Consider the following 71,882-nt stretch of genomic DNA (forward strand, 5'->3'; position numbering starts at 1 on the left):
CATCGTGGACACATGCCACTATCTTTCTGGCAAGGCTTGGCAGCTTCCCTGCAGGGCTGAGGGCAGAGGGCACTGGATTCAAGTCCTTTCTTTCTGGGCAAGTCGCCTTACCCCATTTGGCTTCCGTTTCTTCAGGCTTTAGGTGTGAGAGTGTGAAAGAACTCAGGCTGTGGAGCTGGACAGATCTGAGGCAGACTCTTGGCTCTCGTGCTTAGGCCATTTTACATTTGTGAGCCTCAGTTGCCTCCTCCATGAGAGAAGAATAATAGTAGCACCCACTTCATAACTCATTGAGGGCAAATAATAAGAGAATGCATGCCAAATACACAGCACAGTGCCTGGTACAGAGTAAGAGCTCAATGCATGCTATCTGCTACCAGTATTACTGCTATTCTTTTAAATACATTATTCTAAGTGACAATTTCTGTGTCTGTGTCTTTCGTTAGACTGGGAGGCCCTTAGAGGGCAGGGACCAGGTTTATTACTCTCTCCAACTCAGCAGCTCCAGGATTGGGCCAGCCCAGGGCAGATTCTGGGGCAAGGGGGTAATGACAAATACACACCAATAATGCCTTGGGCTAAATGGCTTCCAAACTCCCTTGCAGCTTGGACATTTTGTACTTTTAACTCCGTAAGTTCCAAAGAAGGACAGCCCTTAGAGTGTTGTGGGCCTTGGGCCCATTTCTATATAAACAGTTCAAGTCACCCCAAACCAGCCTATTAGTATCATTCTGGCAGCCTAATCTTTCTCATGATCCGGCACAAAAAAGTACTGTGCCAGTGAGCAGGAGCTATCTGCCTGCCAGATCGTTCTCCTGGAACTGGGCCCAGCTGCAGAACCCCAGGAAGACACCATAGATGCGAGTCCTGGAGCTCCTCAGGGCATCTGATTGACTCCATGCATACCAGTCAGAGATTGCCCCAAAGAGGAGGCACAGAGACTGGGGTGTGCATGGGTTCACGTTTGGGCTTGAAGCACCCCATTTGAGAGGTGCTGCCGGCCCTGGCCTGTATTAGGCACCAGAAAATAAATGAGAACACAAGGAGGAAGGCCCTCCAAAGCACAAGGGCCCCTGAGTGGTGGGACCGGGGCAGGGGCCTTGTTTGCATGGGGCTATAGAATGTACTGCTCTAAGGTGACAGTCACTGAGCCAAACTGATTTGAACTCTGGCCAAAGGAGCCTTAGCTCTTCATGCTGTGGGTTGCCCATGCCCGGGATTCTAATTTTCTCTGTATCTTCTACCACACCTCAGCCCAGACCACTGGCCTGGGACTGCTTGTCTAAGCAAGGCTAAGTAAGAGACCTCCTTGGCTGGCTAGGAGGAAGGATGGCAGGGGAAGGGCTGGTAAGACTAGCACACCAGGCAGTGGAGAAGGGGCTGCTGCCACACCAGCAATGAGTTCCTGCAGGTCTAATGGTTTAGTCATCCACAGGCAGGCACTGGTGCCAACCATCCTGTGTCCTCCAAAGGACTGGAGGAGGTTCCTCTGAGGACTGCCTGTGGAAACCAAACCAAAGGGGGCCTGAGGACAAGGCTTTCCCAGGCTGCTAAATCACAGCCAGCCACTGAGGGCCACCCATAGCCCAGGAAAGCTGAACACAGCTACTTCCCATGGCAGTTGCCATGTAAGCCTTGGGAACTTGGCAGGAGTGAGGGAGGACAGGCTAACAAAAGGGCACAAAGTCGGATAGCGGATGATGGGAGCCAGGCTGCTCACTGTTGGAGCGAGAGTGTACAGATAAGCAAGAGAGAAGGCTGGAATGATCCATGTGGCAATGCATTAGAGTGGGAGACATCAGCATGAACTCATGTTTAGCTTAATGTAGGTACAGAAGGTTATGCAGAGAAATATTTGTAGATATGTGTATATACGCTAGTTAGTATATACACATATATCTCCTTATTCTCTTAGCCAAGCGGGCCCAGTAGCAACGAACACACCCAGTGCCCAGATCTTGGTTTCTAAAACCATTCTCCAATGAAAGGAACCAGAGCTCCTCACAAAAGTGGTTGATTCCAGATAACAGAAAATATACAAGATAAGCCTGGAGCATCTTGTAGTACTAGAAAGGAATTATTATACTAAAAACATAAAACCCACAATGTTGGGATTATGTCAAAGGGATATAGGAGCCAGCTAAAAGAGCTTCCAATGGCCAAAACTGGAACAATTTGAGCAACAAAATAAATAATGTAGAATTGGATTATAACCTGAAGTATAAAACAAATATCCATGAGTCTATAGTGATATAAATAAATGATCAAATAAATAAATACATGGAGAAGTGGTGAATCTCCCGTGTAGACGAATTACAAATAATTTATGTGGATCCTGCTCCCACAAGGAGAAGGAGCATATCTTCCCATTCCACATTCCTTATGAGTGGGCTGCACATAGTGACTTCCCTCCAAAGAGTACAATATGGAAAGAGGAAAAACAAAGAGTAATTTTACAGTAGAGAAACCTGTCAAACACTACCTCTTCCAGGTGATCAAGGTCAACAACAGTGATAAGTCATATTGATCATAAGTACCCTTGATATGATGTGATGAGAATGGCACTTCACCTCTGTGGTCTTCCTCTCTAAAACCCAAAACCCCAGTCTGATCATGAGAAAAACATCAGACAAATCCCAGTTGAGGGATGTTCTTAAATACCTGACTAGTACTCCCCCAAAATTGTCCAGATCATCAAAAACAAGGGAAGTCTGAGAAACTGTCACAGCCAAGAGGAGAATAAGGAGACATGATGACTAAATGTAATTTGGTATCTTGGGACAGAGAAAAAAAATAAGTAAAAATGAAGAAAATCTGACTTTAATAATAACAATGTATCAATATTGGCTCATTAATTGTGACAAATATATCATCCTAATGGAAGATGCTAAGAACAGAAGAAACTGGGTACAGGGTATATGGGAACTCCCTGTATTCTCTGTTTTTTTTTTTTTTTTTTGTAATAAATCTTAAGCTGTTCTAAAATAAAATGTTTGTTTGAACAAGAAGAGCATGAAGTCTTGGGTTTGAATCCCATTTCTGCCCCTCCTGACCGTGTGGCTTTAAGAAAGTTATAAGCCTGTCTGAGAGTGTTTCCACTTCTATAAAATGAGAAAAATCATTTTTCCCTCTAGGCTTCCAGGAGAACCAGACGAGGTAATTTAAAGCAATGTGCCTGGACACATGTAGGCATCCAGTAAATGCTAATCTCCTTCTTCTCTCAATCCTCACAGACCCCAGCATGAAATAGATGAGACAACTGAGGCTCAGAGAGGCAGAGGGGCTTGCCCAAGGTCACATAGCTAGGACATGGAGAAACCAATATATACTGTTTCCTCTAAGGCCTATTGGTAAAGCTTGGGCTATATTGGGACCTATTGAAACATAATGGGAAAGCTACCTGTCTGCCTGGGGGCCTCAGGGCCTCTGAGAGGCAGCCACTTCCTCTGAGAAACTGTAAAAGGTAGTACACCATAGTGGTTATGTGTGTGGGGCTTAGGATCAGGCTGCCTAGTTCAAGCCTACTTCCCCGCTGTGTGACTCGAACAAGTTGTTTCACTTCTTTGATCCTTAGTGTTTCCTCATCTGTAAAATGATACTGTTAATAGCATCTACATTTTAGCATTGTTGTTGTGGAGGTTAAATTAGTTAGTCCATGTAAATAAGGTATTTAGAGTTGTACCTGGCACATAATAAATGCTTAGTAAATCGTAGTAAATTATCTGCAGAACGGAGGTCATAGGTGGGTTTAAGCTTCCCTAACGGTCCTTCCAAGTCTTCTATTGTAGTGGATGGGGTGGGAGAGATGCCACTTTCTTTGAAAATACCTTGGCTGGGCACGGTTGCTCACACCTGTAATCCCAGTACTTTGGGAGGCTGAGGCCCCCGGATCACCTGAGGTCAGGAGTTCGAGACCAGCCTGGCCAACATGGTGAAACTCCGTCTCCACTAAAAATACAAAAATTAGCCGGGTGTGGTGGCACATGCCTGTAGTTCCCAGCTACTCAGGAGGCTGAGGCAGGAGAATCACTTGAACCCGGGAGACAGAGTTTGCAGTGAGCCGAGATTGTGCCACTGCACTCCAGCCTGGGAGACAGAGCGAGATTCCATCTCGGAAAAAAAGAAAAAGAAAAAGAAAAGAAAAGAAAATACCTGACTTTTCCCATAAAAATAATAAACACTTGTCAGCATATCAGTCAATGAATAAACCCTTTGTAGCCTGAAATTTGAAGGAAGTTTTGAAATCATCAATATCCGTTTAGATGGGTCAACTGAGGCCCAGAAAGGGAAAGGGACTGACCTCAGGTCCCTCCGCAAGTCAGTGGTTGAGTTGAGCCAAAATGCAAAGCTCCTGTTACCCTGTCCTAGATTCCTGCCACTCTACCAAGTTGCTGCTGTGAGTCTTTACAGAATACTTCTACAGTTCCCAGTCTTGTGCTAGGCACCATGGAAGAAAAGAAGAAAAAATATATAGACCATGCTGCTAATTTCACAGTTTTAAAAGAACTTTGGGGACTAGATTCTCATGTTTACTTGGAGAAAAAGATGACAAAAATCAATACATAGAAATGCTGGCTTAGGTACTCTAGCCTGGTCACACTGAGGATATCAGCAGGAGTGAGATCAGAGAGGGTTACACAGCTTTCTGGGGGACTCTTGTGCTAGATGTGGACCTTGAAGGCTGGCAGGCTGGATGCAGGCAGAGAACATGGGGTAGGGTATTTTGCTAGGGTGGACAGCAGAGGTGAAGCCTAGTGGTGGTGTACTGGGAAACTGGCTCTTTGCAGGTGGCAAATAGTACGGGTTTGTACTATTTGCCAATTTCTGTGATATAAATACTACCACCATGGCCACTCTTAAGCTACCAATAGCTTAACAAACTGCATGTAAAGTTCTTGAATATTTAATAGCCAGCTCTCAACTCCAGCACACCACTGCCTATGGAGAAGAACTGGTTGTTTCCAGGGCAGTAGGAGCTGGGCTTTGAACAAAGCAGAGCGTTGGGATGGACTAGTTGGCTAGGGTAAGACCAGCTCAGGAAGCAGTTGGGCGTCCGGCAGCAGGTCACATGCAGGTTCAACTATTAGCTATTGAGCTATGTTCTTTGCTGGGCTCTGTGCCAGACATTTAACATGCATTATCTCATTTAATCCTCATGACAGCTTTAAGAAGTGTTAATTCATTCACTACTCCAACCGTCAACCTATCCATCTGTCTATCTAACACATCCCTATTGAGCACAGCACCTACTATGTGCTGAACACTATCTGTGGCACAGCGGTGATGAAAAGAGAGTCATTATCCTCCCTCGAGTGGAAGGAAACAGACAATAAACACATTTTTTAAGGAATAAAAAATAATGACCAATTGTCATGTTTGGAAGGAGACAAAAGAAGTACTGAATACAGAACAAAAGTGATACTGCTGTTATGTCTCTGAGGAGGTGACATTTCAGAATGAAAAGAAGCCAACAATGCACATGTGGCTGGGGTGAGAACATTGAAGTGGCAGAAACAGCAAGAAAAAAGGCCCTGAGGTAGAAAGGAGGTTTAGTTTGTTTCAAACAACATTGAGACCAACATGGTGGAGTTTGGTGAGAGAGTGGACTGAAAGGAGGCCAGGGAGGTAGACAGGATAGACAAGGGTTCAATTATGCAGTTTTTCAGGCCATGGTGAGGACTTTGAAGGACTTAGAGAGGGCTATCGCATGAGCTGTCTCATGTTTATCCAGCTGATTCTGGCTACAGCATAAAGAATGGATTATAGAGAAGCAGGAAGCAGACAGGAAAACCAGTTAAGAGATTGGGTTTCCAGGTGAGAGTTGGGATGCTAGGTCCAGAATGGTGGGAGTAATGGCAGACAGAGATAAAGAGGGACATGACCAAGATCATATACCTAATAAATGGCAGAACCTAGATTCAGATTGAGGCTCCACAGTTTATGTTCCTTCCCATACCCCAAGCAGTCTCATGGAAATCTAAATGTGCTGATTTAGGGCCTCAAAACCTAGGAAAAATGTCCGAGCAGAGTAATACCATGATAGAAGACAGATATATTTCTTTATATAAGCTTTGTACTTCAATGACTTGCTCCAATGACCATAGACCTCCACTGGAACATGAGCTCCCTGAGGGCAGGAGTCTGAGTCATCCAGGATTTCCAGCCCAGAGCCTTGACTCATGGGGGAGGAGTCCCTGAATCAAAACATGAGCAAATCAGGTACTGTGCAAGCTCTGGCTGTGCCCAGTTGGGCCCATCCTGGAAAAGCTGCACCACAGCAAAGGCAAGCCACTGCCTATCCAAAAGCCCCTCTCTGCGCAGCACAAACTTCCTGTTAGGGGCAGCAGTAGCCAAAGACAGCAGCCCTGGCCTTGGAATCAGATCCAGGTCCAGCTCCTCTGCTTCTTGGTGGTATGAACTCAGACAAGGAGCTTAACTTCTGTGCATCTCCTTTTCCTCATCTATGAAAGGGGCAATGAATACTTCCTACCTCTGAAGGTTATTGTGAAGATCGAATGAAATCACGCAGAGAACATGCTTAATGTACCACCCAGCACATAGTAGGTTCTCAAGAGTCTTCCTCCCTTCATCCAAGATGGGTGAGGAGTTAAGAACCAGGTACCTAAGGTGTCACTAAGCTTGAGGTTCCTGAGGTGTCCCAAGCCCAGTTATGGGAGGTTATCAGCTGAGAGAGGTGAATAAGGAAACAAGCACCTTTTCCTCCCCTTCTCCACCTGTCTTCCACTCACCCAAACTCCCCCAATCCCCCTGTCTTAAGCATCTGGGAGTCACCTAATTAGAGCTAATTAGCTTCTCTGGCAATAAAACCCCAATGATGGAAAGGCTCTAGAGCTCAGGCCTCTGACAGTAATCATGTTAAGTAGATATTTATTTATCCCTTTATTAAGCAAGCCAACTAGCATGTAATATCTGAGAAGCTGATTTTCAGGACTGGGAGCTGAGTATGTGCTGTCAAGAGTCGAAAGCCCCAGTTGCGGCCAGCCTACTTGGAGCTCTTCCTCTTCGGTGTCTTGTCCTCCCTGACTCCCAAAGGAGCCGGATCACAGGGTGGCAGGGTTGCAAGAGTCACTGGACACATCTGTACAGATTGGAGACTGAAGCCCAGAACAGGAGTAGGAGCATGCCCAAGGTCACAGAGCAGGATGCAAATGATACCTGAGAAGATAGAAGATATGAAGGAGCCCTCTAAAGGGCATCTGCCCTGCACAATGGAGATTCATGGGAAAATGAGATTACCTTTAGCTTTGGAGAGGGTGGATGGTTAGGGAAAGCTTCACAAAGAAGCCAGAACATGCATGTCGACAAGAGGTCATTGGGTGAGAAGGACATTCCTGTAGAGAGAGTGGTGAGGCAGAGAAGTAGGGAAATGTCCAGCATGTTTGAGAAACTGAGTCTGGCCATTTGGTCAGTACCCTGGCAGTGTGAGGGCAGTAGAGTGGGTGGAAAGGTCTCAAAGAGAATGGGGCTGGGGCCAGATGCTGAGGACTGAATGCCAGCTGGCTGAGGTTAGCATGTGACCACAGGATTGGTCCACAGCAGGCTAGCAGTAGGCAGTTCAGTCAGAAAGCTGGGCTCTAGTCTAGGGAGGGAGGATAGGAGTCTGGACCATCGACAGGGAGGGAGGATAGGAGTCTGGACCATCGACAGAGAACGGATTATGGCAGGAACTCTGACAGAGAAGGAGCAGGTTTGTGGAGGAAAGTCGCTACATTATTTATTCATTCATGCCACACTCCCCGGGTGCTCCTATGTGGCAAGCACTGGGCCCTGGAGATGCTCACAGTTGAATTAGGCAGGCCAACATGCATGCTAAGGAGAAAATGACAGCTCAGTGAGATAAGAGCTGTGATGGAAGAGAGGTCCGTAGGAAGGAAGGGAGAGATTCACTTTGCCTGCCGCCCTCAGAAACTGCTTCTCAAAGGTGTGGGCAGAAGCCCAGAGAATTGACCAGGGCTTCAGAAGGTATAATTATCTAGTGTCTGCTCAGCACTTTTTGAACTTATACATCACTTCACACACAGTATATTTGTTTTTTAATCGTCCCAATGGCTGTGGGGCAGAGTGTATTAGCCCCATTTTACAGATGGCAGAAACAGAGGTTGAGTTAGTGAAGGAAGAGGTAACATAACAGAGTGGAGACGGCACAGCCTTTGCAATCTGTCAGATCTGAGTTCCAGTCCTAGCTCTACCACTTACTAGTTGGGTGTCAGTGAGCAAGAGACTTAACCTCTTGGAGGCTCACTCAGTGTCCTTGCCCATAAAATGGGGATAATGCATACAACTGGATTTATTCAACAAGTTGTCACTAAGCACACGGTAAGTGTCCTTAAACAACTTGCCCAAGGTCACACAGCCAGTCTCAATTCAAACCCAGGCCTTTGACTCTAAAATCTATTGTATGTGGGAGGTCCTCCCTATCTCTTCAAAGGTGAGAGGAAGGCTAGTGATAAGACTGAACAGGAAGGGTCTTGGCTATACAAGGTGAATAGCCTGCCTTTTCTTACCTCCAAGGGAAGCTAGGAAGAGAAAGGCTCAGCTTACTCAAGTTGACAGCAAGGAGGATGGAGGCTAGACATTTGGGATGATCTTGCTGACAAAGCTGTGAGTCACCAACTGGAAGAACTGTGGCTTTGGGGGCCTGGGAGATCTCTAGCAACAGGAGTAATCCCCATGAGTCTGAGCTGGGGTGAAGAAGCCTCGTCCAGAGGAAGATGGAAAGATGAGATCATCAAGGCTGCAGACTGGAAAGAACCCAAATAGGTCATCTGGTCCACCCCCTGCCTCTGGGCAGAATTGTTCTGGAACCAGACAGATGAGAATCTCTCCTGCTTTTCAAGGTCTCCAGGTGAAGAGAATATTCAGCCTTCCTTGGACATTCTAGAATAGGTTCTCATAGTTCGCTTCCAGAAAGTTCTTTCTTTTGGCTGACTACCATTTCTCCTGCTACCATTTCAGCTTTTTGTGGTAACATAGGAAGGCTGCTGACCCACTTTGGGTCAGTTGCCCAAATAAGCATGGGGGAATGATGGCATCCCCTGTTTGCTGATGGACAGCCACCAACTCCTACGGGAAGACGAGGTCAGCAGCTAAAACCCCCAACAATGGGTCCCGCTCAGCTCTCTGGGCTCCTCTGCCGTGCATTCCCCCAGGTACCTTATGCCTTGAGCAACACAGTCCATTCCTATTTCCCAGACAAGCTCTGCATGACCCCCCCTCCATGTCTTTGTCATGCTCTCCCTTCCTCCTAGACTGCAAGGGCTTTCTCACTGGTTTTCAGCCTATTGGAGTCCAACCCATCCTTCAAGACTCAGTCAAAGCTCACTTCCTCAAGGGAAACCTTCCCTCCTTTTTCCAGCTAGAGAAAATCATTCCCTCCTTCGTTTCTATTTTGTGTTTATTTCACTTTGCCTGATATCAGAAGTAGTACTGGTTTGTGGGCCAAAAATGGCTGAATGTTGGCAATTTCATATGGTTCAACCCAAATTGTTTGTCTGTCTGCTTCCGTTTGTAGACAGCAGGGACTGCATTGTACTCATCTCTGTGTACCCCTCCACACCCGTCTCTTTTCCTCCCTCATGCCTAAGTGCCTGGAATGCTGCCTTGTGCACCAAAGGAGCCAAAGCATGTTTATTGAATTTGTTGAATAGTGATTATAATAAAATGATAATATTTAGATGGGCCTTTACAGAAGTCCACTCACACATTTTGTCTGTTAATCCTCATAACCACTCTGAAAAGAAAGCCCTTTTATTTCCCCATTTAAAAAATGGGGACACTGAGATGTGATGAAGTTAGTTGTCTAGGGTCACACAGCCACTGTGGCTGAGGATCCCTGCCCTTATCAAATATGGGTGAGCTTGGCCTGAACCTTGAGAGAATCCAAAGGCTTCCCCAGGATTTCCATACCACACAGACAGTTTGCTGCCTGGGATTCTGCCTTCTTCAGTCTGCCCAGAGGCCCACAACCTTCACTACTTGCCTCAAGCCTTCCTTGAGGAGAATGACTAACTGGTGATTGGGGGAGTGGGGGTTATAAGGCGGGGGTCATTTGGCAGTATGAAGGCTCTTCCACCATTTTGTCAACTGCATTTCCTCTTGCTTCCCTCCTGGCCTCTCTAGAATAACAAATAAGCCTTCAATCAGGGCACCTCTGGGCTCTGAAGGCTCGGGGTCTAGCCCAAAGTAGGGTTACCAAAGCCACTTCCCAACGAAGGTGGTCTCCACACAAGTTCCCCTCCAAGCAGCTAAGGGAGTCATATTTTCTTTCTATCCCAGTGTTTCCCCAAAGTATAGTGCTTATATTGCTGGTGTTGAGGGAATTTTAAGTGGCACATAAATAAAGATTTGTATGTTGATAGTGAGAAATTCATTTAAAGGTTTATTAGGAAAGGAATACAACCAGCACACCAACAAATGATTTCATAGATATCATTGCTTAGTATGACACTAAGGTAAGTATGTATGAAAGGTCTTTTTTTCAGAAATGAGTCCATTTAAAGAGAAACAACAGCTGAATGATGGAACAGTGGTGCGACTCTGGCAAAAATCATGCTGATGGGATGTGAACAACTAACATTTGGGAGCACTGTGCTCCTCTCATGTTCCTGGACCAACGCAGCCACAGGGCAGCCCTGGGAGGGCTTCTGGGAGCTTTGTGTGGAGGGGATCTACACATGTAGTAGAGGTGGGGCAGCCTGGGGGAGGAGGACTTGTGGACTCAAGTGGAACTTGCTAGCTATCTCAACCCAACCTCTTTCTAGAAAGCTCCTTTCCTGTTTGAAGACCGAATGTATTCTCTAAGAGGGGCTAGACTTTACTCACATCTGTATTCCCAGCACCTAGCAGAGGGCCTGGCACATAGTAAGTGCTCAACAAATATTCATGAAGTGAATATACGAGTTTTGACTTCCTCATTCCTCAGGTACAGTGAGAAGAGTAATTCCTACCGAAAAAGTTGTGAGGATTAATTGAAGTGAAATACCTCAAAGCTTGCTTCATTGGGCCAAGCAGATAGTCAGTCCTCAATCAGTGGGCGGTGTTATTATTGTTGCAGCGATTGTGAGGAAAGAGTATGAGCTGAGCCTCAGAAAAGGCAAGGCTCAAGGCTCATAAGGAGTTCTTGGTAAGGCCCTAAAACCTTGGCTTGCAGCGGAGACTACAGCCTTGCTAGGCCTGTACACACACTCCTGTCCTCATTCACACTGAAGGGGACCAGAAGCACTCATCTGCTTGCACCTCCTGCTGAAGGTGGGGCCTGGATTTCCTCCCCAAGAGCTCCCTCCTCAGAGTCCGATCCAAGCACCAGAGCCAAGCTGGCCCAGGCCTGCGGTTTCCCAGGCACCTGAGGGTCATCCCTGTGGCCCCCTCCCCCGCCAGATCCTCCAGCAGGGTTTGAGTTCCTCCACCACATGGCCTGCTGGGCAGGCCTGGTATTGGTATGGAGCAAAGGGCAATGGATCTCAGGCTCCACTGAGGGAGACCCTGGAGGAAGGAGGAGGGGGAGGAGTGAAAGGGCCCCCCACACCCGGGGAGGGGGGGCAATGCCAGCAGACCTGCCTCAGAGGTCGGAAAACCCCCTGCAGCCTCAGGAGCACAAGAGGGGTCTGTTTCTGTGGCTAATGCAACAGATCCTTCTTGGGGTGTGAGGTCTGGCTGTTTCAGGGCACACAGAACCTGAGAGGGGGCAGCTCCCACAGAGAAAGGGGCTGTGTGCAACTGTTTACAGGTACCTCTCATTACAGACACAGGCAGGGACCCAGAATGTTAGAGCTGGTCCAGTGGTTCCCAACCCTGGCTGCATCTGAACCACCCCAGGGGCATGTTAAAGATACAGACTTACAGGCCCAGAATCCCCAGGAGGAGGGGTAGTTCTGGAGTAGTTGTGATTCTGCCAAATTTGTAAATTACTGCTACAGTTCACTCTTTCTAAAAAAGATTGAGATATAATTCACATACTATAAAATTCATACTTTTGAAGTGTACAATTCCAGAGTTTTAGTATGTGCAAGCATTATCACTATCTGATTCCAGAGCATTTCATCACCCTAAAAAGAAACCCCATATCCATTAGCAGTCACTCTCCAGCCCCCTTTTCCCCCAACCCATACCAACCACTGATCTGTTTTCTGTCTCAATGGATTTGCCTATTCTGGACACTTCATATAAATGGAATCATAAAATATGTGCCCTTTTGTATCTGGCTTCTTTCAGTTAGCATAAAGTTTTCAAGGTTCATCCATGTTATAGCCTGGATCAGTACTTCATTCCTTTTTATTGTTGAGTGGTATTCCATTGTATGGATATACAGCATTTTGTCTATTCATTAACCAGTTGCTGGCCTTTTGGGTCATTTCCACCTTTTGACTATTATGAACAATGCTGCTGTGAACCTTCATGTACAAGTTTTAGCATGAACTTGTGCTTTCATTTCTCTTGGGTATATACCTAGAAGTGAAATTGCTTGGTCGTATTGCCATTCTATGTTTAATATTTTGAGGAAATGACAGATCATTTTCTACAGTGGCTGCATCATTTTTATATTTCCACCAGCAATGCAGGAGGGTTCCCATTTCTCTACATCCTTACCAACACTTGTTACTTTCTGAGTTAAAAAAAAATTTATTCTAGCCATGGTAGTGGGTGTGATGTGGTACCTCCTTGTGGTTTTGATTCGCGTTTCCTTAATGACTATGATGTTGAGCATCTTCTCGTGTGCTAATGGAAATTTGCATATCTTCTTTGGAGAAATTATTTGTCCAAATTTCTCTTGTGCATTTAAAAACATTTGGGTTGTCTTTTTATTCTTGGGTTGTATGAGTCCTTTATACATTCTGAACACTAAATCCTTATTAGATATATGATTGGCAAATATTTTCACCCATTCTGTGGATTATCTGTTAACTTTTCTTGATTTATAGTTCACTCTTCACCCCCTTTTTGCAGATGAAGAAACTGAGGCTTAGAGAAAAATGTGGCTTGCCTGAAGTCACATTCAGTGAGAGTCAGTGGCAGAAAGCTCTTTCTACTTAGCCATACTGGGGGTATAGGGAAGTGGGCTGGGAGGGTGGAGCAAATCAGCAGCATGGATAAGTCAAACCAGGGCCTAGTCTACCAACTATTTCTCTTTGCTTTTGGTATGCATGATCCCATTTTGGTAGATGGCTTCTCTTGACCATTATGTCCTACTCAAGCCACTCCTAACATTACATTCCTTTCCTGATAGTCCATCAACAGTTGGTTAGAGAAAGTAGCCCAGGATTAAACCCTTCCTGGGCATAATCTACATGAGGATGATGAAAAAATCATGCCAGTGTGCATTCACAAGTTGTTCTGTGGTGCACGATGGTCCATGGAGGGCTGAGAAAGGAACTAGAGTACTGGAACCCTTGCCTGGGTTCAGGGACAATGAGGAGCCCCATGTATCAAACCACCCTTTTGCGGTGTGAATATGTCTTTGTGTTCAGGACTACATCTTTCACATTTCAACCTCAAAGCGAGAGAAGTCTTTTCCTTTTTGGCTTCTTCATGTCAAACATCAGCCAAGCTAATGTTAAACCCATGATGAAAATTAGCCAAAATTTACACACGAATATATATACATCTTGGCTTGGACAGCAGGCAAGGACAATTAGGCAATTTTAGAAATTATCTCTTTGCTTACACCTCAATTATGAGAGTTCACTCCAATTTTAGGTAATTCCCAACATTTGAACAAATTATCAAGTTTCTTTGTTGTTGCTTGTATGATAACTTACTTAGATAGCTTAAGAAGGTGGCAGGTCTTGTGGTGTGTTCATATATAAATTGAAAGTGAATTCAGTTATGCTTTAAATTTACTTGAAAATTTCATGGCATTCAATTGCTCCTTCTACAAGTGTTGATTGAGGAGTTCGTGGGTGCAGTGCCTTATGCTAGATGCCAGGACCACCTTAATTTACCTTTTTAGGCCTTAGTTTCTCCCTTTGTAAAATGTAGGGATGGGTGAAATCAGGGTTTGTTAAACTATTTTTTGGTGACATATTTTCTCTAGGCAAAATCTCATCTGGAACTCTAATAAAAATGACAGACTGAGTAGAGCTGTTTTGGGATGGGGGGCCTCCCCTTAAATACGCCACACCCATACCTAGCTGTCCCAGGACCTCTCTGATTTTTTTTCAGAGCAGAGATAGAGAGGGACTGAAGGCCAGCAGGGCCCTACCCTTGATGCTGCAGAAAGCAGCATCCATGTTGCTGGGCCTGTTCTCAGCTCTTTTTCACTGCTACCTCCTGCTGGATTGGGGGAAAGTCTGGGTTGGAGCCTGCTTAGAGGTGACACTACATCATAGAGCTGAGCATCTTCTGCTTCCTCCTCCCACACTGAGCCTCCTCCCCCACTGAGCCTCCTCCTCTCTCCTACTCTCTCCATCAGTCCAGTATTTCTGGAGGCCTAAGCAGATTTCAGACAAAAGAAGCTCTAGGCCCAGTCTACCTCCTCCGTCTCCCCAAGCCAGAGGGAGCTTGGAGCCCTTTTGCCCTCTCCTACACAGAGGGAGACTCCACCAGAGAAGGCCAGGAGCTTCGGGAGGATGTAGGCTGAGTACTCCAGATTTCTGGGGCCTACTGTTGGTTCCCTCTCTCCTCATTGCCTGTGAAGGAGCACAAGGAATTTCACCCCAAAATATGGCTCCCTGGTATAAGGAGTATTTTGAATTAAAGGTCTTTAGACATCAACAGGCACTGGATGAGACGTTTCCCCCATCTACATAAAAACCGGACAGACCCTCCAAGGAGAACAATCTTTTCCCCTTCCCTGTTATCTCATTATCTATGGCAGAAAAGAAAACAAAAGATGTAACCACACCTGAACAGACCCTTTCACAGAATAATGTGTCTCTCAGGATCGTTCAAATTCCAAAGAGAACTGTTTACACGTTAATCTCTGTTCCCTGATTCAGTCATTCTCATTGGTAATCATTTATTGCTCCTCAGCAGAATTCCTCTTCTCCCCCTTCCCATAACCTGTTTGCCACGATCCAAGTCCCCATTCTTTGTGTAACCTCAAGATGGTATCTAAGCTTCTGCCCCCGACTGGGGGCGTGGGTAATCACTCCACGATTCTCCCTGTGCACATGTTAATACATTTGTATGCCTTTTCTCTGATTAATCTGCCTTTTGTGAGTTGATTTTTAAGCGAAACTTCCGAGGGCGAAAGGGAAATTTTCCCTTGGTCCCTACACTTGCTTCAGCCAGAGCGGGTTCAAAAGGGGCTCCAGAAGGGAACCGGGTATGGAGGGGACTTTAATTGGAGACAGAGGTCACCTGCCTCATATTGCTCCCTACGAGGCTTGAAGAGAAATGCCCACAGCCTGCAGCATACGGCTGAACAGGCGGGGTTGGGGGTAGGAAGCAGGAAGAGGCTAGAAGCAGGGGGTAAGAACTAAAGAAAGAAAGCAGGCATGGGGGAGGGGTGGATCCCATTTTCCCGGTATTCAGAGGGGCTAGTCAGCAGCTGATGGGTCTCCAGGCAGTGGTGTACGGATGGGGCCAGAGCCTATTCTCAGGGTCCAGGTGGCCAACTGACTTGGAGGACTGCCTGGCCCTCATATCCACACCCTCCCTTCACCCCACAAAAAGGGAACTCCCGAGCTAGTGCCCATTTCCCCAGCCCACCAGGAGGAGGGGGTGGCTGGGGAATATTCTACCATTTTCCAGATGGAGAAAAGTGAGGCCCAGGGAGGGGAAAAGTCTGGCCGTTGGCAACAAAGTCTGCAGCAAGAGCCATTGCCAGCCTCACGGACTGAGCCCCAGGGCAGGGGTGGTGAGGGCGGTCAGGGGGTGGGAGGGGTGGGGTGGGGTGTGAGGTTGAGCTGAGCCGGCTGGGATTCTAACCACCAGCTCTTTATTTAGCTTTGGGTCTGAAGCAGCTAAACGAATGCAAATGAAATTCCGCCAAGTGAAAAGGGTTTCTCTGGTGAGACTCCTCCGTTGCCAGCCCAGAAGCCAGGTATGCGAGGACCCACCCCAGGGAACATTGGCATAGAGCCCAGGCAGCCACTGGGTGGCGCTGTCTCTCCATCCAAGTGTTTAAGCGGGTTTCAGATGCCAGGGCAAAGAAGTCACCCCCATTCATGCCCCATCCTGCCAGGCCCTTAACAAAGGCGCCTGGGTTAGGGCAGGGAAAACCAGTTTTGACAAAACTCCATGTCTCCTCTGGCACGTGGGTGGGAAATGGAGGGTCCAGACTGGCAGGGCTTAAGAAACCCAGAGGAAGGGACAGGCAGTTGATTGGGGCCCCTGGGGGCCGCCCCGTTTCTCAACCACTCTTGGAGTTGAGAAGCTCCAGGTGTTTGACCCTAGAGATGAGGGAGAACAATTCTCCCCATTTCATCGGCGAACACACTGAGGCCCGGAGTTAAAGGACCCAAAGATAAGCTTTTGAGCAGCCTAGGAAGCACCCTTTCCCAAAACTTACGTTTCAAAGTGAGTCCCTTTTTGCCTGGGCCACAGCGGCGACACGGAGAGGGGGCTTTAGAAATGCTAATACCATGCGTGAGTGACAGTGCGAGGACAATGGAGAAGGGCGCTGTGAATGAGGCCGCCGAGGCCTGGGAGCCGGGCTCCCCACGTGGGAGCCTGGTGGGGGAGGGGCGGGAGGGGAGAAACCGGTCCCAGCCAAGGAGCTCCGAGTCTGGGCTAATTGGAAGGGGCTGCAGCTCTGGGGGCAGGAAGAGGGAGGGGATTACCTGGGGGTCGGCCGCGGAGGGGCGGGGCTCCCAGGAGGTAAGGGGGCCCTGCTGGCATTGGGAGTGGGCGCCGGAAGAACCTTGGACCTGCTGACCTGAAGACTCTGAGAAAAAAAGGCGGGGAAGCTGAGGGGTCTGGATAAGCCCAGAATTAAGGAAGGCAACAGCAGGTGACTTGGAATAGTGTGAAGGGGGCCCGAGAGCCCGTTCCCTCATTCGTTCATGCCGCATCAAAAGGTGGTTAAGAGGCTGCTCTTCAGTCACACTGCTGGAAGTCTTTTCGGGCTCCCTCGCTTATTCACCATGTGCTCTCCAGCATCAGTCACATTGGAATAAGAGCACCTGCCTCACGGGATCCTTGGGACGATGGAAAGAAACAGCGCGGGTAAAGTACTTAAGAAAGTGCATAACAAGCGGTCAGTAATGGTGAGGGTTTTTGTTGTTGTTGTTGTTTGTTTTTGTTTTTGTTTTGTTTTGTTTTGTTTTTTTGAGGTGGAGTCTCTCTCTGTCGCTCAGGCTGAAGTGCAGTGGTGCGATCTCTGCTCACTGCAACCTCTGCCTCCTGGGTTCAAGCAATTCTCCTGCGTCAGCCTCCCGAGTAGCTGGGATTACAGGCATGCACCACCACGCTCTGCTAAGTTTTTTGTATTTTTAGTAGAGACGGGGTGTCAACATTTGGTCAGGCTGGTCTTGAACTCCTGACCTCATGATCCGCCCACCTCGGCCTCCCAAAGTGCTGGGATTACAGGCGTGAGCCACCGTGCCCGGCCGTTTTTGTTTTTGTTTTTTTTTTTGAGACAGAGTCTTGCTCTGTCAACCAGGCTGGAAGTGCAGTGGCGGGATCTCAGCTCACTGCAACCTCTGCCTTCTGGGTTCAGGCGATTCTCCTGCCTCAGCCTCCCGAGTAACTGGGATTACAGGTGCCTGCCACCATGCCCAGTTAATTTTTGTATTTTTAGTAGAGACAGGGTTTCATCATGTTGGCCAACTTGGTCTCGAACCCCTGACCTAAAGCGATCCACCTGCCTTGGACTCCCAAAGTGCTGGGATTACAATTGTGAGCCACTGCACCCGGCCAGTGGTGAGCTCTTTTCTTTCTTTTTCTTTTTTCTTTTTCTTTCTCTCTTTCTCTCTTTCTTTCTTTCTTTCTTTCTTGATGGAGTCTCACTCTGTCGCCCAGGCTGGAGTGCAGTGGCACGGTCTCGGCTCACTGCAAGCTCCACCTCCCGGGTTAATGCTCTTCTCCCACCTCAGCCTCCCGAGTAGCTGGGACTACAGGCACCTGCCACCTCACTTGGCTAATTTTTTGGATATTTAGTAGAGACGGGGTTTCACCGTGTTAGCCAGGATGGTCTTGATCTCTGACCTCGTGATCCACCCATGTCGGCCTCCCAAAGTGCTGGGATTACAGGTGTGAACCACCGCGCCTGGCCAGTGGTGAGCTCTTACTATGAATTTGGTAAATAGTGATTCATGCCAACTGTGAGCCCTGGGCTTGGCTTGCTCATCTGTGGTTCAGAGGTTGGTGCCCTACCCTGTGAGGCCGGCTACGCTGAGGGAAAGAAGAAGGGGCTCCACCTGGACACTAGGCTCTGGTCTGTGGAAAAACCAGAGGCCTGATGTGTGGGCCGCAGAGCCTGGGGGCCTGTGTGGGAGGGTTCCTGGGATGGTGCTGGCCCTTGGGGTCTAGGGAAGTAGGGCTCCCTTTGGGCCTCCTGGAAAGATGCAACAGCCCCAGGAGTGGTTGTATAGTGAGGGGCATACCAGTCAGCCCCTGGGGGCCCACCGTCAAACTCAAGCTCCTCTAGTAGAGTCAGTCAGAAGGCGAGAGAAGAGGTCCCATCCAAACTCTACAACAGTCACCTCCAACTCCAACTGTACCTGGCAACCCATTTGGGGAATGAGAGAAAAATATCACAATATATGTTTTATTTATTTTTACCTCATCTTTTAACAGTTTTGACGTTCAGCATGCCATTTGTGATATACCTAATCAATTAGTAAAGTAATGCATGTATAATAATAGCAACCCATGTACAGTTACTGTGTCCCAGATACCACATGCATTAACTCACAAGATCCTCACAACACCTTATGGCCGTAAGTAGTATTACCAGCTCCTCTTTCCATAGCATGGGAAAGAGATGGAGTCACCTGCCCAAGCAAAAAGCCAGCATGCAAACTCACACAGGCCAGGCCCAAAGTCTGTGTTCTTAACCACTATTATGTATAAACAAATTTCTGTGAATGTGTTGAGTTGGTGTGCTCAAAATGCTCTAATGACAAGAGTTCATGATTTTAAAAGTTTGGTGACTGTTGCCCTGTCACCAAACTCGAGGGCAGCAGCTCCAGAAGGATCCTTAAAGATGCTCTTGGCGTGGACAGAAACACTAAAGCATGGGGAAGGACAGGACTTTGTCCTAGATCACACAGCAAGTACATGACAACACCGGGCCACTAATCTGGATGTTCTGCCTCCCATAATGAAAATTAACAAGTGCTCAATTGCTCCCACATTCCTTGTCTCCTCCCCTCCCCTCCCCACACTTCCCCTCCCCGACACTTCCCCAGAATTCTCTTCCCGCTTCTCCTGTCTTCCTGACCCCCAAATGCAGGCAGAGGGTGCATTCTGGCTTACAAGGGTGGCTTTCCGAACTTTGGCCAGGATCCTCCCAGTAAACCCTTGGCCCAAGCCCAGGATGGCCACTGTCCTGTGGGAAAGGAGGCCGGGAGGGCAGGCCTTGAACAACTGGCATGAAAGTGGGCAATGACCATGGACAGAGGCAGCTGAGGAAGCAGGAGGCTCTAAACCTCCAGGATCTCCATCAGCCGCATTCAGAAGTGGAGAGAGAGATGCATAAAGAATAGATATAGAGCAAAGAGATGCATAAATAGACCTATAGTTACTTAGATATAGAGGCGTTTAGATATATAGATAGATATAGAGATACAGAGCTATGGAAATTTATAAATGCATAGATAGATAGTTACATAGTCATAGAGATTACAACATAGACACATGCAAATTCATCAGATTGGAAACATTCTTATGTAAAAGCCTTGTTAGAAAGCTTGGCTATGTAAAGTAAGGCAGGATTCTCTCCTTTGGGCTGGAAAGGTGTGTCACCCAGTACATAGGGAATCAGAATCAGCTCCTCTCTTAGGCTCTGAAGCTGTCTAGTCTCATTTCCATGCAATCCTGGGCCCTCCGGCTCCACCACCAGGCTGTCAGCCAGCCTCTCTTGCCTCTCTTACTCCATCCCTCTGTGAAGAGCCCTGATGACTATCAAGTCCTTCCCTGGATTGAGCTGAGTGCTACCTCTGTGTGGCTGCCACCTGTGGATCACACCTCTGTACCCTGGGGCCACCAGACCCTAGTCTGCCCTGTCTACCCGGTGGCAACTCTTTAGACGTATGAGGTCAGAGACCATCTCCCCCAGAGCCCTCTCTTGGCTTTTCCCACCTGGGTGCCTCTGGGGCCCCATTGAAAGCTCTCTCTGACCAAAGGCACAACCGAGGAGAAGCGTGGTGGCCTGAGCCAGGCATGTTCCAAGGCCTTGACCAATGCAACTGACACAGCTGCCCTTGGGGGCCACTCCTTCGCTTTTGAAGCAACACATAGGGTTAGGGGTCAGATACGCTCCTCAGAAACCTCAACACTGCTGGGCTGGAGACAAAGGAGAATGAAGTCCAGGGAACAGTTCTCTGTCTCCAACTTTGTCCCTGCCTCTGGTTTGATGTCTCTGGCACTTTTTCTATGTATCTATCTCTCTTTCTCTGTCATTGCTCTTGTGCTGCCTCCCACACCCCCACTTTTCTTTTCTCCTTGTATCTTTCCTCCTCTCTTTCCCTCCACCCCAAAGCCATGTCTTGAATTTGCTCTTGGCCTTTTTGTTTGTCTTTAACTTCAAGAACTTGCATAGGTATTCTGTTGAAGAGAGCTGACCAGAGGTCAACATCGCATGGGGCTGTAGCAATTGCAACAAAGAAACACAGAGAAGGACATGGGGATAGAATTGTCCCACCCTCCTTTCACTGGCCCTGTTACAGCATCCCTCATGGTTGTCCATCCAGCCTCCACTTCCAAACCTCTGGAAACGGGGGTATCAATAGGCCCTGACTCAGCCGCCCCCTTGCAGAACAGCTCAAACTGACAGGAGGTCCTTTCTGGAAGTGAACTAAAATTGCTATTTCTGAGACTTCCACCCACAAGTCTTAACTGTGGTCCTTGGGATCATCCAGGTCACCCTAGCTCCCTCTGCCCTTTGGCAATCCTTCAGAGATCTCCCCAAAGACTTAAGGTCCTTTTCTGCCTGCATTCTCTCAATGTGGGCTCTCAGGAGAGAATGAGAGGCCCTCCAACCCATCGTAGTTGCACTGCATCCTGAAGAGGGCATCCCCATGCTAAACCAAATTGGGGAGGGAGTTGGCAGGAGCATCAGAAATATTCCAGGGAGGGGCTACTGGTCAGAAATGATGTCCCACCAGGTCACGTTCGTGGACCTCAGTCTGAGATAAGGTGAGGGAATGGAAACTGGCCCAGCCTGAGGACATAGGGAAAGTAGGCAGGCAGCTGGAAAGAAGGCCAGGGCAGGAGGCAGGCTGGCCCATCCCTGCCTGAGACCCAAACCCATGACAGGAGACCTCAGGTGCCCAGGGAACTGGGCAGCCAAGAGACAGAGAGCAGAGAGGCCTGCTCTGGGGGCACATTCAGGACTGGATGCCCTCTAAGAAGAGAGGCACAGAGCATTGAGTCAGCCCTTTCAGCCCAGCGCCCAGGAGTAGCAAGAGTGCTTTTCAGCCACACACTCCCTAGAGAGCAGGCACGAAGTCTTGAGATCCTGCCAGCCTGGGCTCTTCAGCTTGCACCAAACTAGGACGGCCCAGCCTAGCCTGGCCAGACCAGTTCTGCATCTGCCCCTCAACTTCCATCAGAGCTAGCACCCTTGCAACTCCCAGCAGATTCCACCCAGGCACTGGCCTCAGGTGCTCCCAAACTCCTTGGGGTGGCAGGGGTCTCTCTATGCTTCAAGCCCTTAAGGGGAGATTTCTGGTCTCCCTGGAATGATTCCCAGAAGCCAACCAGGATCCTTCATGCTGCAGCTGTTGCTCTGGCCCTACCGTCAGTGGATTTTGCTGTTTACTGTACATTTAGTGAGTGTCTTACTTCTCCGTGCCAGGCCCTGTGCTAAGCTTTTTGCATACATATCACAGATGAAAGAGTTAACACCATGTGCCCCACCAGAAGTCCTGCCCCCTCTCTGGCATCCTTCTATACCTCTCAGGCAGCAGGAATCATATTCCCTAAGGCAGCACTTGGCAAAAAGGGGCCTGCTCTGCCCAGCTGGCCACATGTCCCTTTACTTTCCCTCCCCTCTCGGTTCCTCAAGCAAGTGTCGGGAAACAGGATCCAAGGAGAAAACAGGCACCTGTTCCTGACAGGACCCCTCTTCCCTGCCCCAGCCTCTGGGCCTCCTGGTGCCCCTAGGGACTAATGGGAAAGAAAAGCCTCAAAGGCACTGGGAACCTCCTCCTAGTTTCTATTTGGCCTGCCGCATTTGGTCAACCCTGTCAAAGAGAGGAGATGCAGTAGAATGTAGCAGTTAATAGCACAGACACCAGGCCAGATGGCCCAGGCTGGGCCACATAATAGATTTGCAAGTCTGTTTATCCCATCTATAAAATGGGCATCATAATTGTATCTACTTCACTGGGTTGTTTTGAGGGTTGAGTTAATATATGTAAAATATTCAGAATAGCATCTGAGGTGTAGTAAATAAACAAATAATTGTTAAATAAATTCAGCCCCTGTCCCCTAGGATCTCCCCAACTCCTACCCTCCGAGTTGCCCCAGTTTTTGCTGTATCTCATTAATCTCCTTGGACAAATATATGAACTCTGCCGTTGCTTCCTACCCTGGCCCCCTCTATCATTGTCCCTTAGTCCTCTGAGGCTAGACCCTAGCCCAGGTGCTCAGCTACCCTCTGAAGATGCTGAAAGGCCTGCATGGGAATGGGTCTTCCTCTACCTGCAGCTCAGTGGGGGCCTCCCCTGGGAGGCCTCTTGCCTCTGTCTCCCCAGAGTGGGGCAGCTGCTCTGCCTCTTTAAGGCCCTAACTAGGTCATCGCCCAGCTGAACACCCCCTCACATTCCCCTCACACTAAACAATCTGATCTGATCGCTGGTGATGAGGTCAATTTCACATGGCTTTGTTCCTGCAGTGAGCTTGTCACGACCAATCATTTCCAAGCGAGGAGCCCATAATCCCGTGCTGGCTCTCTCACCCCCAGAGGCCATGGCCCCTTTCTTGCTCACCAATGTGAGGTCCCCAAGGGCCGGCTCAGCACGAGTTTCCTCATGGCCTTTGCATGCCCTCCCGCTCTTCCTGGCTTGAGTGGGAGAGAGTCTGGGTTGGGGTCAATGATGGGGCTGCCAAGAGGGGGCATAGTGGGTGTCAGGTAATCTGGGGAGAAGCCAGTCTCCAGGGATGGAGGTGGGTGGCTGAGGCAAGGGAACAGTGGTGGCATCCATTCTTGGGCCTTTGATCCACGCAGCTTGGGGAATGAGTCCTTACTCTGGGGTGACCCAGAATGGAACCTCTGTCCTGGGGACAGGGAGAAAGGGTCAGGGGCTTGTAAGAGATTCTGAACATAGACACCCCCCCACCAATCCCCCTTGCATGGCCCTTGCATAGAATAGTGGAAGCCAGTGGGGGGCACATGGGCTCACATGCCAGGTACCTGCGGGCTGTCGTGTGGTCACGACGAGAGGCAAAGGCATACTTCTGGGAATGAAGACGAGGATTTCATTTCTGGTGCCACTGTTAAGTAGCTGTGTCCAAGTCCCTTTTTCCTGAGCCTGAGATTCTCCGGATGCACCGTAAGAGTGCTGCGCCGAGAGCAAGCCATTGTTTCCTTTTGGTTTGAAGTATTCTTGAAGCTTTGTGGCAGGAGAGTTGGAATGTGGAGACGAAAGGCATGGGATGGACATTTTGCTCCCTCTCTGTTTCCCCAGAGGGGCTTGGGCCCCACAGAGTCAGTGTCAGTTATGTTTGTTTTTGGTGGGGATAAAAAACATCATGCCAGAGGAAAGAGCTTTTCTTCCTGCTTCTGCATCCTTCTTGCATGACAGGACTCATCCCATCTGCCTAAGCCCTGAGGAATGGACGGTGAGAACAAGGGAGAGCCTGTGCCTGACTGGGCCCTGCCTAGGGATGCTGGCTTCTGAGTGGGGAACTGGGTGGGGAAGGGAGCACCAAAGCAGTGGGGGCAGCTTGCTGGACATCTGGGCCCCAGGTGAATCCTGCAGCTAAGAGGGAAGAGGGAAGGGAGTGTGCCAGACTCTAGACAGGGAGCTTTTGCTATTTCATCCCATCTCATTTAGCCCTCACATTGCCATAGTGACAATGGGCTGTCCCTGCATTTTATAGATGAAGACATGAAGGCTGGTCTCAGGAGTGAGGGAGGAAAATCAGGTGGGCTGAACAGGGCTCCAGGTCAGGTTTAGAACATAGCAGTGGCAAGACCTTCTCTTCAGAGAGCTGATGTCTGGGAAAGCAGGGCCTCCAGTCACGGTGTCATGGAAAGCATATAAGCTTTGGAATCACACAGACCTGGGTCCTAGTCCTAGTCTTCCACTTTGCTGTGTGACTTTGGGCAAGCCACTTGCCTGTCTGAGCCTAAATTTCCTCCTCAGTTCAGTGGAGGTAAATGAGCTTGACTTCACAGGGCAGTCGGGAGGATTCAGTGAGATGACGGATGCACATATAATAGATGCCAAGTAAGCATTCTTTGTTCTTTGTTCTTTTTTTTTTTTTTTTTTTTTTTTTTTTTTTTTTTTTTGAGACAGGGCCTCAGTCTGTCACCCAGACTGGAGTGCAGTGGCGCCATCTCGGCTCACTGTGACCTCTGCTGCTCAGGTGATCCTCCCATCTAAGCCTCCCGAGTAGCTGGGACTACAGGCACACACCACCACACCCACTAATGTTTGTATTTTTGGTAGAGACAGGATTTCACCATGTTGTCTGGGCTGGTCTGAACTCCTGACCTTAAGTGATCCACCCACTTCAGTCTCCCAAAGTGCTGGGACTACAGGTGTGAGCCACCGTGCCCAGTGTAAGTATTCTTTCTTTACCTCTAAATAAATCACAGACCCAATCTCTTCCCCACACCTCCACTGCAGCCATCCTTGTCCAGGTCACTCTCACCTCTCGCCTGGATCAGCACCCTTTTCTCAGCTTCCCTGCTTCTAGGCTTGTCCCTTCCCAACTGTTAGTCACACAAAAGCTGAATGATTTGTGGCAGTCGTAAGTCAGTCATGTTACTCCCCTCCTCACAACCCTCCCAAGGCTTCTGATGTCACTCAGAGGAAAATGTGAAGGCCTTACCCATGGTCTACAAGGCTCTCCACAGTGGTCCCTGCTGACACCGCTGGCCTCATCTGGGATCACTTTCCCCTTACTCACTCTGTTCCAATTACACTCATCTCTTCTGTGCCCTGAACCTACAAGCTGGTTCCTGCCTCAGGGCCTTTGCATTGCTGTTCTTTCTGTCTGGAACATACTTGCTCCACTTCTCATGGCCAGGTCCTTCATGTCATACAGATTTGAGCTCAGATGTCAATTCCTTACAGGATCTTTCCTTTCCAAAAGTTTTTTGGTTCCAAGTCCTCGTCATCTGAGAATTCTTCCTGTTGTCTTACGTGCATCTGTGCTATAGTCATTTAACCTCACTCCCATGACCCCTGTCCTCATAAAATGTCCCTTTAAGAACTCATTACTCGGCCGAGTGTGCTGGCTCATGCCTGTAATTCCTGCACTTTGGGAGGCTGAGGTGGGTGGATCACCTGAGGTCAGGAGTTCGAGACCAGCCTGGCCAATATGGTGAAACCCTGTCTCTACAAAAAATTAGCCAGGTGTGGTGGCAGGTGTCTGTAATCTCAGCTATTCGGGAGGCTGAGGCAGGAGAATTACTTGAACCTGGGAGGCAGAGGTTGCAGTGAGCTGAGATCACGCCACTACATTCCAGCCTGGGCGACAGAGCAAGACCCTGTCACAAAAAACAAACAACAACAAAAACAGAACTCATTACTCAATTTTTGAGGCCCTCAAAACTTAGGAATCTACTTGGGCTCTACTGGATAAGGCCCCCAGATACACTGTGAGCTCCCTGGGGGGCCTGGTAGGGAAGGGAAATGGTGGTTTATTGGGGTCCCGACTAGTGTTCACATGCTATCATTTACTTCTTGAGACAGCCATGTAAGGTAGGGATTCCTACCCCATCATACAATGAAGAAACTGAGAATCAGAACAGTTGACTTGACCAAGATCACATAGCTGGTTGCATGGTGGTCTTGTGATTCCAGGGCCAGTTTTCTGTCCACCACATTAAAACAGACCCCTTGCCACTTACACAGCAGAAGTATTTCCAGGGGTCCCACAATAACCTTCTTTGAGTGCTTACTGAATACCTTTAAAGTCACATCTTAGCTCTAAGAGGCTCCACCCTCCCTCAGCCCCTCACTTTCATTTCTTCCACTGAAAGGAGCCCCCAGCTGTGCTGGCCCGTTTCTGTGTGGCCTTGGGGGAAGAGATTCCACCTGCCTCACTGTCCCCCGTACTGACCACCCTGATGCTACTGCCCAAAATGCCCCAGGGCATCTCCTCTGAGCTAGGTGCTCCAGGCTAGCCATAGAGGACCACAGAGAGCATAGACCCACAGCATACCCTGATACCAGGAGAGGGTGACACACTAAGCCCCTGGGAGTGCAGATCTTGGAGATTGTTGCCTTCACAGAGTAGGTCAGTATTTGGACTGGGACCTGTATGATGAGTGGGGACCTATTACATGGAGATGGAGCAGAGGCTGAGGGACAAGTACAGGCAAAGGCCTGGAGGTGGGAAGAACAGAGTAAGCAACTGAGTGTGGCAGGAGCTCAGGGTGCTTGAAGAGAACAACCAGAGCTGAGGAAGGAGAGGACAATTAGGGTCAGGCCTCCTCTCAGCATCCCAGCCACCTTGGGCTGCTGCCAGCCAGCCATTCTGCCCAGTTCCCCATGGACAAAGTGGGCAGGCAGGCCTACTGGGCCACTGTGTGCCGAGTCATGACAGCTAAACTCATGAGAGCCAGGACCCAGGGGCTACTGGCTGTAAGGCTTTGGGGGACTTGGACCTGCATATTTTGACAAACAAAAGATCCTGCTGTGTTGAGAAGGGCCAGCACCTGAGGATCAGCTTGAGTCTGGACACTTGGGCCAAGAAGAAGTGGAGGCACGACCCTTGTTGAAAGTAGACAGCTCTCACCCTTAGCAAGAGACAATTCCCACTGTTCAGGCTCACCGCAGCCTGATAAATGAGAAAGCAGCGTCTGCACTTGGGGAGAAGTGAGTGGCATAGGAGAAAGGTGGGTCCAGGGAGGGTAGGCCAGATGAACTAGGAGCCAAACTCCTTACTGACCGTCCTCTCTGCCCATGGTGGACCAGAGAGAGGAAAGGGACCCTAGGATTCAGAATGTCTTGAGAACCTACCATAGGCCAGGCTGGGAGCTTTACATGTACATTCTCACAGAATTCTCATGACAGCACTATGATCTAGGTGTTGTTCTCCCCATTGTACAGATGGAAAACCGAGGTACAGAATGAGCAAGGGTCCTGCCTGAGGCCACTCAGCAAGTCAGTGTGGCAGTAAGGCTTCAGTTCAGGCTTGCTCTTCTTCCCGTAGCCCCTGGCATGGGGAGTCCTCAAATCTCCCAACATCCTTCAAGACGCCAGCTTGTCTAGCCCTGTATTTGTACAGAGAGGGGCAGAAGTTTGGCCAGGAACATACAGCTGGCTGAGAAGAAGAGGCCCCGAGGTTCCCTACCCAGCCTGTGGCAGCTGGAGGGAGACGGTGAGTCGTGGAGCAGGGAGGGAGGGTGGGCTTGCTCACCTGAAACGTTTCAATTACATTCTCATAAAGTATAAATGTATGACTATAAAGAAAGACTTGCTCGCACATGCTTTTGGCAGCCTCCGTGCAAAGAGATAACAGAGAGCTCAAAAGATCTAATTGCTTATGTAATCTCCGTTGAATTTGGTTTATCGGGAAATATCTCTTGGAAGTGTTTATTGCATCCCATGTTATAAATAGCCAAGCTCGACTCTCCTCCATGCCTTCCTGAGGCTGCCTGGGGGCTGGGCTGGCAGACGTCAGGAGGGAGGAGCCAGATCCTCTGGAGAGGAAGGGGCACCTGCCCTGGCAGGTGGCTCTTGGAGGCAAGCAGGGAGGGTACTGACCTTCAGTGTGCACAGAATCAGAGCCGGCTACTATTTTGCCCAATCCCCACCTCATCCCAAGGAGGGGGGTCTTGGCATTTCCATGCCCCCCCTGGCATCCCTTCATTTAAAAGCAGCAGCCCTCCTCTTGTCTATGAACTAGCTTAAAGAAGAAATGCGACAAGGGAAAGCTGGAAAATGAGAAAATATCCTTGGAAATTACACCAATATTATCATCCCCATTTTGCTGATGGGGAGACTGAGGCTCAGGGAGGCAGCAGGCACCAGTATGTGGTGGTGCTAGAACCAGGTCTGTCTGACCTCACATCTTGGCTTTTTGCAGCATGACCAAGGGCCACCCTGCTGGCGATGCAGGGTTTTGCTAACTTTCCCCTGGGAGGAACGTAAAGTGGCAACTTGGCAGGATGTGGCCTTTTCACATACACACCACCACCCTTCACTTCTGCAGTCTCAGTGATCTCTGGCCACACCAGGCCTGATCTGCTCAGTTGTCACAACCCAGGGAGCCCTGTCTCTTCTCTCTGCCAAGCCCCCTCCTCTACCACTCTTGAGGTCCCAGCTCCAGGCCTGCCTCTTCCAGGAAGCCTTGCCTGAGATTTATGGCCATCAGTTGCCTGGCCCACCTTGGTTGTGGTCTAGGCCCCTCACCTGCCTGTGGAGCTCCCTCATTACCTATCTCAGTTTCCTGTGGCTTCTGTAACAATGACCACAAACTTAGTGGCTGAAGACAACAAAAATGTATTCTCTCACGGATCTGGAGGCTAGACGTCTAAAGCCAGTATCACTGGGCCAAAATCAAGGTGTTGATGGGGCCATGCTCCTTCCAGAGGCTGTAGGGGAGAACCTGGTCCTTGTCTTTCCAGCTTCTGTGGCTGCCGGCATTCCTTGGCTTGTAGCCACTTCACTCCAATCTCTGCCTTTAGGGTCACGTGGTATTTTCTTTTTCTGTCTATGTCAAGTCTCCTCTGCCTCCCTCTTACGTGATTGCATTTAGAAACCCTTAACTTGATCACATCTGCCAAGATCATTTTTCCTAATCAGGTAACTTTTACAGGTTCCAGGGATTAGGACCTGATATCTTTGGGGGATATTATTCAGCCTACTACATTGTCTTAAGGGTCTCCCTGGTCTTCCTTTTTGTGAGACTAGAAACTTCCAGAAGGCAGAGGCAGTAGATGATGTCTCTGAATGTTCTTCGCATGATCCCCTATGTCACTTGGAGCCTCCAACAATCTTCAGGAAAGGTTGACTGACTGAGTGATTGGCATCTTGCCCCTTCTCCCATCAGTCAACCATCAACTTCTAGATGTACTTGGTGTTTTCTTCAGGCTCCTGGGGCCACATGGTAGCATAGAGGAGGCTGATTTCTGGCCTCCAGGCATCTGTCAAGGTCTCCGGATGAATTTGCAGACAAGTGCCTCATGGCACATGTGCGGACATGGCTATTCACTGATCAAATTTGGAGCCTGGGTCCAACTGTGGGCAGGAGGAGCACATCTCATTGGCTTTCAGAGTCTGTTTTCAAAAGCATTCCCATTCCTGACAGACTAGAAGGAGGGGCTGAAGCTTACAAAGGAAATATGACAGGGAGAAATGTTAGGTCTTGCTCTTGAATCCAGTCCTCAAATGTAGGCTGGCAAGGGGGAACGAGGTGAGAGGGCAAGGAGCAGAGCTGAGGAGGTGACTGTCATATGCATGGTCTGACCAAATACATCCATGGAACCTTCAGCTGCATCTGTAGGCAGTATAGAAGTGAAGTTTCAAGAACAAGGTGGTGACAGACTGCCCTGGAATATGGTGTCAGCTCTGTGTGCCACGTATTAAGGGTACCAGAGTCACACTGGAGCATGACCAGGGAGGCAAAAGCATGCCGTGGAGAAAGCGGGGGCCCTGGTCTCAGGAGGAACAGTTGAAGGAAGTAGAGTTGTTTTGCTTGGAGAAGACTCGGGGGTTATGGCTATGGTGATGCTTCAGACCTCTAAGAGGCTGCTGGAGGGCAGAGGGAGAAGGCAGAGCTTAGGTGGCCCCCAGAGGCAGCACTGTGACCAATGGATGGAAACCACAAAGAGACAGAGTTCAGCTAAGTTGAATAAAGCAACTTTTGGGCCGGGCACTGTGGCTCATGCCTGTAATCCCAGCACTTTGAGAGGCCGAGGCAGGTGGATCACCTGAGGTCAGGAGTTTGAGACCAGCCTGACCAACATGGTGAAACCCCGTCTGTACTAAAAATACAAAAATTAGCTGGGCGTGGTGGCGGGCGTCTGTAGTCCCAGCTACTCAGGAGGCTGAGACAGGAGAATGGCCTGAACCCAGGTGGCAGAGGTTGCAGTGAGCCGAGATTGTGCCATGCACTCCAGCCTGGGCAACAGAGCAAGACTCCATCTCAAAGAGAAAGAAAAACAAAAACAAAAACAAAAACAAAAAAAAAAAAAAAAAAAAAAGGGAAGCAACTTTCTTAGAGTTAGGCCTGTCCTGAAATGATCTCTGTCCTGAGAGGGAATAAGCTCCCTGCTTCGGGAAGTGGGAAAGGAGAGGCTGGGCAAGCATTTGGCTGAAACATGGTAGACGGGACTTGAACATCTGAATGAGGATTTGATCAGAGTAGGCAGCTCTCTGGAAGCTTGGGATGGCCTTCTGTCCATAGAGCCTCTCACTTCTTGAGGCCTCATCTGGGAGGCCTTTCCTTACTCTCCCTGCTGGTCCCCTCACCCCACCCTCCACAGACATAATTTTCCCTCCTCAGAAGACCCAAAGCACTGACCACATTGTATCCAAGCAAATTCTTTAGGCTTTGTCTCCTGCATGAGACTGAAGTCCTCTAGAACAGAGAGAAGACTTCTTCAGCTGTGGATCCACTCTTTACCTTTCCCCACACATTGCCCGGTGTCTGGGCCACAGGAGCCAGAAGAGAAGAAAGAGAAGAGTGCTAAGGCACAGTGGGCGGGGAGAGGGCTCACTTGCCAGCCAGGAGTCTTTAGAAACTGCACGTTGACACAGATTCAGATACAGTGGAAGTGCGTCCTAGATGAAGGTGGGGTGAGTGAAGGTGACCTCTCAGAGTTCTTTCAGGCCTCAGAACGCTCTCATGAATGCCAACCCAGGTTTCTGGCCTTTCCTTTTCTTCTTTGCATCATTCTGAGAGAGTTCCCCTAGCCCAGGCTTCTGTTCCCAAGGGGCTTTTCCTCTCTACTGGCCCCTCTGACTCACTCCAAGCTCCCTCCAGATGGGCTCCATCGTCCTTGAAATCCCCAGCTGGGCCCACCAGCTGGACCTTCTCAGGAGTGAGGCCCGAGGAAGGTGCAGAGCCCACCCAGCAGGCTAGAGGGAGAACAGCTGCCTTTGGGGTAAGAGGGGTAGGGGGTGAGGTTCCCCCATAAGCAATCTGTGTTGGAAACAGAGAAACTCAGTATAGGAATGGAGGTGGGGGTGGCTTTTTTGGTTACTGAAAAACATGCCAGGCCCAAGGTGGTCATTCTCTGCTGCAGCTCTGTTGATTAGCTCCATGCCCACTTAAACGCTTCATGTATGTCATGGTCCACATGCATGACCGGAAGCCCGAGGGTCTGTTTTGGGGGTATGACCTTTGGCAGGCCCTGCCCCTCCCTCACCCTGGCCCTCACTCAGGCATCACTTCAAAAATGTTAGCAGTGCCTGTTTATGTAGCGAATGACACTGGACTGAACAGAACCCAGCATCACTATCTGTCCTTATGTGTATTATTGGTTTGTTTACTTGTTCACTGACTGGCCCCTGGACTGGCAGCTTCCTGGAGGCATGGATCTCTGTTTCGCTCATCACTGCACTCCTAGTGCCCAATTCAGTGCCCCACACAGAGTAAGCATTCAATCAATATTTGCTAAACCAGTAGATGAATGGTAAAAGCTACGAATAGCCCCTTCAGAAAATGTCACATCGCCCTACGGTTTTGCCTACAAATCTAGGGGAATCTCAGACCCCAGAAACCTGTCTCTCAGATACCCAACAGATCCATGGTCCCGTTAGGAGACCCAGAAAGACCCAAGAGAGTAGCACATGTTTATTGTCTTATGCACTGTGTGAAAACAGGTTGTTATGGGCCTAGTCAGGAATAGGAATGGGCATAATCATGGAGTCAGAGGTGTGAGGATGTCTCTAGGCTTGGCTGGGACACAGCAGCCCTGAACCACAGAGCTGCCAGAAGCAACAGGCTCTCTCTGCTGAGGCTGTGGGCTTACCTCATGGTAAGAAGCCAGTGAGAATACAAGGGCTTCTCGCTGGCTTGCTGTCCCGCCCCCAGTGCATAAAATGGGTCCTTTGGTTGAGACCTCAGCATCTTGGGCTTTGGGCCAGTGACATTCAGTGGCCCTGAGTCTGCAACCTTGGAGGATTCCTGAGCACACAGAGATGAAGAATAGCTCCTGGGTCATGGGCCATCCCTTGGTGAATCCAGGCCAGCGTCTTCCTCTACCCTCTGCCTGCCCTCACACCCACCCCAATAGCTCTTAGTCCTCACCAGCTTCAACAGGGATCCAGGTCCTTGCCCTGCCTGTTTACCAGGCCTGTGGTGGGCAGGCAAGCGCTTTGGATATGTTAAAGAGCTGTGCCTAGAGAGTGATTTTTGCTATCACTTCAGGTGAGGTGTTGCAGTCCTCTCTCTGTGGGGGGACAGACATCCTCTGGGGTATGCCACGCCACAGGGAGGCTCTTTGCAAGAATGGAAAAAAATAGGAGTTGGGAGTCAGCCTGGTCTGAGTTCAAACCCTGTCTCTGCCACTTTCAAGCTGTGTAACTTTGGGAAAGTCACTTGATTTATCTGAGCCTCTGTTTTCTCATCTGTAAAATTGGGATGAAAATACATACTCTTCAGGGCTGATGCAAGGATTCAAGGAGATAATGTATACGGAGCACTTCCACAGGGTCTGTCACTTACTGGGTTTTCAATAGACAGTAGTTCTCTTTGGTAGTTAATATTGGCAAGGGCTACTATAGAAAGTATGGTCCCTGGACCAGCAGTGTCAGTACTACCTGGGAGCTTGTTAGAAGTGCAGGGTCTCTAGCCCCACCCTAGATTTGCTGAATCATAAACTGCATTTTAATGAGATCCCCAGGTGAGTCCTAGGCACGAGAAAATTGGAGAAGAGGAGGCTAGTTCACAGCCTTTAGGCTGGCAATCATATATGAGGAATATCCACCTCTGGAAGCCTATCCAGGAAATAGCTTCATACATCCTTAAGTTAAAATGGTAGTAGTAGTGAGTGCAGTAGTAGGATTGGGAGCAGTAGTAATAGTGGTAATAAATACTGAACATTTACTATGTACCAGACACTATTTGGGGTGCATCACAGCAACCCCATGAATCAGTACTGTAATTGCTGTTATTTTACCAGTAGGAAAGCAAGGCACAGCACAGAAAGGTTAAGTTACTGTCAAAGTTGGGGTTAGTGAAAGAACCACAGCACAAATCCAGGGCACCTTCCTCCAGAGCTCACTCACTGAGGGCAGGCACAGAAGAAACTACATTTCGGGGGCTGGGTGCAGTGGCTCATGCCTGTAATCTCAGCACTTTGGGAGGCTGAGGCAGGTAGATCACTTGAGGCCAGGAGTTCAAGACCAGCCTGGGCAACATGGTAAAACCCCGTCTACTAAAAATACAAAAAGTTACCTGGCTGTGTTGGTGTGTGCCTGTTGTCCCAATAATTGGGAGGCTGAGGTGGGAGGATAACTTGAGCTCAGGAGGTCAAGGATGCAGTGAGCCAAGATAGCACCATTACACTCCACTCTGGGTAATAGAGCAAGACCCTGTCTCAAAAAAGGAAGGAAGGAAGGAAGGAAGGAAGGAAGGAAGGAAGGAAGGAAGGAAGGAAGGAAGGAAGGAAGGAAGGAGAGAAAGAGAGGGAAAGACAAAAAAAGAAAGAGAAAGAGAAAAGAAAAGAAGGAAAGAAGGAAGGAAGGAAGGAAGGAAGGAAGGAAGGAAGGAAGGAAAAGAAACTGCGTTTCAGGAGCAACATGGCCAATTCCATGCCACAGGCACCCACTGAATTGCTTCCTCATGTCTGCCTGGCCCAGGCCTGGGAGATACGGAGATGGAGGAGACACAGGCTCTGCTCAGTGCCAGAGACAAGCATGTGAGTAAATGATGAAAGGGGGCAACCTGCACCACTGCTGTGCCTACATGGGGAAACAAAATACTGTGGGGGCACGGAGGAGTGAAGCCACGTGTCTTGCTTGTGGGTACCTGGTAGAAGCAGCTTCCCAGCAGGCCGGATTGTTCCCAGTTACAGCTTCCTTTATAAATCTCCAGGCTCTTAGGCATGATTAAAGTGCCTTCCGGATCAGATAGTGAGTCTAGGATTCTAGGGAGAAAAATTTTGACAAGGTGTGGGGAGGTGGTGGTGATTAGGAGATGAGAATTTGAGCCCAGTTTTCGGTTTTAATTCTTTGTGTGGCCTTGGATGATCAGGCCCCACATTTCTCCTAGTCTGTAGGGAAGAGAAGTAGAAGCTGTGGCTGGAATTGTAAGACCAAAGTAAGGAACCAAGGGTTTGTTGCAATTTTTAGCAGTTGCACCATGTCCACTTTGCTCACTGCTGTACCCTAGGCACCTAACTCATTGCCTGGTCCAGAGCTGCTGCTCCATAGTGACTTGTTGAATGCATGTTGAGGGAGCGGTCACAGGAAAAGGGGCCCAGGGTGAGCAGATCCCAACCTCTTTATGCCCTTATGCCTGAATCAGCCCTCCATTTTGAACACAGTCCAGTTGGCCTCCTCTCTGCCTCCAGGTCTGCTCTTGACCTCGAGCTGTAGTTCATTCTGCTTCTCTCCATTAGGGCAATAAGTCTCTGCTGCCTGGTGAGAAACCCAAGGCTGACAGGGCCCTTGGAGATTGGTCCATTGCACAGATAGGGAAAGAGGCCAGAAAAGAGAAGGGACTGACCCAATGGCATGCAGGGAATCTGTGGTAGAGTCAGGACTGGGAGCCACATGTTCTTGTGTCCCCACCCCATCACTCTCCCTTCCTGGCCTGGGGCTCCCAGGAGTCAGGGAAAGACAGAGATAATGAGTGAATGAAGGACGAGGCTCTGTCATGAAGAAAGATTGGCCTTCAAGGCCTCTGAAAACAAATTGGAGGTGTGGGGAGAGCCAGAGGTGGCAGCACCAAGGACAAGGCTGCTCACGGGCAGGGGCTGGTGGGGAAGTGAGGGAGAGGCGCAGGGGAGTGGGCAGGCAGGAAGCTGTAGTTGGAATGCTGAGGACACGTGTTTCTTTTTAGGCACTCCTCTTCCACTGCTCACTGTCTCCTCTCAGGAGTAAAGGGAGAAAAAAGAGGATGTGATGCCTAGGTGAGCCCCATTATGTGGGACGTGTTGGTAGGGGCTCCCCAGACAGCCCCTTCTGCAGTTGGCAGCACCAGGCCCAAGGCCTTCCTCCAGGCCAGAGCCCAGCCTGCTCGCCCAGCTACTCTGTCTCCTTGAGGCTGGGTCGGAACCCTCAAGGTCTCACAAGATGCCCTCAACCCACTGGCTTTAAGTTAAACACACCTAGGTTTGAATCTCTCCTCCAGCACTTTCTAGGCTATGTGAACTTGACCTTACTTCTCCAAACCTAGGTTCATGCAACTGTAAATTGAAGAAAATGGTCCCTGCCCTGCCTCCCTCCCCAAGTGGAGTGCTCTGCACTCCTTCCTGTGCAAGCGCTGTGGCAGGGGTCTTGAGTTCCTCGCCTCTTTCTTTCCCTCAATACATCCTGGTCCAGCCTGGTGGGGAGGGTACTGAAGACCTTCCTGTGGCAGCTCACATTCCAGGCCCTCTCAGCAATGGAAGTGCCTCTGGTCCCTCAAAACTCACCCCAATCATCCCCAAAGCAATCTCGGCAGTCATTTCACAGCACAACACACAATCAAACGTGTGCTGTGTTTCCCCCACACACATGCACGAACTATACCTGCTGCTCGCCAAATGCACAGGCCAAGGGCGGAGAAGGCACCTGGGGTGCCCTTGAGCAGACCCTCCAGACCAGGGCCTCCACTAAGTGCTTGCTGTGGATCATCTTGCTAACTCTTTGCTACATATGTAGGAGGGCTTGCCACTATCTGTTTCACAGATACAAAGACAGAAGGGAACATCCTGTTCAGAGAAGAGGACTCCACATCCCTGATCTCAGTGGTGGCTGGGCCCACATCAGAGCTCATAGCTGCTCATGCTGTGTTACAAAGCCCTGAGGAGGAGACAGACAGGGAAACATCACTAACATGGAAGGTACCAGGAAAGAGTCATATAATGGAATACCATACAGCAGTGAAAAAGAACATGGCCACATGTAACGTGTAACAACATGGGTGACTCTCCTAGATGTGATGTTGAGTGAGGGAAATACAGCACAAAGAAAGAACATACTATGGCATGCTATATTTATATTCCATGAATATGAACTTCAAAAACATGTGGAACCAACCTACAGGGAGAGAAGTCAAAATAGTAGTTTCCCTTGGGGCAGGGATTACTGATTGGGAAGAGGCACACAAGAGCCTTCTGGAGTGCTGAAAATGATCTATATCTCGACCTAGGTGGAGGTTACAGAGGCTGATACATATGTAAGTATTCATGGAGCTGTATGCTTAAGATTAGTGCACTTTAATGTATGGAAATTATGCCTCAATAGAAAAAGTATTTTTAAAAACCAAAAGTGCCAAGAGCTTTCCCCAGATCTTTGCATAACTGGCTTCTTGTCATTCAGGCCATCCCCTAAATATCACCTCTTCAAAGAGGCCTTCCCTGGTCCCCCCTGCACCTAATCGAATTTAGCAACACTCCCCACCTCTGTGCCTCAGTTGCTCTCTATTCTATTAACTGGTTTTCTTTTCCTTTTAGTATGTACCAGTGTGCTACAGCTGGCTTTCACTGGCTCTTCCCAACTCAGTATTCAATGACTTCACACTGCCAGCTTGAGATCAGCCGTGATGGGAATGTCGGCACCACAGAAGTCAGCAGGTGCTGCAGATGCCCTCCTCCAAGCAGATCACTCAGCATTTTCCAGTACACCCTGTACACAACACTATTTGAAATCATCTTATGTATTTGTCAGCATACTGATCTGCTGTATGTCTCCTCCACATGAAGTTTCATGAGGGCAGGGTCTATGGCTTGTCATTCTGGCCACTGTATCCCTGGTTCCTAGAACAATGCTTGTTGTATAGTAGGTATTCGATACATGCTGCTTGAATGAATAAAAGTCTGACAGAAACACTGGAAGCACAAGAGAGGAAACTGTTACCTTTGTACAAGAATAGGGAATATTTGAGCTGAGGCTTCAACCATAAAAAAGAGTTTGCTAAGGAGCCAAGGGAGAAAGGACTTCCCAGGCAGAAGGAATAAAATGGAGGCGTGAAAGAGCATGGGAGGTCTAGGGGAAAGCCAGCCACCAGAGTGGCTGTATTGTAGGGTTTGTGGGGTAGGAAAGGCCTTGAGAGTGGTGCAGAAAGGTAGGCTGGGGCCACATTGTGAAGGGCCTTAGCTCCTTGAATGGAAGGCTGGATTTTCCCCTGTAGGCGATAGGGAACCATTGAAATGTTTTAATTAAAGAAATAATCCGATCAAGTCTTTGCTGGCAAGGTACCTCTGATGGCAGCCTGGAGGGTGGATTGAAGGGGGATGACTGGAGGTCCAGTCACCTCTCCACAGTATGCCTAGGATAGAAGGCTTGCCTTTTGAAACCAGCAGTTCTTCTTACTGTTTTTCCTGCCTGTTTCTATTCCCTCAGTCCTCAGTGAAGATGGAAAACAGCTGGCTCTTCCCTCAAAGCCCAGTGGCCCTCTAGGTCCTAGGCCTTAGTTTCCATTGGCCAGATTTCTCCATCTGGCCTAGCTCTGTGGGGGCAGCCCACGTGGCCCTGCCAAGACGCCCAAAGGGTGAGTCTCCTGTGTGGGCACAGGAACTGTCTGTACCTTCCTAGTGTTTTGATTTAGCCAGCCCATTCCCCGTTCTGTGCCTCATCCTGCTGAGTCCCAGGCAGCAGCAGCCACTACTATAGTCACCGCTAGAAGAGGAGGGTTAAGGGGCCTTTGTTGTCTGTGGTGTTGCTATGCAGGGACAGCCACAGACAGCTCTGAGGTTGGGTTGTGGTCGAGAGTGGGGTTCATGCTTGGCAGCTGAGGCATGCCACTCCAGCCCAGGCTCCTGCTCCGGGCAGGGAGTGGTAAATTAGAACCTCCAGCCTTCTAATTTAAAGGACCAAAATAAGCCCAGGAACATTCCTGCTGGGACCCCAGGAGCCCAGCCTTCAGGCAGCAGCTAGGCTCTGTCTTCAAGCCCTGAGTTGCAGAGGTTGGGGAGCTGGGCAGCCAAGGATGGCTAAAGCCTGGGTGACAGGACATACAGGAGGTATGGGAGGGAATGGGTGGAGGCATTTGTCTCTGGTTCTACAATCAGTCCACTTTAGTTCAGCCTGAGTTCCCATCAAACGTTTAACATCAGGCACTGGACTAGCTTAGCCCTGGGATGACAGTGGCGAGTAATACTAGGATTTACCCATCTGGGAGAAACCTTAAAGACCATTTGGGTCAAAATTCTCATGTTATAGATGAAAAAGTGAGGCCCAGAAAGGAAAAGACACTGACCCCAAGTCACACAGAAAGTCAGGGGCAGAGCCAGGACTAGAATTGAGGGCTGTAGTGCAGAACTAAGTCCACCCCAAGCAGACCTGGGGGAGCATCGGATGGAGCTTCAGATGACCTGTTGGGTGTGTCCTACAAGAACCTGGAATTCGGTCAACATGCAGGAGCTGCGGGAGGCATCCCAAAGGTGAGGCCTTGGAACTGGGCCTGGGGACAGGGCAACTTAGGCATAGAGAACGGGCCACATGAAGTCACAGAGGTGGGGAATCTCACAAGCCAGAACCAGGAACCTGATGTGGTCTAAGAGTTGCATGGGTGCATGGGTGTCTCTCCCTAGCTCATGTTCCAGTGAACACGTTCCCCAAGAGTACCTGCTGCCTCTCTTTCTCAAGAGGAAAGGAAGCTGAAATGTTGACGAGCTTCCTTATCATCACAGCTAACATTTTTTGAGGGCTTACTATGTGTCAGGCTCTGTGCAAAGTGTTATCTCATTTGATCCTCATAACAACCTTATGAGGCGGGGCTATTATTAACCACCTTTCAAAGATGAGAAAACTGAAGCACATAGAGGTCAAGTAGTTGGTTGAGGTGGCACAGGGGATTTGTACAGAGGAAGTCTGATTCTAAGGTCTGTGCACTTAACCATCACACTATAATAGTGTTAATGATAACTGTAATAATAAGCTAGTGTCTGTTGAATATTTACTATGGGCCAACCACTGTTCAAAGGATTTCATAGGGAGTAGCTTGTTTGATCTTCCCAATGACTTTATGGGGTAGGTATTACCACTATTATTGTAATCTCTAATTTACAGATGAGAAAACCAAGGCAGAGAGAAGTAAAGAGCTAGTATTGCTTCTGCAAGACCTTGCCAAGTAGACAAGGGAGAAAGGATTTCCAAGGCAGAGGGAACAAAATGGAAGCATGAAAACAGCATGGCAGTGTCTGGGAGAGCCCAGCAGTCAGACTGTACTGTAGGGTGGGTAGGATGGCAAGAGACATTGGGTGGTCCTGGAGATTGCCCCCCTGCCCACTGAAGGAATGCTCTGCAATGGCCCTGATGAGAGGGAATGAGGGAGTTCTCCCGGTTGCTCAGGATTTGAGAGCTGGGTTGGGAAGCCTGAAGCATCCTAAGAACCCTCCCTGCCTCAATGGGCCAGGTGAGGCCAGGGCAGGCATGAGTCGAGGGAACAAAAAGTACAGGACTCAAGCCACATCCCCCAAGGAAAGCAGGGACAGAAGGTGTCTCTGTGGGGTCTCTTTCCTCATCACCAGGAGCTTGGCACCCCTGGGAATTGGATAATTCTCAGAGACCCTGGGAATGTCAGGGTCTTTAGTGTGACCATCCAGTCCTACCCTCTTATAGCAGCAATGTAAAAGCTGAGGTTGGGAATGGTGAAGGGACTCATGCAATGTCACGTTGATAGGAAGTGGTGGAGCTGTGGCTCAACTCCCAGTCCTCAAGAGTTCTTTCTGCTACCCTGCCTGGCCTCCTTTGGAGCAGACCCTTGGAGTCAGAAGAGACCTGAGTATGAATGATGGTGGATTTCTTGCCTGAAACCATGGAGACCAGAGGAAGTGCCACAGTATTTTTTAAATTCCAGAAGAAAAGAACTGTCAACCCAGAGAGTTCAATATCCAGTGAAAATATCATTCAGGAAGGAAGCAGAAGTAAAGACATTCTCAGATGAAGAAAAACTAAGAGAATGTGTTTCCAGCAGATCTGCTCTAAAAGAAAAGCTAAAGAAGGTTCTTCAGTCAAGAGGGCAATGAGGGAAAGTTGGGACAGGGGTAGACTTGCTTTTTTCTGTCATACCGGTCCTCAGTGCCCTCCCCCATCTTAAAGTCTCTTCTATTACAGTCCCTTCCAGCCCAGGTGCCCTATCCCCTTTGCCCTCTGGCTGGGGCAGAGATCCAGGAGCCCAAGGCCTGGGTTTGTAAGCCAGGTGAAAGCTAAGGGGAATATGCATGGGACGTGGATTCCTGGACTGCAAATTGTGCTTAATACCACCACCAACTAGCTGTGCAACCTCAGGCAGGTTTCTTATCTTCTCTGAGCCTCCATCTGGCTGCTGGGGATAATTACCAAGTGTTTTGTGTGGCTAGGACAAGGGAAGGGGAGGGAAGCCTATTAGTGGTGTGTGAAAGGGCTGTCCAGATGGGAGGGATGGTTATCATCATTCCTCTGCTAGTCCCCTCCTCTCCAGCCAGCCAGGCATCCCCAGGGGCATAGAGGCTGGGGGCAGGCCACTTAGCAACTCAGCTTCCTTTTACTTCCTCCCTGGGGCCTTTGCAGTTCTGGATTCCAGGGCTTTGATGGAAGGGTAGGAGCTGCCTCTTTGCATTAGCAGCCTGGGCTGCCTGGCCTGGACCTACCTATTTTCTTGGAATCTTTTTGGCACCAACAGCTTCTTCTTCACACATACTGCTAAAAGAGAAGGAAGTAGGCCAGAAGTGGGGTGGCTCTTCCACCAGGGGTAGCTGTGGGGGTACCAGCTGATCCATGGGTGCTCAGGTGGAGGGCGGGGACTTCTCCAGCAGTAGGTTCGGCCCGGAATGCACAGCTCGAGGACAGGGTGAAAAGAGGACAGGTAGGAATAGCTGCTGCAGCTAGGTTGTAAGATAAGGACAGGAATGTAGCTGGGCCTGTACACAGAACCATGGCTGCCAGAGGAGCCCAGGGATCTGGCTTCTAGATCCATCAACTCGCTTGCCGATCTTTGGCATTCTCCTTTCCCTCCCCAAGCCTGAATTTTCCAGCTGTACTTTGTGTACTTGTGTGTGTGTGCATACGTGTGTGTGAGGGGAGGGCTAGGCTACTGACCTCTGAGGTCTCTTCAAGCTTCAACACTGTGGTTCTAATGAAGTAGTTAAGGCCTGAGGCAGGAGGCTGGCTGGGGAGCTGGGGGCTCCTGAAAGCTATCTGGGGGAGTTGGTACAATGTGGTCTTCGCTAGAGTGCTTTGTTGCTGACTAAGGACCGGGGAGTTCCAGCTCTCCTCATTATCATCTACATAACCTTCAGCAAGTCACATAATGTCTCTAATGTCCCAAGGCCAGTTTTACCCCCACCTTGGTAGGACGTTGCCCTTGTGGAGAACAGAAGATCCCCTTTGTATCATATAAGAGGGCTTGTAGCATAGCTATGAGAGGGATCCACACCAATAAGTCTCCAGTGTGGTTCCCACATCCAGTCTGGCCAGCCCTCTGCATGGTTGGTTCCTTGACAGGCTGCCACCAGACCTCTCAGCCTCCAGGGCTTTGAGCAGATCAGCTCGCCTCTGGCTGATTCTCCTGGGGTAATCATGGGTCTGGACTGTACCATTCCTCCAGCAAGAGCCCTGCCCCCACCCCTCAGCAGACGGCAGGGGGTTTCACCTGTACCCTGAGGTCATGACATGTACTAGTTTACAGGGCTTTAAATTAGGCTGGGACCAGGCACAAAATGATCAAGACCAGTGAGGGAGAGGTCTGTGTGGGCCCCTTTAGTTGTGGCCCTAAAGGACATACGTGGAGGGGGAAAAGAAGTTATTTGGAGATATAGTGAGTTCAGAAAGCTCAGGGCTTGCTGGGGCATTTGGAGAAGCCAAAGAGCTTGGTCAGTCAGAAAACAGTATTAGCTTGGGCATCGGCTGCAGTAGCTGGAGAGAGTTCAGAGAGGAAGGGGAGAAGGCCAGAAGCTCAAAGAGCTCCTCCTCAAGTCCCCTGACAGACAGCCAGATACTCCTTATGAAAAGAAGCATTTTAGAAATGATTCCCAACGTCAGGGTCCATTGGCAGAGGTCAGGTGAGGAGAAGCAGTACTGGAAGTAGTGTATGAGCCCGACTGTCCCTTGGTTCTGTAACATACTTCCCTACCTCGTTGGGTGCCTGCCCTTTCTCTGAGGTTGGTTCTCCCCCTTCCCCAACAAGACTGTGAGCCATCCCAAAGCTTTCCAGTAAATCTATTTTTGGTTTAACTTAGCTGGACTCAGATTCAACCAAAACCCTTGCTGGATATGGCCCCTGATGACTAAAAGTCACGAACCAGTGTGCCCATCCTAACTCTAGAACAGAGGCAATGCACGGTGAGGGGAGGAGCCAGTTCAGAATCTATTAATAGGTCCCTTGAGTAGTATATCAGCATGGTAGGGTGCCCGATTTCCAAGTCCTTGGGCTAAGGAATGCAGTAGGTGCTCCATGGATGGATGAATGAATAAATGAATGAATAAATAGCCCCTACCCCTAGCTATCCCACACACCCTGTCCTTGGTGCCAGACTACCTCTATTCCTGCCCATAAACCTTTTCTGGGCCACCCTACCCACCTGGCCTCTGAGAGAAGAAAGAGAAAGTCACAGAGTCATGGGATGGCAAGCTGGCCTGGCCTTTACTCTGCGGAATCCAGTGCCCTCCTGGCCCAGTTGGAAAGGGCAAGGCTCAGAGAGGTGAAAGGTCTGGTCAAAGGTGTCAGGACTCGGCTCTCCTGCTTCCATCATAACACATGTCAGGAATTTTTGTTAAGTTTGTGTTCCAGAGGTCTCAGTCCACAGCAAGTTCTATCCCAGAATGCATTGGGACTTCAAAGCATGACAGGATGGCATCTGAGCTCTCCCACTCCCCTTCGGCCCCGGCACTCCTGGGGCCAGAGGGTGGGAGTGCCTTTGATCAGTCAGGAGTGTTGACTGTCCTTCACCAGGTCTGACAGCAGAGATGAGCCAGAGGCTGGCCCATGCCCTCTGGATGCCGGGAGAGCACACAACGTCACAAGAGAGAAAGTCCAGCCTCCAGCCTGGGGCCTCCTGCATCTGGGGCACGCCACCCAAAGCCTGCACAGCTGGCCAGCAGGGAGGGCCACAGCTGGGGGATGTTTGTGCTAATCTTCAGCAAAGGAAGCAGTGTGATAGCTAAGCTGATGTCTCCAGGGTGGGCTGCCACTCAATGCTGGGGGCTTTGCTTCCCCTCCACCTTCCAGTCCCACATTCCTCCCCTCAAGTTCCTGCCTCCTGCAGCCCTCACCCCTGGCTTCTCCTACCAGTTACCATCACTTTCTCAGACAGAGTCCTGGGTGTGGGAAAAATGGCCTTGGACTGGGAGTCTGGAGGTCTGGGTTCCACCGCTGTCTTGCTGTGTGATCTGAATCAGTCCCTCACCCTCACTGGACCTCAGTCTGCCCAGGTGCAATGCAAGGAGAAAGGTCTATGGAACTGCCCTAGCACTGCTACTCTGAGAGTCTCTGAATCAGAGAATGTGATTTGTGACTGATGACTCAATCACATATAAGGGAATGCTTATTCTCTGTCCTGTTGGGCTCAGCTGGATTGCTGGGCACTCTAGGCACCATGATCATGCTCCTGAACTTGCTGTTAAAGAAACAGGGGAGTAAGGTCCAAGAGTGAGCTTTGATCAGGATGGGGGGAAGAACAGAGGGACATACAGATTGTTCAAACCCAGAAATGCTCCATTGGTTCTTGGACCCATGGCCCAGGGGAGAAAAGCTAAGAAACCTGATAGTTGATAAATCCAGGAACAAGGTGTCCAGGTCTCCTCTAAGAACAGGTTTTCTGTGACCATAACTCACATACCTTGTTCCCAGAGCCCAGTACTGCTCAGGCCAAGTTTCCTTTCTTAGGGGAGATGACCATGTCATGACAGCCTCTCCAGCCAACAAAGGATAGGGGCTTGAGCTTGGCCTCCCGAGCCAGTCAGTGTTACTCCTGGAGTCCTCAGTGCTCAGTGGAACCAGAAACAACCCATCTTGACCTGTACAATACAATGATGCAGGTCTCACTTGTTAAGACTGGGGAAAATCTCTACCATCAGTCCTCAAACTGAGGCTGCCCAGCAAGGTGGTTTCCTGCCGGGACTTTCCTCCCTCAGGGATTTCTGAGGACCACTGCATGCTGGGCTAGGAAGAAAGCAAAGAGAGAGAAACAATCTCAGGGGTCGGGGGTGGTAGAACAGTCCTTGGCAGTGTGCTGTGGCACAGAGGGCTGTGGACATGGAGTGCCCCTGGGAAGAGGTGATGGGCTCTCCCATGGCCTGTTCACTGTGTGTTAAGCTTTGCCTGCTGCCTCTTATTCCACCCTCACAACAACCCAGAGGAGAGGTCTTCATGGTTGCATTTTATAAGGAAGGACACTGAGGTAGAGTGATTAAAGGGCCTTCTCAGATGTCCCATGGCTCAGTTTTGTCTCCAAATCCCGTGGTCTGTCCGATCTCCATATTGCAGTGCTGCAGTCTCAAAACAGCCAAGAGTACTTTCAACAGGAAAGGACAGGAAGGCTTCACCGAGGAGGTGGTGTTTGGGATGGACATTCAGGACAGGTGGATGGGAAGAAGGAGAGCTTTCCAAGGGTGTGGAGGAATGTGGGGATGGGATGGAGTACACTCAAGGCATTGAAAGGTACCTTGGAAGGACAGCAAGGAGGCCAGATTGGCTAGAGAGAGTGGCCAGGAAAGTAAATGGTGAAGCTCAGCAGATAGTTGTTCCCACTGTGGGGGCCCCTGCATGTTAGGATCAGGAATTTGGCCTTGGTCCTGTAGGCTATGGGAAACCACAGAAGGATTTTGAGCAGGGGCTGGGCCATGGGCTCTCCCCATGGCACTATGGAAGATAAATGTGAGGGGAGAAAACAAAAGTAGAAATATGAGATGACAAATCAAAAAAAGTTGATTTTATAGAAGTAGAGAGTAGAACAATGGCTCCCACAGGCTGGGGAGGGAGGATGGGGAGAGGTTGTTCCAACTGTAACTATGTTACAATTAGACAGGAGGAGTAAGTTCTGGTGTGCTACTGTACAGCAAGGCCATGCAGTTAACAATCATGTAGTGTATCTTGCAAAATATCTAGAAGAGAGGATTTTGAATGTCTCCACCACAGAGAAATGATAAATGCTTCAATGATGGTTATGTCAATTACCCTGATTTGAAGACTGCACAATGTATACATGTATGGAAACATCACTACACCCCACAAATATGCAAAATTATTATGTATTAATTAAAATAAAACCAAAGAAGAAGGAGAAGGAGAAGACCCCAGGGGGAAGGATCACTGAGGAAGGAGAAAAACAGGAGGGAGATTGAAGAAATGTGAATGGGTAGGACTGAAGACCCTTGAGGTGTTGCAGGGGGAGGAGAAAGGAATGCAAGATATACCACCCAGGGATGTAATAGATGGGAAAGTCACTGTGGGGGATGAGGCTTCTGGGAGAAGGAGGATTTTGAGATGGGGTGTGGGTACAGGAGAAATGCCAGTGCAGTTTTGGCTGTGGTGGGTTTGAGGAGCTTGTGGGACATTCCAGCCTAGGTGTGCCATGAGCAATAGGAAGAAAGGAGATGAGAAGAGAAACCATCTGGAAAGAGAGCAGTTTGGGAGTCATCAGCCTCTTCCTAGCGAGTTCCATAGCCTCCCAGACCTCATTGTCTTCTTCATCTGTGTGATGGCGTAAGGTCAGCCTCATTAGGTTTCTGTGAAGATTAAATGAATTGACACAAGCACAATGTTTAGATCAGTGCCTGGCACAGAGTTAGCACTCACTTCATCTGAACTCTTATTAGGACAGAGGTGGTAGCTGCAATCTGAGGGGTGGATGAGGTCACACCAGAGGCATGTGAAGGATGGAAGAGAGGTGAGGCTGGTACAGAGCTTGAGGAGCACTAACCTGCCAGTGATGGGCAGAGAGCACCTTAGGAGTGTGCCAGTGACCAGACTGGAAGGGTCTGGGTCTTCAGTTCTAATCTCATGACGTTCCAGTGCCATTTCCCTGTGACAGAGTCTTTCTGCCTATCTTGAGATCCACGTCATTAGCTGTGAGAGCTGCAGGCATTTGGGACTCCGAGTATCCCTGCCTCACCTCTGCTCACCAGCACCCCATTCCCTCACACTGAGCCCACAACCAGACACCTTTATGTGCCACAGCACTGTGCGAAGGAAGAACCTCACATGGCCAGAGTTTCCATCCCAGGCCACCGTAGGCCTGAGACTGGTCTCCTTAGCTTCCCATCTGGGGAGTGATTGCAATATGACTCCCTTGCCCCTCTCCCCCAGGCTGAAGCAGGCAGATGGGCTTGTGACTTTGAAGTGTTTTGGGGTACCCTTGGGAATTCCCAAGGCAGGCCCAAGCCCTAATTGCCTCCCAGAGGCTGTGCAGGCTCTGCCAGAGGAGGAAGGGCCAATTCTTGCTTTTTGTGATCTTCCAACAGGCTGCTGGCAGTGCCTCCAAGACAGCAGGGGAGACTTGCTTGAGGGCTACAGGTCTAGGCAATGGGCAGGCCGGAAGCCCCGTCAGCAGCCACCATTCCACAGTAATCTCAAACTTCCAGTCCTCTCAGTGTGTAGCATCTTGCAGAGTCATGCATCCAGGCTCACACCTGTGATGGGGTCCAGGGACACATGTGGAGCTTTCAGGGCCCATGCTCATGTCAGGCAGCCCAGCAGAAGCTGTGGGAGCATGCACAGAGACCAGAGCTTCAGCTCCTTGGGATGGTTCTTTCTTTTTGGCAGGAGGGAACAGGACAATGAGACAAATAGCTGAAGGAGGCCCAGACAGTTGCATTGGGAAGAACACTGAGTGTGGAGTCAGGACAGGGTGTGGCCTCAGCTGATTGGCTGAGCAGACTTAGCTATGCGACCTTTCACCCTTGTCAGAAACAGGCTTCATTTGAATCTCTACTATGTGCCAGGCACATGGGTCTTTCTTTCATCTTAACAATGCCTCTCCAAGAGAAGCCTTATTACCCTACTTTACAGATGTGGAAACTGAGACCCACAGAGGTGAAGTGGCTTGCCCAAGGTCAAGCAGCAGGAAAGTGGTAGAGATGGTTTTTAACTGAATCCAGAGCCTGTGTGCTTTCACTATACCTGGCTATCTCCAACTGAAAAATGAGAGGATAAGGAGGAGCTCATCATTACTTAACTACAGAGGGGCTGAGCCTGAGTTGCAAAGCCAGCACTTGTCCCACACACAGTGGAGGCTGCCCCAGTGTGCCCAAACCCAGACAATTAGGAGTTGCCCACAATCGTTGTACCACGGTCTCATGGAGGCAGCCAGATTCCTAAACATATGGATCAGTGAAGGCCAGAAAGACTCCCTTCTGCAGCTCAGTGGACTGGGGAGCACCCCACCTTTCTCCTCAACTTCATGTGGACTCCTCTTCCTATCAGTAAAAGCTTAGGAGGTCGTCTTAGCTCTCTGAGCCTTGGCTTCCTCCTCTGCAAAATGAGATTTCCCTATCCTGTAGGGATGTCACGAAGATTAAATGAAATAACCCATGAGAAGGATCTGGGGCTCCAAAAGAGATGGGAACAGGGAAGAAGTTGTCTAAGAATGCCTCACCTGTGTACACCAAGTTAGACTTTACAACAGTACGGTCTCATTTATTTCCAGGATTTCCCTTGTTCAATACCCAGATGCCAGTGATGGTGTATTGGTGGTGGTGGTGATGGTTGGGGTAGTACATACAAAATGAAATGTGTATCAAAAGGAAACATGGCTACCCTTTGATCTCACAACTTCGCATCAGGGATTAGACAAGTACATTAAGGATGTTTATTGCCTTCTTATTTGTACTAGCCCCAAATGGCAAACAACATAAAAGTGTAACAATGGGGGATTGGTTAAATCATTTCTGGTTATGGTACATACAGTACACAATTAGAGTACATTTCCAGTTAAGATGGCAACAGAGCCCCTCTGTACCAAACATGGAGTGATGGAAGATCGATACACTGTAAAAAGAGAAAACCCCAAAGACAGAGTCAGGCTGAAAAAATGAGATATAGAGCACATACAGAAATGCAAAGCAACCAGCACAGCTGTAACTTGCCAACCTCTGGGTCAGAACACGGGCACCGTGGCAGGGGGTGGGCAGGAGTGGCCGAGACTCAGCTCCTGTGAGTACTACAAGTGCTCCATTGTGGGATGGGAGGCAGAAACCAGGGGGAGGAGGGGCAAGGTTCTCCCCTTATGAGCTGGAAAAGACAGCTTCCAGCTGCTTCTGGGAGTTCTGACTACAAGGCAGCCTGGGCCATGAGGAGCTGGGCGGAGGGAGACTCGGCCTCATGACAAGGAAGTGAACCGAGCCCCAAGGTTCTACACTGAAGCAGGAGAATGTTCCCAACATCTCCTATAGGGCAAGAGCCCTGAGTGTCATAAAATCGGATTCTGGGCTAAGGGGTTTGGAGGGGCCAATGGAGGCCACCATGAAACCACGAGACAGGGAGGGGTAAGCACTGAGAGAGAAAGACAATAAGACACAAACACAAACAAAACAACACCAACACTGCCTCTCCAAACCAAAATTCCAAAACACATAAAGAAATCAAATGCTCAGGGAGAGCCAGCAAAATCTACAATCAGCACATAAATTTATTCCAGATGAGTTTTAGAGAATAGGCTGACAGATTTTGAAAATAAGCATGCCTAGGATGCTCACAGAGAGAAATGAAGGAATGACATTCCTTAAAAGGACAAAATAGGATTGCACAAAACCAGGAAGAGAGATAAAAAAAAGAAAATCAAGTAGAAACTTTGGAAGTCAAAAATATAGTCATTGAAATAAAAAGAAAGCAAACTTCAATGAATGGGATAGCTCTAGCCTGGGCATAATCATGGAAAGAATTAGAGAATTGTAAGCTAGTGCTGATGGATTCACACCAGCATAGAAACAAACTTTGAAAGAGCAGTTAGTAGGCATGAAGGGTTTGCATGGAGGGGCTTTGGCCTAAGTCTAACAGAAACTCCAAACAGATAATGGTGAGGAGGCAATCATTGAGAGATAATAGCTGAGAATTTTTCAGAAAGGAAAAGAGGTATGAGTTTCAGGGAGAAAGGGCAGGCCAAGGACTAAGCAAAATAAATAAAAATAAGTCTATACCTAGACACTTTGTGGGAAATTCACAGACCATCAAAGATAAGGAAAAAAACCTCACAGGCTACAGCAGAAAAGAGACCCATTCTATACAAAGAACAAGTTCACAATATGAGACAGAGCCATGCACAGAGGATGACTGCTATGACCTGATGACGGGGAAGGGTCTTGTTGCAGCTTCTCTGGTAAGCCGCCTCTCAAGATGGCCAAAGACATGGTTTTTCCTAGGTTTGAGGTGCACTACTTCAGTGTTTCTGCTTACCTCCTGCTCGCTCTCTGGCCCTCATTGTGACCATGCTTGACTCTCCCATCCTGTGCTGGGACAACCATTTTCCTTTCCTCATTGCTGCTACTGCAGAGTGAGGTGTGCCATGGCCTGGAGGAGATCCTCTCAGTGCACCACTGAGTCTTGCTTTGGAGGAGAGGATCAGGAGAACCAGCCCTTTACAAGACCAGTACTCTCACCACCAGACTTGATATAGGAGTGTAAAGGAGTGCTCGGAAGGTGAAGGGGGCTCCCCACACATTCGGGTGTCACATGCATCTAGCTTAGAATGTCTGCCTTGCGACTTCCAAACTGCATGCCTTTGGTTAACAAGTCACTTCCAAGCCCCAGTGTTCTCATTTACAAAAGAGGGACCATAACTTTACCCAATGGAATGGTGATACAGAAAAAAAGGGGAGCCTAGAAATTAATGGAAACGTGCTGTGTAAGCTGTAATGTGGTGGACTATTGTGACTGCCTCCTCCTGTCTCCAGCTCACCTGGAATCCAGTTCCTTCCCCTGAGTGATTTCAGTTAGTCCCCACAACCCCATGACATGGGTGATATTATCCCATACGTACAGAGGAGGACACTGAGGCTCAGCAAGGTAGTTCTTCCTCTCTGAGGTATTAAGTGGAAGAACCAGGACTTAAACTCAGATCTGTCTCACTCCAGGTCTGTTCTTTACTGCTGGTCCTGGCTTTGCCCTGACCTCAGACCTCCAGGGTACATGGAGGGAGGAAAGGAGGGAGGGAGGGAAAAGCTGCTGCATTGGAGTCTCCCCTCTTTAGGGAGACTGAAGAGGTAGGGTCCAGCTCCCAGGCTGAGGTTTGGAGACAGCTGCAGAGCAAAGGAGCTTGGGAGGTTGGAATGCGGGATGGTAGATAGCAGAGGGGAGAGAGTTTCTGACTGCACCCCAGTCAGGACCACATGAAGCAATTGGCCTGCCTTGCCAATCCCAGTTTAAACCCAGTTCCACCCCATAATGCTTGTGTGATCCATGGCAAGTCATTTAGCCTCTCTATGCCTCAGTCTCCTCATCTTTCTATGAGGTAGCAATCTCTATCTCCCAAGGCTGTGGGAAGGATGATATGAGGAAGCACACATAAAGCACTCAGAACTGTGTTCACAAAGGGTGGCCTCTCTGCACCCATCACTGTCCCAGTCCTCAGCTCTGGGCTCTGTCCTGGCTCCTGACCCCAGCAGCATCTCCCTTGCTCCTAGTTCTGCTATGCCTTCTTTCTTTGCCTCACGTTCTCAGGGAAACACAAGTCCAGATGCCCTGGTTGTTTGGAAAGAAGGCAGTGTCTATGGCTGGGCCCACCTTCGATAAGTGAGAGTGAATTATTGATTCATTCTTGTATTCGTTCATTTACTCCAATATTTATTGATCACTGACAAAGTGTCAGGCACTGGTGATAGAGCACCAGACCAGACAGACAAGGCTTAGTGTTCATGGAGCTCACATTCCAGAGAAGATGAAGTCTACCGCTTCCATAGAGGCCTCAGACACAATCCTACCCCGAGGTTGGCTGCCATGTTAGACATCCCTTTCAACTGCCTCTGAGCTGCCTGGCCCTTATGACCACAGCAGAGAACCCAAGAGATCATCTCATCTACCCTCTGCCTCTAGACAACCGTTCCAGCCCAGATGCCTAAAACCTGCTTCTGTCTATAAAACGGGCTCTGGAGTCCAAAGACCTAGGATCAAAGCACGACTCTACTGTTCATTAGCTTTGTGACCTTGGGCAAGTTCTGTAACCACACTGAGACTTTGTTTTCTCATCTATGAAATGGGCATTAGAACAGCGCTATTTTCATAGGGTCATTGTGTGAATGCAATAAGATAGATAACACAAGTAGCATGCTAGAAACAGTGCCTGGCTTATGGTATGTGCTCAATGCAGATAAAATGGTGCTATTATTATTATTACTACTGTCGTTATTAATATTACCTGACCCAGGGTGTCATAGGCCTTTGGTTCTGTGTCCAGTCTCAGTTTCAGAAGATATGCTTATTCCTGTCCCTGTGGCCAGGCCAAAATCCATAGGCAAACCTCCCAGGAGGCCCTCTGACCATGGCCCTGTTGGGGGCAGTCTGGAGGTTTGAGCTCTGTCTCAGGTGTCCTCACAGTACACTGTAGAGAGAGTAAGTGCACCCACTCACCTCCCTCAGGCTTTGCTCCAGTGCTCCCTTGTTAAGGAGGCCTCCCCTGACAACGCCATCTAAAATCACAAACCCTAGCACCCTCATTTCCCCTCCACTACTTTCTTCTTTTCCATAACCCTTGCCACCATCTTTCATGCTACATATTTTACTTGCATATTCTTTTTAAAATTGTGGTCTGTCTCTTCCCTCTAAAATGTAAGCAGGAAGAAACTATCAAGTCTGTAGGGCCAAGCAGGCTAAAGGCTAAGAGATAAGCCAGATGCCCTGGCTTGCTAGTTACCAACTACAGGACAGTCTCTGCCTGAACCTAAATCTCAGCTTTTCCATCGGAATCATGAGGTGGGTAGAACTGGGGTTCAAAGGGCCTCCTCAGCTCTGACTTAGAACAGTCTGTACTTTTGTGTCAGTTCTCATGGCAGACCGGGCAGGACCTGGCCTGAGTTCAGAACAGCCTGTTGTAGGAGGCTGTGCCACAGGCAATGTGTCAGGGCTATAAGCAGAATTCCTCTGCCCACTCAACCTGGCTTTCCTCCACCCTTGACCTTTGTTGGAAAGGCCCTGGGTTTGCAAGCAGGGTGGTCTGGCTCCCCTCTCCAGTGGGGCAGGAGGATTCAACCTCATCTCCATATCCTGGCAGGTGCAGCCTCAACCTAGTGCCCTCCTCCCCTCTGACAACATTGCCACACACGGTGGCCAGCTATTTGCTCCCCTTAAAGGCTACTTGGCTGGACATGATGCTAGCACATGTTCTGTTGAGCTGCCTTCTCTCTCAAAGGCTACCTTATGGTTTGCAAATGGAGTGAAACAATCCCATAGGACAGTTTGCTGATTCAGAGACTTCTGGCTCCGGGGTGCAAATCCTGCTTGGAATTTCATCTTTCACCCTGATTGTGGGTGTGAGATATCTGCTAAGACCCAGCATGAGAAAAGCCAGGACATGACATTTAGCCCCTAGCCTCTTTCTCTGCCCCACTGCCTTGCCAACAAAAAGGCTGCCTCTGGGGAAGGCAGCTGTCTCCATGCTAACATGGGCCCTGCCATTTATGTATTTGACAATATGTATTTATTGGGCGACTACTATGTGCCAAGCACTGCTTCAGGGGCTGGGGACACTGTAATAAGCAAACACAGACACAATCTCTGCTCTCTTGCTCCACTTACATTCTAGAGGCAGAGGCTGGCATTTAATATGGGGGCTTGAGGCATATTACAAAAACCTGAGTGGGAGACTCAAAGTTTGCACATATGTGGTGATGGACGCTATGAGCATAAATGAGATGGCTCAAAAGAGAGTGTATAGAATGAGAGGAGAAGGGGTTTGAGATAAAACCTGAGGAATCCCAACATCTCAGGGGTAGGCAGAGGAAGAGAAAGTAGAGAGGAAGCCGCCATGGGTAAGGGGATTCCAGGGCATCAAGCCAAGTCAAGAGAGGATTTTCAGGAGGAATAAATGATCAGCCATTCAATGAGTCATATCAAGAAAGGAGAAGTCCAAGCAAAGGCCACAGGCTGAGTGTTTAGAGAGCAGTGTTTTTGAGTAGCGCACATGGAAGGCAACCCGTTACAGGCTCCAGAGCAAAGACAGACAGTGAATGCAAGAAAGAGGAAAGCAACATTTCTTGAGCACCTACTATGTGTCAGGTTCTCTGCTGGGACCCTTATATGCCTCATCCTTTCATTCATTTGGTCAACAATTCTCTAGATGCAGGGCCTTTATGGAAAGCAAAGATAGGTAAGGCCTCTGCCCTCATGGACCTCATAGTCCACAAGGGAATAGGAGCCAGACATTTATCAAAGTGTCCCCCAAATGAATGTGAACTTAAAACTGGGACTAGGGTTATGCAGGAGAAGCATGTGGTACTAATGAGATCCTTTAATTTGGGGCTTTGACCTAGCAAGGAGCTCAGGGAAGGCTTCCTGAGGAGTGGACAAAGAAGCTGAGATCTGAAGGACACATAGAAAGGAACTCGGTGAGTGGAGCAGAGTGGAGTGTTTTACGCAGAAGGAACAACATATGCAAAGAACTAAAAGGTGGCCACTGGGAGTGGAGTGGAGAAGGAGAGGGGCAGAGAGGGGCAGAGAGGGTCAGGGGAGCAGGGAGAGGTGGGTGAGGCAGAGCCAGACTCAATGAGGCTTCACAGGCCATAAGGAGGAGTTTTGTCTTTACCCTGAAACCACAAGAAAGCTGCAGCAGGTCGTTAATCAAGGCAAGGATATGATCAAAGTCCTGTTTTGAAAATACCAGTCCAGCCACTACATGAAGATAGAGCAAGAGATGATTTGGGCAGAGTATTTAGAAAGTGATACTGCTGAGTCCAGGAAAGGATGGTGGTAGCTTGCATTAGAGGGGAGACAAAGGAGACTGAAACAAGTGGATGGGTTGAAAAGATGTTTAGAAATTGCTTAGAATAGCAGATTACCTATAACTGGCACTTGTAAATAAGGGAATGGTAAAATAAATGTTATTAGGTCCACCCAGTAGAATACTATTTGTAAAAACAGAGCTAAAGATTTCTAATACTGAACAGAAAGATTGACAAAATATATTTTTAGGTGAAAAATGCAAGGTACAAAACAGCATGTACAGTATTGTATTTTGTGGAAGAAAGGGAGCAATATCTATTGTTTGTCTTTCCATAAAGATGCACTAGAAGGATACCTACCCCCCCAAATAAAGGTGGTTTATCTGTGTGTATTTTAGGGGGAGTACTGAAGTTGATGGAGTTGGGTGAGACTCCTTACTAAATCTTGTTTTATATTTATTTTGATTTTTCAATGTATTTCCTATTTAGAGATAAATAACCTTGAAAGTCAAAGCAACATAGGAAGTAAAATGAGCAGGATTGGCTATGAGGTTGGTAATGTGGGAGATGTTGAAAATGACTCCTAGGCTTGTGGCTTGTGTAACTAGATGTAAGAGGGTCCCTTTGTTATGATAAGGGACAGGAAAAGACAGTAGGTTGGGGGAGGAAGATCATGAGATCAGTTTAGGACACATTGAGTGTGAAATGCCTTCAAAGAGTGAGATGACTCTTCGAAGAAGTTTGTATGTGAAGAAGAGAGAGGCAAGGCAGTAGCTGCAGAAGGAAGTAAGGTCCAGGAAGGTGGGTTGGTTTGTTGGTTTCAGTGGGAGACACCTGGGCACCTGAAAAGCAGTAGGGAAAGATCCAGTTGAAAGGGAGAACCTGGTTGTCCTTGAGCCACGTCATTGTTAATTATTCCATTTTAGGGATGAGGAAATGAGGCTCTGGAAGGCCCAAGATCACATTGCTAGTAAGTGGCAGAACCGAAACTGGAAGTTACATCTTCTGACTACCAGACCAATGGAGTCATGGAAAGGTGTTGGCAGGGAGCCATTAGGAGATAGGATTAATGAGGTCACCAGGCTTAGAGGCTCAGAAGACGCCCACATATTCTGAATAATCCCTCTAGAGCAGTCGCCTCAACTGGGGGTGATTTTGCCCCCCAGGAGACATTTGGCAATGTCTGGAGACAGTTTGGTTGTCAGAACTCAGGGTGGGGATATGCTATTGGCATCTGGTGGGCAGAGGCCAGGGATACTGCTAACAGTCTGCCTCACCCACCCCAGCAATGCACAGGATAGCCCTTGCAACAAGTCAATAGTGGCCAGGTTGAGAAACCCTGCTCTGGAAGCTCCAGGGGTTCAGGGAGCTTGTCAGCATCTCCACCCTCTCCACAAATGCAAGTATCTTTATTGCTTTTACTATCTTTTTATTTCTGTGATTTGGGCACATTGTAAAACATTCAAACAATGCGAAAGTTGTTAAAATATTAAGTAAAAGTCTTGCCTCTTTCAATCAGAATTCCCCAGAAGTAATGGTTGTTATTGTAACTTTAGTAAACGGGTTGAAATCCACAAGCAGAAAACTTATTTTCTCTCTCCTATTTCTTCCTAAACACTCTCTGTGACCTATTTCTCCCCTGCTTCTTGGATGAAATCTCCTGAAGAGCCAGAACTTTTTGAGATGCTTTCAGATAATTAAAAAAATCCTCCGATTACTTCCAGGAATTAACATGTCCAGTCTAGTGGAACAGACAAAACCCAAACTTCACTAAAAGTGAAAGCTTTACCCCTCTCCTCCACTGAGGCCTGTCAGGCTGCAGAGGCCAGGGATGTGGTCAGTGTCTTCTCTCTTTTCTGTCCCTACTGGCTTATTATTTAGCCAGTTTCCCTGCTGATGCATATTGAGGTAGTTTCCAGTTTTTTACTCTTATAAACACTGTTGAGCCATCCTTGTACCTATGTTTATCTGTACACACTTGTTATTTTGTAAGGACAAATTTCTAGAAATCAATGTGCAGAGGTATGCATATTTAAAACAGTAAAAAATACTTCCAGATTGTTCTCCAGAGTAACTGCATCAGTATATGTTCCCACTAGCAGAGTATGAGAGGGTCCATTAAGAGTTCTCACTCTTGGCTGGGCACGGGTGGCTCATGCCTGTAATCCCAGCACTTTGGGAGGCTGAGGCGGGTGGGTAATTTGAGGTCACAAGTTGGACAGCTTGGCCAACATGGTGAAACCCCGTCTCTACTAAAAAAAAAAAAATTAGCTGGGCGTGGCAGCATGCGCCCATAATCCTAGCTACTCGGGAGGCTGAGGCACGAGAGTCACTTGAACCCGAGAGGTGGAGGTTGTAGTGAGCCGAGTGAAGTTGCACTGCACTCTAGCCTGGGCGACAGAATGAGACTCTATCTCAAAAAAAAAAAAAAAAAAAAAAAAGTTCTCACTCTCTCTCCCCACCTTTTTCAATACAGTACATACTAGTGGGGCCAGGCTGACATTAACTACTGATTGAATGAGTGCTGAGAGAACACCCATTCTTTGTGGGCTTCTTGAAGTCCATGAAGAAAGCACAAACTCTCCCAAACTCACTCCTCCCTCTTGACACACAGTCATTTCTTACTCCTCTCCCTCCTCCACCCTCTCAAACTTCAGGATTCTAGGTCCTGAATTGCTCTTGAATCCATTGTCTTCTCTCCGTTTCATGGCCAATGTTGGAATTCAGGCCTCATCATCTCTTGCCTACAAGAGTTCCTTGCAGGTCTCCCCATCTCCAACTTTGCCATCTCTGATCCATTCTTGACACCCCCAGAGTGAAGCTTCTAAAATGCCAATGTGGTCACCTCCCCCACCACCCCTAGAGACTAGCTCCCTAGGGCCCACTCCACAGAACACACTGTGATCTGTCTTCTCCCTGTTCTCATCTCATCTGTAGCTCTTTGCCTTCCTCTTCTTACACCCCAGTCACACATTGCTGCCTGCCTGCCATGAGCACAGCAGGCTTCAGCTCTTTCTTTGTCCATTCAGTTCTCTCTGGCTAGAATGCCCTCTTCCTCTTTTTTTGCTACCATCAAGCAGAGAGTGGACATTTGTTGGTTTGTGGCTTCCCAGTCTTCATTCCTCCCCTTTCCTTAGGCTCCTGTTTAGTGAATTGTCTCTGCCTGATTGTGGGTGATGTTGGTGAAACAATAAATCTATGCATGCCTCCTTTCATAGAAGCCAAAGGGAAGTTGCCTTCCCCTCCCCAGCCCAGTATAGCCAGGAGGAGAGCATGTGACTAAGCTTGGTGACTGGACACTCTCGTTGGACTTTGAATCTGGAACAAGGAATATAAGAATAGAGGAAACATATTTCATTCATTTTATTGGCAGCATCCTGATCAAACCATTCCTGCTTCCTATTCCTTCCCAACCCCTCCCCAAGAAGTGCCTTTGCTTATGTCAATTTCCATACCTGGTTCTCTAGCTTTTCTCTTGATTCTGTAAGCTCCCTATAGCTTACCCCTCCAACCCCACAAATTCCCTTCTCTCCTAAGTTAATGAGAGATGCTTTCTGTTGCTTGCAACCAACAATTTCTGATAGGAAGTCCAGCTCAAATGTTTCTTCCTCTGGTTCTGCACAAACATACTTCCCTGTACATTCCCATAGCACCCTCTACAAAGTGCAGATCACGTCTCAGTTTTTTCTTTTTTTTTTCTTCTGTTCCTTCCATTAGGGTAAAAACTCATATTGGTCCCATCCTTGTGAGCTCTGGACTCACCAGCTTATGCGTGGTCCAAAGCCAAACATTTAACGAAACAAACATTTAAAGACCAAGTTAATGGACTAGTAGCTCTGCCTGCTCCCCCTCTAGGCACTTCGGTGACTTACACAGACTCTGTCATGTCACAAAAATAGTAAAAAATGCACCTGCCTCCCTCGTGAGTCTGGCTAGGAATAACATGGTATGATTTCTGTTTGGGACACTCCTTCTGTCTGTGCCACGGAAGATGGGGTGAGGGAGGGCAGGAGGGGGAAGAGAAGAGGACAGAAGTGGGACAGAGAGGCAGCTGTTGGAGCAGCTCAGGTGGAAGATGGTGGTGAGTGGGATTAACATGATGGCAATGGGAACAGAGTAAAGGGGCTGACTGGTGAGATTGTGAACAGAGCATTAGAATTGGATAGGCTGCTCAATTGTTTCTGGTAATTCTTAAAACAAAAACTGGCCATTTGAGATGGTTTCCATCAGAAGGAGGTGGTGAGGGAGTTCGAGTGTGCCTGTGCATGGTGGAGCAGGGGTGGGGGGATTGGTAGGGGAGGGTGTCACACCATCTCCAGCATCCCCCTCCTGCCAGCAGCCATGACCGTGCAGGCTGTCTTGCCTGTTTTCTAAAGAGCTTCCTCAGGCAGCAGGGGAGAAAGGAGAAGGGGGGCTGGCCACCCACGCCACTAAGCAGAGGTGAGCCAGGAGCACTGAGTCCTCAAATTCGCCCTCCCCCCAGCCACTACAGGCTGCCAGGTGCCTTGTTTTTGATGAAAACTTGTAAAAACCCATGTGCATGGATGGTCATGCATTCATTTTTGTTCATTTAACTAATACTCACTGAGTCTGGAGCCACGCAATGGTGAGCAAAGCCTGCCATGGACCCTGCTCTCAAGAAGCTCCCGAGCTGGCGAGCTGGTGGGGGAGAAGATGCGTAATCAGGCAATTAGGAACCAGTGTGAGCGGGAGGTAAGCATTGGTTGCTATGGGAACACGAGGAGCGGCCACAGCTGCTGCTCCTCTCCAAAGAGTGGTGGCAAGCAAATAAAGGAGGCGCAAAACAGGCAGACCTGCTTGCCAGGCCCAGCTCTGCGCATCCCAGCCAACTGGTCCAGGACAAAGATCTTCTGAAAGGACAAAACCCATCAGCTCTCTGCCACACTATCTCTGCACCTAAGAAATAAGTAGGGAGGGCATGATCCAAGGATCCAATGAGATGTTGTATGTCTGTGCCTGGCGCCCAGTAAGTCTATAGCACATGGCAGCTTCTAGGGGTTTTGTTTTCAAGAAATAGTTGTTGGTTAAAAGTTTCCTGGGTTATTGGACACCAAGGGTAGAGCTGTGAATGAGATAAACAAGGATCTTGCTATCAGGGAGCTGATAGTAATTGAGGAGGGGAGACAGATACAAACATACTTGTATGGTACAAGTAATTACTACGGTGATCTTATCATGATGCTATGAGTGTGTTTCAGAGTGGGAGCTGGCCTAGGCTAGGGACCCAGGAAGACTTCCTGGAAGAGAGGCCATTTCAGCTAAGATCAAAAGGAAGAGAATTACCAAAGAGGTGGGGATCCTGCATTCCAAGTACAGTGAACAGTGTATGTGAAGGTGCCAAAGCAAGAACGAGTCTGATATGTCCCAGGCAAGGAAAGGAGGTCAGGGGAAACTGGAGAGGGAGAGGGGAGGCTGGAAAGATGGGCAGGGCATTAATCCACTCAAGCCTCTAGGCTGTGGTGAGGAGTTCATGTTGGATCCTAGGATGACCCCAACGCACACCACCCCTACGTCACAATGTTACTGTGACTTCCACTACTGATCAGCACATTAAAACAACCATCAGTGCCTGAGGCACAGCCATGCTCAAGGGGCTTGACTCAGAGCAGGTTTGGAGAAGATTCTGGAATTTGAGAGCTGACAGAGCTCTTGGAGAACATTTGGGTCCAAATTCTCACTGTGCAGATGGAAACACTGAGACCCGGAGAGGAAAAAAAGACCTGCTCAGGGTTGCACAGCAAGCAGGGGTATCAGATCTGTAACTAGAACGCTGCTTAATCAGCCACACAGTGCCCCTTGCCTCTGTGGAGATCTAAAGGCAAGCTTTTTCTTACAGGTGTAATTTCCTCTCCCTCTCAGGACAACCAGGAGAGTGTTTCCAGCCCTTTCTTACTTTCTTGTACTTCCTGTAGTGTTCCTCTTTTCAAAAAGTCCCCATTTCTATTAACCACAGATTCTCATTTGCTTATCCTCCACCTTTCTGTCATGATGGGGCAGCCAGAGGCAGGGCTTGGACCCCAGGCAGGGCCTAACAGAGCTCTTGTACCAGCTATTGATGTGTCTTCCTGGCTTACCCTAGCTCCTGCCCTTGCTATCCCCTGAATCATGTTCTGTGGGCAAAGCCATCTCCACTGACATGGTCACAGTGCTTACCTGCCCAGGCAGTCCTCACCACACACACACTGGTGGAGTTGACATGGTCTCAGCCATCGTCTTATACACCCCCCCCCCACCATGCCCCATTGCCCTGATGGGAACAGTGAAGCAGGAGCAGCCCAGAGTTCTTGCCTGTGAATGAACTGTGTCTGGTCTTCTGACTCTGCTTACCCTACTCTCAGCACTGTCCGCTGGCTCTCTTCTCTCCCTGTTGATGGAAGCACAGAGGAATAAGGGGAGTGGGGAGACACTATGGGAGGAGGGAGGCCAGCACTGCCTGAGTGGAGCCTGCAGGGGTTGGGGTGAGAGAAACCTGCTTCTCTGCCCCTCTAGTACAGCTCTTACCCAGCTAGCCCTCCCTACAGAGTGGGCCCAGGGTCCAGGAAGGTGCTCTAGGCCTCCACCAGGGAACTCTCTACCTGGTAGGGCCTCCCTTTTAGGCAGAAATTGAGGCCACTACATTCCTCTTGTTTAAGTCCTGGAAGGAGCTGGCTTTGGATTCAACAGTCCTGAGTCCAAATCCCAGCTCTGCCACCTCTAGCTGAGTAGCCTTGGACAAATCTTTGAACATACCTGGGTCTCAGCTTCCCTATCTGACCATAAAAATTGCTATCTCATTGACTTGCTGTGGAGATTAAATAGGGGAGCTAAGTACTAACTCCCTACCTGGTATATAATAATAGGTGTTTGACAAATGGTAGTTCCCTCCCCACACTCTTGACTTGTCTCTCCAGTCACACACCCAGCAAGTTCTGCCTAATTCCTTCTAGAGATCCTTGGGGTGAGGCTGGGGCCAGATTTGGCAAGAACCTCCTGGCTCCAGGGAGAAGAGAAGGGAGCTGTGTCCCATGGTAGACAGTCCTAATCTCTGAAATTCAGCAGGAGGCATGCAGTGAGAAGATACACCAGGGGAAAAGATGATGGGAGGGAAATTGGAAGGAAGGAGAAAGTGGCAGGTGGCTTTGGGGCCTGTGTCAGAACAGTGGGGAAAGGGGCCTGAGCCTCATGGGGGCCCATTGGGCCAGTTGAGGCAGTGCCAGAATGTTGAGAGAGACAAAGAAGGAAGACTGTGGGCCACAGGCTGCCTGGACCTCTTGGTGACAATTCCTCTGAGCTTATCCTGGGAGCGCGCGGGATCTCTCTCATAGAGACCCATGTAGGCTCCAGCAGGGGATTCAGCCCAGCCCCATTCAGCTCCAGACACTTGGCTCCCTCATATCCCTATTATCTGCCTCCACAAACTAAACCTTCACCCCAGAACCGTGTTCCCTTTTGATCTTTTATTTCCTGCAACCCAGATGTCCCCAAAATATCTCTTAGATTTTACAATTTTTTCTTCACAAGAAATTCTCCCGTCTCCAGAAGTAATCAGCACTGGTTGCCACAAAGAAGCCTTAACTTTGGGTCCCAGGCTATGGATACGTTTGGCCTAAATGTTTCCACTGAAACGTATCCACTGACAGCCAGGAACATCCCTTGGAGAGGAGTTCTTGGCAGGCAGTGTACAGTGAAGTCTGGGGCCAGGAATGACCCTCAGTTTCCAACCTGGGTGAGGATTAAGTCTATGGCATGGATTAGAGTTGAATTCGTAGTTGGGATCAGGGCTGGATTTGTGACCAGGTTGAGGTCTCAGTCCATGACTACGGTTTATTAGTGTCTTTTGGTTGCAAGCAACAGAATTCAACTCTGGCTAACTTGGGCAAAAACTAAGACTGTATTTTCAAAATATTGGGCTTGTTTTCAGAATTGATTGATATGAATATGACACAGCTCCAATCTTCTCAATCTCTGTGTGTCTCCTTTTGAATTTCAAATTCTTTGGAGAGGAATCTCTGCCAAGAATAAGTCAAGTTAGCCAGGCTGCTGGGCCACACATTGTTGAGGAAGTGAGAAGGCTCTAAGCTTTGGGGAAAGCAGTCTGACACCATTTATTAAAATAAAAAAGATGTACATCATTTGACCTAGCAATCCTACTTCTGGGACATCATCCCATAAGAATGGAAACTCCAGTACTTAAGGTCCTATATGGACAAAGATGTCTTAGTTCATTTTCTGCTGATGTATCAGAATACCACAGACTGGGTAATTTGTAAAGAACAGAAGTTTATTTGGCTCATGGTTCTGGAGGTTGGGAAGTCCAAGGACATGGCACTGGCATCTGGTGAGGGTAATCCCATGGTGGAAGGCAAAAGGTGGAAGTGAGCATGCAAAGCACAGAGTAAGAAGAAGTCAAGCTTATCATTTTATCAGGAACCCATTCCCTCTGTAACTAACTCACTGCCACAATAATGGCATTAATTCATTCAAGAGGGTGGAGCCCTCATGACTTAATCACCTCTTAAAGGCCCCATCTCCCAATTCCATTACATTGGCAATTAAAGTTCAACATGAGTTTTGGAGGAGACATTCAAACCATAACAGATGTGTATTGCATAATTACTTACAGCTTTTTTAAACCCTAAAAATCATAGTAACCTATCAATAGGTTAATAGCTGAGTAGATTATGACACATCCACACTATGAAATACTAGGCAACCATTGAAGATTAGTAATTAGAGCCATATGATTGATTTCCAGGGAGTGTTGTTGAGTGAGAAGAATATGAACTGGAAGAGTATGTATATAATCTCATTTTAATAAAAAAGGACAAATAAAAACTTGTGCATGTATTGCATATGTGTATATGTATATACACACAAAAGTATACATATATGTGTATGCATATGTCTGTATGTGATTACACAAGTATGAAGAAAAATATGGAATAATGAATACTAGTTTATTGACATAGGTTGTGGAGGGAGTACTGATATAGGCCGAGGTGGGAGGCAAGTAAAAATAGAAAGGACTATAATTTTTTTCTTTCATAATTGAGATTTTATTGGTTAAGGATCAGTACAGACATTTCAGTTTGTACACAATTCTTAACATATGTAACAAAAATCTAAAAAGCTATGTATTGTAATTCTTTTTTAAAGTTATTCCAGTGACTTTCCTGCTTAAAATTTGGAAGCAAATTTTCCTTAAGAGGCTATCAAGGCCGGGCGCGGTGGCTCAAGCCTGTAATCCCAGCACTTTGGGAGGCCAAGACGGGCGGATCACGAGGTCAGGAGATCGAGACCATCCTGGCTAACACAGTGAAACCCCGTCTCTACTAAAAAAAATACAAAAAACTAGCTGGGCGAGGTGGCGGGCGCCTGTAGTCCCAGCTACTGGGGTGGGGGCGGCTGAGGCAGGAGAATGGCGTAAACCCGGGAGGCGGAGCTTGCAGTGAGCCGAGATCTGGCCACTGCACTCCAGCCTGGGCGACAGAGCAAGACTCCGCCTCAAAAAAAAAAAAAAAAAAGAGGCTATCAGGTACCAGGACCTTCACATGTTGATAAGCTATTATATATGTCCTACCAATTCACAACTGAATAGCATGTACACTACATATTCAAATTTTTAATCTTTCACAGCACAGTAACAAAGTTATCAGGAAAACAGGACTACCACAACCAAAGATGTTATAGAGTGCATACAATTCTGACAGGGAGAGCCATGATCAAAGAGTGGTTTTCTCTAGGAAACAATTCTACTAAAAAAAAAAACCAAAAAAAAAAAAAAAAAAAAAAAAAAAAAACATGGGAATAGAAGTAATTTAAAATATTCAAGACATTAAATGCAGGACTGACTCCATATTGCCATTTAATATGCTTTGTATTACAGGATATAAAAACTAAACCCCATCTATGGAATGTTAGGCTGACACCTGAGACAGTCAAAGCATCCCATAATTCAACATCCCACACTATTTTCTGGTTGTACCAAAAAATAAACAACCAGCAAATGATTTCACCTCAAAAAAAAAAAAAAAAAAAGCATTTACACTTAAAAAATGGGATGAGGTGTGATTCCCTCTTTCTTAAAAATGTTTCTAGAGCTACTAAAAAACTTGCATTTACATTTGCAATTTTGTAAATTTACCAACTATTTAGTTGATAAAAATATTCCTCTGGATGGTACAAGAAGTGAGACAGGGACCACTGATAAGACATGGTATATGGTACTAACCAGATTTGGCTCCTGCTTCATCAGAGGCTGGACTCTCTTCAGTTTTCCTTTCACCGTTTTCTGCAGGTAAATCTTTAGTTTCTTGGTTAGCCACTTTGGCCTGTTTTCCCTTTGCTCCCCTTTTCCCTTTTGTTTGCACATTTTTGTCTAAAGATTTGTCTTTTGCTGCTGCCTTTTTCGGTTTTGCTTCCACTTTTGCAGGAGGTTTAGCTGACAACCGCTCCGATCTCCTCTTGGGCTCTTCCTTGGCGGCCCCTTAGGCGGAGCAGACCTTCCTCTTGGGAATCCTGGCGGCGGGCAGGGCGCGTGCCTCCCGTGCCGGGTGCCTGTGGGCTGCGGCGCATGGAGAGCCTTCGCGAAGCTGGGCTGGCTGGCTGCTGCCAGCCCTCCCGCCGCCCAAGCTGAGAAAGGACTATAGTTTTAATAAAGCATGCACATAGGGTTTCTTTTATGACTGGGTCTAAAATTACATAAATATTTGTGTGTAATTATAAAGATATTACCTTAAAAATATTTTTAGAAGATGAGTAAAAATATGCCAGAAAAAAATCTTAACAAAAGAAAACTGGAGGCTGGGTGTGGTGGCTCACTCCTATAATCCCAGCACTTTGGGAGGCCCAGGCAGGCAGATCACTTGAGGTCAGGAGTTCAAGACCAGCCTGGCCAACATGGCGAAACCTCGTCTCTACTAAAAATACAAAAATTAACTTGGCATGGTGGCATGAGCCTGTAGTCCCAGCTACTCGGGAGGCTGAGGCAGGAGAATCACTTGAACCCAGGAGGTGGAGGTTGCAGTGAGTTGATATCATGCTGCTGCACTCCAGCCTGGGCGACAGAGCAAGACTCCATCTCAAACAACAACAACAACAACAACAACAACAACTACAACAAAAACTGGAAAGTAGAATTGCTGACAGGATTGACCTTTATACCAAAAGTCTTATTAGAGGTATATCATTATGTCATTTATTGGTGATCAAATAAATAATTCTCTGAGAAGATAGAACAATCTCAAACCTACAATGCCCCCTATGTGCTTTTAAAACATATATAGATGCTATTGTAATATACATACCCTCTTACAACTCACTTTTTGCATTCAATATTGATTTCTAGATTTATCCCTTCTGATACAACTACCATTAGAGTCTGCATCTTAGCTGTGTTACAGTAGGTCTTCCACCGTCACAACTATTCATTTCCCTTTTGATAAATGTTTAGGTTCATTCTAGTTTTTTGCTATTCAAAACAATACTGTGATGTAAGGAATATAACGGCACATATTTCATTTCAATCATGTGCAAGTATATCTGTAAGCAAATTCCTAGAAGTAGAATTTCTGGGCCAAAAAATATGCGCATTAGTAATTTGATAGTTATTGCCAACTTGCTGACTACAGAGGCTCTAACTACCAAGAACCCTCACCCTACCACCAGCAATGTTGAAGGGTGCCTGCCTGTGGCTCCACACCTTCAACAACAGTGTTTATCAAACTGTCTCTCATTGCTCAGTCTGATGGGTGAAATCATATTCCACTTTATTTTTATCATTGAGCTTGAACGTCTTCTCACATGTTGAAATACCATTTGTATTTCCTTTCTAATAAAATGTTTATTGGTATCCTTTGCTCATGTTAACATTGGTTTGTTGGCCTTTTATTGATTTATAGGAACTCTTCATGTATTTGGGAAATTAGTCCTTTATGCAATTAGCAGCAAATATTTAATTGAAATGGGGTCTTGCTATGTTGTCTAAGCTGGTCTTGAACTCCTGGTTTCAAGTTGTCAAGGTGAGCCACTGTGCCTGGCACTTCATTTTTCTTTTATTTTACTTAGAATTGTTTATTTTTTGCTGGCCAGAAGATTTTTTTGATGTAGTTGAAACTTTTCTCTTTCTCTCTCTTTTTTTTCTCTTGTATATTTCATTGAACTTACAAAGGTCTTCTCCATTCCAAGATTACAAAAAAAAAAAAACATTCTCCCATGGTTTATTTTAACTGCTTTTAAAATTTCATATTTACATTTAAAGAAAACTCCGACTATGAGAAGATAGTTGCAATGGTACAAATACAGCTGACATCTGGTATTCGGAATATATAAAGAACTCCTAGAAATCAATAACCATAAAAACAACCCCAGTAAAAACACGGACAAAAGATATGACCAAGCAATTCAGAGAAGAGATCTAAATGGTCAACAACTGTGAAAGGATGCTTAACTTCTCTAGTAATTCAGGGAAAAGCAAAGCCAGTGTTCCATACTCATCAGATTGGCAACAGTTTTAAAGCTTATATCAAGAGTGGTGAGGATCTGGCGAATACTCACCAAAAGCAGAGATGTGAATAAACTTCAGGTGAAAATGTGAATTGTTATAACCATTTTGGAAAACAGATTGGGAATATTTATTAAGGTTGAAATGCTCCAACATCCTCCTGCCCCCATGATGCCTCATGATGGCCTCCTCCTGCCCCCATGCATGCTCTTGGGTAATCTCCTCCCATTGAATGTGGGTTAGGCCTAGTAACTCACCTTTAATAAATAGAATGTGGCAAAAGTATTATGACGTCACTTCTAGGAATTGCCTTGCAAGAAATGTTAAAAGAGGTTCTTCAGAGAGAAGAAAAATAATATTGGTTAGAAATATGAATCTACGTAAAGAAAGGAAGAACATTGAAATGGAAATAAATTAAGGTATAAATAAAATAAAATATTTTGTTTTTCTTGTTACTAATTGATCTAATAACAGCTTGTTCAAAATAATAGTAACAATATGTTGAATGATTATAGTATATATACTAATGAAATGAATGACAGAAATGATTATTAAATCTGTTATAAGAGACTGAAGGAAGGAATTGGAAATAGTATGTTATAAGGTGCCTGCACTATTCATGAGGAGTTATAGTGTTATTTAAAAGTGAACTTGGACTAGTTGTAAATGTATATTGCAAGCTCTAATCACTAAAAAAGTAAAAATAAAAAGTAAACTTAATATGCTAAGAGAGGAGAGAATAAAATGCTTAATTAAAATCAGAGAAACTGGGTGCAGTAGTTCATGCCTGTAATCCCAGCACTTTGGGAGGTGAGGTGGGAGGATCGCTTGAGCCCAGGAGTTCCAGACCAGCCTGGGCAATATAGGGAGGCCTCATCTCTACAAAAAAAAGTTAAAAAGTTAGCTGAGCATGGTGGTGTGTGCCTGCAGTCCCAGCTACTCAGGAGGCTGAGGTGGGAGGACTACTTGAGTCTGGGAGGCAAGGCTGCAGTGAGCTGACATCACACCACTGTACCCCAGTCTGAGTGACACAGTGAGACTCTATCTCAAAAAAACAAAAAGACAAACAAAACAAAACAAAACAAAACAAAAAAAGCTGAACATGGTGGCTCACACCTGTAATCCAGCGCTTTGGGAGGCCAAGGTGGGTGGATCACCTGAGGTCAGGAGTTCAACACTAGCCTGGGCAACATGGTGAAACCCTCCTCTCTACTAAAAAAAATACAAAAATTACCTGGGTGTGGTGGTGGGCACCTGTAATCCCAGCTACTCAGGAGGTGAAGGCAGGAGAACCGCTTGAACCTAGGAGGTGGAGGTTGCAGTGAGCCGAGATTGAGCCACTGCACTCCAGCCTGGGTGACAGAGCAAGACTCCATCAACAAGGAAAAAAAAAAAAAAAAGAGCAAGGGCATCAAATAGGGAATAGTTACAAGTACTACAAGTGTGGTAGATATTAATCCAACTATATCAGTAATCTATTTTAAATGTGAATGATCTAAATGCACCAATTAAAAGAGACTATCAGAATGGATTTTAAAAACAAGACTTAACTATATGTTATCTACATGAAACCAACTGTATAAAGACAGAGATAAACTAAAAGTAAAGGGATTCAGAAATATATACCATACTAACAGTAATCAAAAGAAAGCCAGATTAGCTATGTTAATTTCAGACACAGCATATTTTAGAATAAGGAAAATTATTAGGGACAAATAGGGGTGTTATGTAATGAAAAAGGAGTCAGTTCTCCAAGAAGACATAACAATCTTCAATGTGTATGTGCCTAACAACAGAGCATCAAAATATATGAGTCAAAAACTGATAGGACTTCAAGAAAAAATAGATGAATTCATAATTATAGTTGGAGACTTCAACACCACTCTATCACTAATTGACAGATTCAGCAGGCAGAAAGTCAGTAAAGATATAGTTGAACTGAATAGCACCATCAATCAACTGGATCTAATGGACATTTATAGACAACTTCATCCGACAAAAGCAGAATACACATTCTTTTCAAGCTCACATTGGACATTCACCAAGATTGACTACATCCTGGGCCATGAAACATGCCTCAACAAATTTAAAAGAATAGACGCTATACAAAGTATCCTCTCAGACCGCAATGAAATTGAATTAGGAATCAATAAAAGAATGATAGCTGGAAAATCATATAGTATTTGGAGATTAAACAATACACTTTCAAATAAAACGTGGGTTAGAGAAGAAGTGTCAAGATAAATGTTAAAGTATTTTGAGATAATTTACCAAAATATGTGGGATGCAGCAAAAGCAGTACTTACAGGGAAATTTGTAGCATTGAATGCATACATGAGAAAATAAGAAAGACCTTAAATAAATCACCTAAGCTTCCATCTTAGGAAACTAGAAAATAAAAGAGTAAATTCAGTCCAAAGTAAGTAGAAAAAAACAGGCAATAAAATTAAAACAGGAATCAATGAAATTGAAAACAGAACAATAGTAGAGAAAAAACAATACAATCAAAAGCTGGTTCTTTGAAAAGGTCAACAAGATTGAGAAACCTGTAGCCAGACTAACCGAGAAAAAAAGAGAGTAAACAGAGTTACTCATATCAGAAATTACAGAGGAGCCATTGCGACTGACCTCATGGACATTAAAAGGATAATAAAAAGTATTATGAACAACTCTATGGCCACAAATTTGGTAACTTAGATAAAATGAACAAATTCCATGGCTTGTTTTTAATGAATAAGATATGGCAAAAGTGATGGGCTCTCACTGCATCTTTCCTCTTGGGATCTCTCTCTCCCTCTCTCCAGCTACCATGCTGTGAGGAGACTTAGGAAGCCTACGGATAGGTCCACATGACGAGGAAACAAAGCCTGACAACAGTCACATGAATTAGCTTAGAAATGGGTCTTCTTTGGCCTGTCAACAACCATGTAAAAGAGCGTGGAAGTGGACCTCTTACCCTACTTGAGCCTTCAAATGAGACTGCAACCCTAGATGAGAGGTTGGGTGCAACCTCATAAGAAGCTTTGAGCCAGAGGCACCTAACTAAGCCATGCCTGGATTCCAGACCCATAGAAACCGTGATATGATAAATGTTTGTTGTTTTTAGCTGCTATGTTTTAGGGAAATTTGTTATACAGCAATAGATAACTACAACATACTCTTTGACCAAGAAATTCTATTTCAGTGTTTCTATACTGGAGCAATTTATTTCAATCCTTTTCACATCAGAACATATATTTAAAATGCTAATATTGTGTCAGCTCATTGGAATAAACAGACAGTGTGCTCTTGGCCAGAGGCAACAGTCCCTAGGGGCAGCTGCTGAAGCCAGAGCTACCTTCCTGTAGATCTAAGGGGATCAATATATCAGAACACTTATAACTCAGTTGGGAAGCTCTGCCCTGAAGAAACTCTTCTATGTAGGCACAAGGAGCCATGCACTAGGATGCTCATTGAATCCTCACTTATAATTGCACAAAACAGAAACAGTAGGAAAAGAGATAAATTAGATAACTTATGCAAAAGAGGGCCATACAATAATACGTTATAGTAATATATCGGATAATTGATACAGTAATATTCAGCAGTTAAAATGCATGACTTAGATCTACAGGTATCAAAATTACTGAGTTTCAAAAATCAATAGAGTGAAAATCTAAGTTGCAAAAGTATATATTTATAATGATACCATCTGCATAATTTAAATACATGAAAAAAATTGTGTTTTGGTCACAGATATATATATATATCTGTAAATATATACTACATATATGCACAGATATATATATACACATCTGTAAATATATACTACATATATGCATATATGTATATATATACACATACACATACATATACACATATACATATATACACATCTATCTATACATAGATATATATATACACACACAAACATGAACAAGACGAGAGCACATCAACTTCCAAATAAGGCTTATTTTCAAGAGAGAGGTCAAGTGAATAGGATGAAGTGAGAGCTTCAACTGTACTGTTTTGTTTCAAAAACAGAAGGATCTGAGGATCTGGAGAAAATAAAATTTGCACAATCCATGTGACAGGTGCATTCAAATGTGTATTTTGTATTCTACTTTTCTGTATAGTTGACATATTTAAAAATATTTTATAAAGAAAATGTATCCTCTCTTGAGTCCAAAAATACATATACAAGCTGGGCACAGTGGCTCAAGCCTGTAACTCCAGCATGTTGGGAGACCGATGCAGGTGGATCGCTTGAGGTCAGGAGTTTGAGACCAGCCTGGTCAACATGGTGAAATCCCATCTCTGCCAAAAAATACAAAAACTAGCTGGGTGTGGTGGTGAGCACCTGCAGTCCCAGCAACTTAGGAGGCTGCGGCAGGAGAATTGCTTGAACTTGGGAGGTGGAGGTTGCAGTGAGCCAAGATTGCGCCACTGTACTCCAGCCTGGGTGACAGAGCAAGACTCTGTCTCAAAAAAACAAAAAACAAAAATACATATACATTCAGTATATTGTATTGTCCCATTTCCTCATATCGTTATTTATTTTGCAGTCTATTTGATTTATCTATACCACAAGAAATGAGGTGAAGTTTCCCACTATAATTGCAGACTTCCTGATCTCTCTCTATATTTCTAACAGCATTTGTTTTATATATTTTGAAACTACGTAGTTTGGCACATAAATTTTTGTGACTATCATATATTTTTTTTTTAATGCGTTGTTCTGCAACATGCTTTTTTCACTTAATATATTTATATTAGATCAGTACATATATACTTGCCTTATTTCCTTTCTTCTTCTTTTTCTCTTTCTTTCTTTCTTTCTTTCTTCTTCTTCTTTTTTTTTTTTTTTTTTTTTGTGACGGGGTCTGAGTCTATTTTCTAGGCTGGATTGCAGTGGCGCAATCTTAGCTCACTGCAGCCTCAACCTCCTGGGCTCAAGTGATTCTCCCACCTCAGCCTCCCAAGTGGCTGGGGCTACAGGCATGTGCCATTGTGCCACGGAAATTTTTACATTTTTTTGCAGAGATGGGGTTTCACCATATTGTCCAGGCTGGTCTGAAACTCCTGGGCTCAAGCAATCCTCCTGCCATGGTCTCCCAAAGTGCTGCGATTACAGGTGTCAGCCACCGTGTCTGTACATGAGCCACCAAGCAACATGTTTAAGTAAATTTAAGCAATTTATTTGTTGAGGA

The 71,882-nt window shown here is 47.4% G+C and overlaps 1 long non-coding RNA gene across 1 annotated transcript; it reads right to left on the bottom strand.

Moving 5' to 3' along the window:
* Positions 1 to 28,732: 28,732 nt before the first annotated feature.
* LOC119620882 (uncharacterized) lies at positions 28,733 to 58,865 on the bottom strand. The gene is made up of 5 exons (XR_005237429.2): positions 58,777 to 58,865; positions 37,079 to 37,234; positions 34,228 to 34,345; positions 33,655 to 33,791; positions 28,733 to 30,395 (listed from the first exon to the last, which is right to left on the bottom strand). It is a non-coding gene; the product is annotated as an uncharacterized lncRNA (long non-coding RNA).
* Positions 58,866 to 71,882: the final 13,017 nt, after the last annotated feature.

This window comes from Chlorocebus sabaeus, chromosome X (assembly GCF_047675955.1).
Source record: "Chlorocebus sabaeus isolate Y175 chromosome X, mChlSab1.0.hap1, whole genome shotgun sequence".
Classification (NCBI taxonomy): Eukaryota; Metazoa; Chordata; class Mammalia; order Primates; family Cercopithecidae; genus Chlorocebus; species Chlorocebus sabaeus.